The 60,948-nt window shown below is 39.5% G+C and overlaps 8 protein-coding genes across 11 annotated transcripts; 3 read left to right on the top strand and 5 right to left on the bottom strand.

The window, feature by feature from the left end:
* Window positions 1–1,967: 1,967 nt before the first annotated feature.
* med8 (mediator complex subunit 8) lies at window positions 1,968–6,754 on the bottom strand. 2 transcript variants are annotated; one of them, XM_080430899.1, is made up of 7 exons: window positions 6,664–6,754; window positions 5,486–5,607; window positions 5,212–5,356; window positions 4,973–5,113; window positions 4,447–4,534; window positions 4,119–4,355; window positions 1,968–2,964 (listed from the first exon to the last, which is right to left on the bottom strand). In XM_080430899.1, exons 1-7 carry the CDS (start codon window positions 6,667–6,669, stop codon window positions 2,894–2,896), a joined length of 810 nt encoding a protein of 269 aa, XP_080287025.1. In that variant the 5' UTR covers window positions 6,670–6,754; the 3' UTR covers window positions 1,968–2,893. The 2 variants fall into 2 exon arrangements, with proteins under 2 accessions (XP_080287025.1, XP_080287024.1); XM_080430898.1 differs by lacking the exon at window positions 6,664–6,754 and having other exon boundaries at window positions 5,486–6,546.
* Window positions 6,755–8,121: 1,367 nt separating this feature from the next.
* LOC308086444 (4-trimethylaminobutyraldehyde dehydrogenase A) lies at window positions 8,122–15,942 on the bottom strand. Its single transcript, XM_080429967.1, has 12 exons — window positions 15,867–15,942; window positions 14,788–14,946; window positions 13,619–13,764; window positions 13,128–13,257; window positions 12,658–12,792; window positions 12,004–12,200; window positions 10,874–11,014; window positions 10,215–10,403; window positions 10,031–10,118; window positions 9,731–9,872; window positions 9,271–9,383; window positions 8,122–8,588 (listed from the first exon to the last, which is right to left on the bottom strand). Exons 2-12 carry the CDS (start codon window positions 14,927–14,929, stop codon window positions 8,494–8,496), a joined length of 1,518 nt encoding a protein of 505 aa, XP_080286093.1. The 5' UTR covers window positions 14,930–14,946; window positions 15,867–15,942; the 3' UTR covers window positions 8,122–8,493.
* A 1,831-nt stretch (window positions 15,943–17,773) lies between these two features.
* Window positions 17,774–21,985, bottom strand: tmco1 (transmembrane and coiled-coil domains 1). Its single transcript, XM_080430905.1, has 7 exons — window positions 21,763–21,985; window positions 20,713–20,790; window positions 20,568–20,627; window positions 20,442–20,488; window positions 19,930–19,997; window positions 19,699–19,843; window positions 17,774–18,802 (listed from the first exon to the last, which is right to left on the bottom strand). The coding sequence occupies exons 1-7, from the start codon at window positions 21,830–21,832 to the stop codon at window positions 18,704–18,706; spliced, it is 567 nt and encodes a 188-aa protein (XP_080287031.1). The 5' UTR covers window positions 21,833–21,985; the 3' UTR covers window positions 17,774–18,703.
* A 1,147-nt stretch (window positions 21,986–23,132) lies between these two features.
* On the top strand, window positions 23,133–30,499 carry LOC308086657 (uridine-cytidine kinase 2-A-like). Its single transcript, XM_080430288.1, has 7 exons — window positions 23,133–23,261; window positions 26,632–26,791; window positions 28,348–28,444; window positions 28,561–28,703; window positions 28,817–28,914; window positions 29,008–29,056; window positions 29,457–30,499. Exons 1-7 carry the CDS (start codon window positions 23,154–23,156, stop codon window positions 29,591–29,593), a joined length of 792 nt encoding a protein of 263 aa, XP_080286414.1. The 5' UTR covers window positions 23,133–23,153; the 3' UTR covers window positions 29,594–30,499.
* Window positions 30,500–31,981: 1,482 nt separating this feature from the next.
* aatf (apoptosis antagonizing transcription factor) lies at window positions 31,982–34,585 on the bottom strand. The gene is made up of 2 exons (XM_080430667.1): window positions 34,396–34,585; window positions 31,982–33,895 (listed from the first exon to the last, which is right to left on the bottom strand). The coding sequence occupies exons 1-2, from the start codon at window positions 34,534–34,536 to the stop codon at window positions 32,363–32,365; spliced, it is 1,674 nt and encodes a 557-aa protein (XP_080286793.1). The 5' UTR covers window positions 34,537–34,585; the 3' UTR covers window positions 31,982–32,362.
* A 1,301-nt stretch (window positions 34,586–35,886) lies between these two features.
* magoh (mago homolog, exon junction complex subunit) lies at window positions 35,887–38,912 on the top strand. The gene is made up of 5 exons (XM_080432013.1): window positions 35,887–36,091; window positions 37,306–37,364; window positions 37,940–38,050; window positions 38,355–38,437; window positions 38,517–38,912. The coding sequence occupies exons 1-5, from the start codon at window positions 36,001–36,003 to the stop codon at window positions 38,614–38,616; spliced, it is 444 nt and encodes a 147-aa protein (XP_080288139.1). The 5' UTR covers window positions 35,887–36,000; the 3' UTR covers window positions 38,617–38,912.
* Window positions 38,913–39,024: 112 nt separating this feature from the next.
* Window positions 39,025–44,578, bottom strand: cpt2 (carnitine palmitoyltransferase 2). 2 transcript variants are annotated; one of them, XM_080432010.1, is made up of 6 exons: window positions 44,485–44,578; window positions 44,057–44,302; window positions 42,732–42,812; window positions 42,137–42,243; window positions 40,739–42,043; window positions 39,025–40,485 (listed from the first exon to the last, which is right to left on the bottom strand). In XM_080432010.1, exons 2-6 carry the CDS (start codon window positions 44,224–44,226, stop codon window positions 40,154–40,156), a joined length of 1,995 nt encoding a protein of 664 aa, XP_080288136.1. In that variant the 5' UTR covers window positions 44,227–44,302; window positions 44,485–44,578; the 3' UTR covers window positions 39,025–40,153. The 2 variants fall into 2 exon arrangements, with proteins under 2 accessions (XP_080288136.1, XP_080288137.1); XM_080432011.1 differs by having other exon boundaries at window positions 44,057–44,282; window positions 44,485–44,562.
* A 5,197-nt stretch (window positions 44,579–49,775) lies between these two features.
* scp2b (sterol carrier protein 2b) lies at window positions 49,776–59,343 on the top strand. Of its 2 annotated transcripts, XM_080431116.1 has the most exons (6): window positions 49,776–49,934; window positions 51,716–51,812; window positions 53,899–54,028; window positions 54,607–54,686; window positions 58,417–58,553; window positions 58,717–59,343. In XM_080431116.1, the coding sequence occupies exons 1-5, from the start codon at window positions 49,912–49,914 to the stop codon at window positions 58,510–58,512; spliced, it is 426 nt and encodes a 141-aa protein (XP_080287242.1). In that variant the 5' UTR covers window positions 49,776–49,911; the 3' UTR covers window positions 58,513–58,553; window positions 58,717–59,343. The 2 variants fall into 2 exon arrangements, with proteins under 2 accessions (XP_080287242.1, XP_080287241.1); XM_080431115.1 differs by having other exon boundaries at window positions 58,417–59,343.
* The last annotated feature ends 1,605 nt before the right edge of the window (window positions 59,344–60,948 follow it).

Below are 60,948 nucleotides of genomic sequence, written 5' to 3'. Positions count from 1 at the left end.
GTCGGTGTTCCGGGCATAGGAAGCGTTTCATTTCCCCAACCAACCAGAGTGCAGTGGGTGTCGCTCCAAATGTTGTGTTGACGGGGCGGGGGCTGACGGACAGATCGGTGAACCAATGGGATCACACGCATTCTCTCTCCGGAGATGTTAAACCCGCCTCTCTATGCCAGATATGAGCCACGCTAGGGCAGTCTACACACAGACAGACCCTCTTTAGATGGCTAGACTCCTGCAGAGTGACATTGTAAAAATAGGACTACATTCAATACTTATTTACATAGACTATGAGGCCCATTCTAAAATAGCCTTCTAAATCCTGACCTAAGTTTTCTGAAAAACTTCAAATCTTCATTAAAAGAATGAAAAAGAATTAAATGTCGCTATATAGCAACAACTAAAATGACACAGAGGTGTTACCGACTTGAAAGATATAACAACATATTAGTGTAACAGGTCTAAATGGGTTACGATCAGAATAAAGCCTGGGATGGAAGATGAGATCTGCTGAAGCTCAGGGTTAAACCAACACACTTAACTAAATGAACCCCAGCGTCCCTATTCTGAGCATGTCATAATTGGCAAACATTCAACAAAAATAGCAGATCTACAAGCCTAACCCTTAACCCTTGTAGATCGGCTGTTTTCGATGAGATTTGGTGCAGAGGGAAAAAAGGAGGGGATCGGGTATAGACCCCTGGGAGACCTTGCACAAAAAAATATATATAGGGTTAAGTGGTTAATGAAAGCTGTATGCAGACTGAGGATGGACATCTTAAATAAGCTATATATCGTTTTTGTTCATCTTCTTGGCCTAACAACCCTGTACTTGAAGATGTGAGGAAATTCTTTCAACTTTCTTCAGAATAGAACGATGGCTTGGAAAAGAGCAAGGGGACGACTGTGCCATTCCCCCCATCGTAAGTCATTCACACCTTTAGGCCATCATTCCAATGATTCCATAGAATTTCTAAGTAAGAAAAATCGAGCACAGGGGTGGATGGACCTCATTTAAAGACTAATGTGCAGTATTGTATGTGTGGGTGTGTGCGCATGTGAAATATTCAGCAAGGGAATTTCATTTTCACATACTGTACCTTTTGTGTAAGTGCAAATTGAATGTTAGTTGAGGTCCAACCAACTTGAAGCCCACTTCATTAACACTCCCAGTCTCTCTTCGCTCCTCCGAGACAGGAAAAGATGTGTAATAACCCACCTAACATCCCCAGAAGATAATTGCTTTGTTGGAAAGACCTTGACTCCTTTCGAGTTTTGGGACAGAAACCACACTGGAGCTTTCATGCTTCTCTGAGGTTTTGCATGGCAGTACATTGTCCATTACACCTCGGTTATAGTGTACATCTCATCTGTGGACACAAGTCTGACCTTGTGCAGCTTTGAGCTGTCTCAGCAGAGGCTCCCACTACAGCGGCTGACACAGCGAGACGTCCGCCTGTTCGGGGACAGAGGGTGTATGTAGGTCAGCCCATCGGGCTGCATCCTGTGACAGCACAGTGGTCATTGTGCTTTGCCGCCATGGCTCAGCGGGACAGGGATTGGAGTGGACAGACCACGAGCATGGAGAGGCCCTCACACGTCAGCATGAACTTCCTCATTTCCTCCCTTTAAACACTGTGACATTATCAGGCCAGACAGAGCAACGTCCACACACATTACTCTCACCTTTGTTTCACCATACATAATGGGCAAAATGTAAGCACGGAGTGTGGGCTGCGAAAGCACTCACAACACTGAATTAAAATGATATCACGGTGCACATTGCAGCGCTTAAATACACCAGGGTTGGTTGTTTAATGGCAAACAGTATCTTCCTCAAACTACTGCAGTAAATAATGAATTACTGGTACAAAGTAGCTATTCCTAGGCCAACACAGGAAATTAAGCAAATTAAATAGGTGAATTGTAAAATAACTATTTTTTTCAGTAAAGAATCAGTTGACTCGCTCATGTTGGGCCTAACCTTTATTTTTTGAGAACACAAAAAAAAGAGTAATGGTACCATCATCAACATCTGAACGGTGGTTCCCAATACAGAGATAAGGTCTTTGTAGGCACACCCGGAAGTTACTACCACCATGGGTTCATAACGCATATTTCCAATGCATTTTTACATTGGGTTTTGGACAAATTAAGAAAATAATCTCTGTACCAAACAAAGGCTTCCCATATTAACCCAAGTCAACGTACTTGGTACTATTTGTTTCTTTATTTTTGAAACACAATTACACAATTACTCCAAGTTTGAAAAAGTGTACATTAGTGTAATTTATGTCGTAGAAGATAACATTTAACTCTAACTGTATGTTAACCTTATTTCTGCATAAAAAAACCCACATGGTAAAAAAACATTGGAATTTATTGAGTAAAACTCACTCCTGGGTGTTAGGACTACGAACTGTAGCACACCATAACACGCAAATGTAATGATATCTGGTCTAAATGACCCCATATTCCAGTTTACAAATATTTTCATTAAGAGTGTCAAAGTTCTTGGGTACAAATGCCATTTATGGTCACTTAACTATTGTTTGCTGCCACCAAGTGGTTAACTTGTGGAAGTACATGGAGGCTCAGAAATGGCATTACAATGATTATTTTGGGACATTATAAAGCCTATGCCATGGAATCAACATGGAAAACAAATGTGAAAGTGATCATTTCTTAGACGTTATTCTGCATAAATAGAACACAAGACGGTGTCTGTGATACTGAATGTCCTGTGCCGAAAATAGCCGATCTATCGTAGATTGCCTATTTTCGGCGCAGGGCACGGTCATATGACTAATTAGAAATCAGGCTTCATGGTGATGTATATGAATATTGCCACCGTTTTAAGTCGACAGGTAAAGATAATAAATGAGAACAAGGTATAACCTCATCGGTTGTAAGGATGCATTGAACCAGAGGCTGATTTGATGTTTGTCTTGATGCTGCTCGGCATTTTTCCTGCAAAAGAAGGTGAAATACATATCAGTTGAAAGCTGAAATTTTACCTGCCTACTGTCCTTCTGGTGGGTACGACAAACCATGAATCCCATTTTGGGAAATCAAATCACTAACGATGTCTTGATCAATATACTGAAGTCCCACACTAGCATTAGTATTATTATAAAGCAATATTTTATCATTCATCTTATTTTCTTTTTGGCAATGATTACATCTCTTAAAGTGTTGAGCTCAACATTCATGTCCTTTGAAATAACCTATATAGAGGAGAGAATGGAGTCTATGCCATGTCAATGAGCCAAAAGTTTAATTGACCGTTATGTTTTAAGTTAGTACACCGAACACTTAAACCTCATTTATTTTGCACAAGCCACAAGAACTACACTTTACAGCATCTAGAGGGCATACAGTAAGTGCTTTTGGTAGTGGCACCAAACTGCCATATCTTGAAAACAAATCTTTGCTGACCTCTGACTATGGCAGTACTGCATTTACTTATGAGTCCAACAGGAGAATAAAAAAAAAGCTCAAAGCAATGCCAATATGCCCTGCATAACATAATTTTGGTTGATTGTTTTGGGAATTACAAACAAACATGCATCATTGTGAAATGTCTGGGTTCAACTTATTATTAATTTGCTATTAAACATGTATACTGCCGAGTAGTGCTGCACAATTAATCGAAAAAAGATCGTGATCTCGATTCAGACACATATGCAATCTCGATTTTAAATTATGGCAATTTTTTTTTCAATATAAAATATAATATTTATATATTTACAAGAGAATTGTGTGAGAATCGTGATCTCAATTCTTATGGAGGAAAATCGTGATTCACATTTGAGCAAGAATCGTGCAGCACTACTGCTGAGAATTTAAGAGGATAATGGTCACCCATAGGTCATCATGTTCTGAGACAAATGTTTGCTAGTATTACAAGTTTCTAGTAATAGTCACTTTGATCAGCATAGTTGCCATCAAATTAGTGATCTACTTGATACCTTTAGCCTAATTTAAGTAATGTTTGTCCCTTGACAAGAAATGTCTATTTTCCAATTGAAACATTTTCCTTTTAAGTGATATATTGCACAACATGTTGTCACCGCAGTATAAATCAGACGTGAATCTTTCATCCAAATGTTGTTCTTTCTTACCTGGCTGTCCTGGCTGTCCTGGAGCCACAGGCCCACCCATTCCTGCTTGTTGACCTGAACCACCACCAATAGTGACTTGCTGTAAGGTTGGACCTCCAATCATAGGCCCTTGTCCTGGATGTCCAGGGGCCACTGGCCCAGGAGGCCTGCATTTGGAAAGACCCTTTCCAAAGGCGACCGCACCGACCAATGCATTGGTATCAGCGGGGTTAAAAGATGGCTTGTTTTGCCGTATTGCTGTAAAAAATGGACATCTATTCTCATTAAACTGATAACTGCATCATGCGTAACAAAAAATATTTTCATAGAAGAAATATTCCAGGCGTACCGGCACTTTCTGAATCCCTGTCATCACGAGGATTGTTAAGCTTCTCCAGCAGATTGGAACACAACTTGTTCAATGTCTGGATCTGTTTCTGTTGAGGAAAAAATAAAAGTAAGTAAGGTACACAGTAACACCCTGAGTGTTACATTTAACAGTTTACTCCGGATTCGACTGTGTATTCTTCATTTCTACAAGACGCAGAACTACATGACATTTAGGGCTGGCCAATTAACCGAAAATATATGTGTGTGTGTGTGTGTGTGTGTGTGTGTGTGTGTGTGTGTGTGTATGTTTTCTTATAAATCAATGATTCCACACAAAAACATTTGAATCCATTTTTTATAATAGACTAAATTGATTAGTCTGATTAACCACTTAACCACCAATTTTATACTTTGTTGAACAATAGTGGCGTGCAAAAATAGCAGATCGACAAGCTTTGCTATTTTTTTTTATGTCATTCATTAATCGTAGGCAAAAGAAAGAATTGAAATTTGAAAAAAAAACAGTGTAAACATGTATACCGTACCTGTGCTACCTCTGGCCCAATACGTGCAGCCTCCGCTGCAAGCTGCTTCTCTTGCTCCTCCACCTCTGGATCAGGCTTGGTACGCAGGTGGTCCGGTACGATCTCATGGCTGAACACAGGTACACGCTGCTCTGTCAGTTTCTGTGCATGGACAATGTATCAGGACAGTGAGCTTACGAATACGCAAATTGCAAAAGAAAATTAGGCAAAGATTCTGACATTCTTCCTGAGATACGCACTGCTAGTTCTTCATCTCGATCCGGAGACAGGAGAAGAGGAATTATAACTTGATTGCGAAACGATGGAGTCTTATCGTTTTTCAGCAGTTTGTTGATGGTGTTCAGCTGACCAGAGACCAGAGCAAAGTTGTCCAAGACAGACGGCCTGTTTTTTTAAAGACAAACGCATGAGATTAGACAGCACTACTCAGGACATTACAACTGATTTATGAAAACTACCTTGGAATGAATTAATGTAACGTTGTTAGGTTAATGTTCCTGATAAGCCATTTACCATGTCAGACGCTCAAATTCATTTTCCAGCTTGTATATAAAATTGTGCAGTGCACTTTTGAGATGTGCAACGCGAGTGATGAGTGACTCCACCGATGCCTCAAGCTGCTTTTCCTCTCGTTGCTGTGGAATAATGAGTTTCAACAAGTTTAACATTCTCATAAACTGTCATTATTACACCTGGGTAAAACTGAATTAATTCTCTTTGGACCCACATACAACCTCAGTAAGTCCTCAGACTTTACGGTCAGAGTTGGTGACAATGTAATCACAAGTAAAGAAGAGGTATTTGGGTATCTTGGATAACAAACTTTCCGGTGAAAGAAATGGCAACACGGTGATAGTGAAAGTCAACCAAAGACAACATTTTTGGGCAGGATCTCCTCTCTTATCAACAACAGTACCCTAGCTGGAGCCCTCATTCAATGTCATTTTGACTACACTTGCACCTCGTGGTTCTGTTCTCAATGTCACTCAAATCAAAACCACAGAACTCTCAAAACAAACTAATAGGACTACTACTAGGCCTCACACTCAGGTCTCACCTAATGCCAGCTCACTTGCTAGTCTGGGTTGGCTCAAGGTCGAGTACAGAGTGCAGCATCAGTCAATGGGTAATTGGGTATGGTCTTTAAGATACTACAAGGAACAGTGCACAGTTACCTATCAGACTACTTCTCTGCCCATGGGCATCACACCAGAGGGAGATCATCTGACCTTGTTCCCCCAAAATGTGGCTCAAACATGGGGGAAAAAATACATTCTACTATGCTGCCACCAAAATGTGGAATGCTTTACCAAAAGCCATTTAAGGTGTCGACTCCCTGTCCAAACTAACCTAAAAGAATGGCTGACCTTAACATATAAATCAGGCACCGTCCTCAACACCTTTGAGCACCTAGGTAGTAGCATCCCCTTGTTCTCTTGTGGGGGTCCCGCTGGCACCAAATGTTTTAAAATGGGGGTCCGCGGCCTAACGTGTAAATATTTGGGGGTCTTTGGCATGAAACTGTTGAGAATCTCTGGTCTAAACCTACAGATAGCTATGCTATGCTATGGCTAACTCTAACCAGTTAGCGTAAATAACTCAACTAGTTACTTAAAACACGAATACACACCACAAGCAAGTATGCATTAAGTTAATTTAAAAAAGGCTACATGGTACATGGAGGAATTTACCTGCATTTTGTTGAGTTTAAGCAAATAAATGAGTGGAAGCGTAGAACACAAACTCTTTCTAATGTCCAACTACCGTGTTATTATTCTTGCCAGGTTTTGCGAGAGAAACAAGCAACCAGGTCAAAGAAAACAAGCCCGAAAGAGAGAAAGAAGCGAGCCCTTCGCCCTTGGCTATTTGAAAATAGCCAATCTACAAGCTCACAACGCGTCGCGTTGAGATCTGCTATTTTCAAAAAGATCTTGAAGAAATTTTGATAACAGTTTTCCACTCCCTGGCATAAAATATTTTCAGATGGGGGTCCGTAGACAAATATATACATTTATTTGGGGGTCATTGACTTGAAAATGTTTGAGAACCACTAGTTTAAACAACATCAGGAAACAAGTCCCAAATTAGCAACTACACTTTAGAAACAAGCCCCAAAAAACGCAAACCGCAACTACCAATATTAACAAGCGACTTAACAGAAAAACAAGCCCAACATCGCTTATAATAAGCTTAGCAGACATGGCAACACTGGTTGTATTTCCGGCAGCCAAGACGCCCTTTGGGTGCAGCCACACATGATGGGATTCCCGTCGTAACACGGGCGGAAGTCCCATACACACCCATGTTATCGCGACCGTTCTTCCGGTTTTAAACTTAACATGGGTGTGTATGGGACTTCCGCCCGTGTTACGACGGGAATCCCATCATGTGTGGCTGCACCCTTTGGGTGCATACACACATGATGGGATGGGATGGGATAGACGGGCGGAAGTCCCATACACACCCATGTTAAGTTTAAAACCGGAAGAACGGTCGCGATAACATGGGTGTGTATGGGACTTCCGCCCGTCTATCCCATCCCATCCCATCATGTGTGGCTGTACCCTTTGGCGTATTGCTGCGTATTGCTGCCTCCCATTGTTGGTGTTAGGTACTGCGAGTGATACAAAGCTGGTTTCTGTATCAGCTGGTCGAACCCTTTGCTGCATTTTACAAATAATAAAGGCTCTTCTTGATACAATGGCCATGTCTTTTGGATTACTCTGGACAGTCAAGTAAGTAAAGTAGTGAATGCATCACCAGATACATTAAGATATATATACACATCAGTTTCAAGAGAAATATTGCCCTCACATAATGTCAGTGGAAATAATGCCAAATCTTACAAGGTCACATAACAGATACAAATGTGTAATAATTCCAGTTCATTGGGCCTCATAGTCTGTACTGAACACCTACAGTAATGCAAAACTACAGCAGGCTCAGACAAGTTCAGGGCATGCTAGTACAATTAATTACAGTTAGGTCTCATAATGATAATTCCCAATTCCATTCTATCTTCAGTTGGATCACAGGTATTCTCAAGTCAATAGTTCAAGTAAAGGCAATTATAACTACCCCATACTCCCCCCCCCCTCCTCTTCTTTTTTTATAAGCAATAAAGAGTAAGAAAGTAGTGAGGCTTTTGTATCACAAGGCAATTTATTTGACATGTGGCTCATTGGCCTCTAATAACCAGATGTGTAAAATGCAGGTTGGCATGGGTTAAGGCAACCTCGGGTGTTGTAGAACTTATGTAATGATTTACAGAAATCAGAGTAAGTTCAAAGTGCTTCCACAACCACAGTTATTCAAAATACTCTTCAGTCTGTCTAGATCCTGAACAAGTGAACATGTAAATAAAAAAGTGATCTACTAAAAGAAGAGTAGTCTTGAGGATGTGGAAACAAACATTTCCTGGTGCACAGTCTATAGATATATAGACATACAGTAAAAGGTAGTGTGGAAGTTCTTTCACTGTAGAGTCAACTTGGTGGTGAAGGTTTTTCTTTCTTCTGTTTTTAGAAGAGGCTGTCCACATCACCCATCTCCACAACCACAGTCTTTAGCTGGGAGTAGTATTCAATCGTCACCTGGCCGTTCTCCCTTCCAAAGCCTGGTGATAAACACAATGGTTGATTGACAAAGTCATAAATTCATCCATTGTACAGAATTACATATTTTTCATTATTCAGGGAAATGCATTTGTATGCTATACATGTAAATCCTACAAACATCTATGTATGCATCTCTTGTGTCTCCTCTACACTAGAAGACTATGAAAACTTTTGAAAGACCAAAGTCTGACATGAGGAAATAACAAATGCAATATGTCTGGCACCGATCCTATGAGAAGTGTTTCTCAGTGTATAAAATATAAACAAAAACGACATGGATGGACAAACAAAACAAAACTGCTGCATGGAGCTGCTTGGTGGATATCTACTCAGGGTTTGCTTTGGGTCGTGCGGCTATGCTGTATATAGTGGCACACTTCCACCTAGGAGGTCCACGCAGCAGTCATTGTTTGTGTGAATGCGCACATGTCTGCGTGACCTTGATTTTATTGAAATGTTGAGAAAAGATGAGAAAAAGACTGACAGCTCTGCCCAATTTTTATGACCATCTTACACCAAACGATCGAGATGACAGGAGCTCACCATAACTCTCATGATTTTATTCAGACGTTGGAAATTTGACTGTGACAGTGAAATCACTTTGGTGTTAGGCCAGCATTAGTCCATGTCCATTAAGACAAACGTAGCTGTCCTGAATGGGTCATTATTACAACATCTCACCTGACATCTTGTATCCTCCGAAGGGCACCTCCACAGGACTGACGTTGTAGTTGTTTATGAAGCATGTCCCTGCCTCCAGGTTCGCTGCCACGCGGTGAGCTCGTGATATATCCCTATAGGGGCAGGGAAGATTAGAAGGATGTATGATCTGGACATTAAAGACCACGACAAGTAAAAATACACAGTGTGCCCTCACAGCTTAGGACACAGGCAGTCTGGCAGTCATCCTCTGGCCATGAATATCAGTAGTCTTGAGCAATATATGTATTATATTTTATGGTTGCTTTGTGGAGATACTGGACTGCATCCAATAGATTGCACCGGCTTTCTTATCTTTAAGTCTAAAGGGTCAGTGGTAGATAGTCGGATGATGGTCTGGTAGCTTTGATGAAAACCTCCTCAAAAGGCAACTCTCTCCACTTGATGCTCACCTGGTTAATACTCCAGAGACCATGCTCACCTGGTAAAGACTCCAGAGGCCAAACCGAAGGTAGTGTTGTTGGCCCTCAGCAGAACTTCCTCTTCAGTGTCGAAAGACATAACAGACATCACAGGGCCAAAGATCTCCTCCTTCACGCATGTCATGTCGTCTCTACATTGATCTGAGTTGGGAGAAATTTTGCATGTCACACATGTAACAATAATCACAGCAACAACAAAAAACATAATACTACATTTGATGTCATACGAGTATTGATTTAGTAAACTACTAGAAACCTTAAGCTATATCAGTAAAAAAAAGAAAATCTAAAATACAAACCAAGAACACAAGGTGACATAAAGTAGCCTCCTTTCAGTTTTGGATCACTGGGAGTGAATGGCTCCCCTCCACAAAGCACGTTAGCTCCCTAGGAAAACAGAGATATTAGTCAAAATATTTCATAGAAATGCTTGCTCATGCACATTTAAGTACTTCTTTGTAATGTCAAGATCATTAAACACACCTGTTCCTTGGCCTGGCTGACATATCCCAGAACTTTTTCAAGTTGTGGCTTGCTGATCAGCGCTCCCATACGAGTGCCCTCCAGCAGAGGGTCACCCAAAGGGATGGCCTTTGTCCTTTTGACCACCTCTTCCAGAAACTGTGGCATGATCTCTTTCTGCACATATACTCGGGTCCCATTACAGCAAACCTTGTGGAAAGATTTAAAACAGGTCAAGACTGGTGTCTTTGATCGGCTCAGACTTCAGCATGACATGGTGATTGGTGAATTACGATCATCATATCAGAATCAGCTTTATTATCACATCACAGGTTTACAGAAGTACTGTTCTATAGTTTTTTTGTTATTTCCATAGAAAAAAAGAAAGGGAAGAAGACAGTTAACCACTTTCAAACTGCCCTCACTTTTGTCATTATAACTGAAAATGTTACAAATAATTCAGATAAGTATTATTTAAATAAAATAAAATCAAGAATAGCAGATCTACAAATCTCACAGTGTGTTACAAGGTGACGGGTTTGTGAGCTTGAAAATCGGCTATTTTCGATTCATTGTATGAAAAATTATGCATATAGGACTAAATGCTTTAACCAATTTTGTGAACAAGGCAGCTGTGTCTTGGTGTGCTTTCCTGTGAGCGAAAAGCTCTACTTCCTCACCTGTCCCTGGGTGAGGAAGTTGGCCATGAGTGCTCCTCTCACTGCATTCTCCAGCTCACAGTCCTTAAAGATGATGAGGGGAGATTTCCCTCCCAGCTCCAAAGTCACAGGCTTAACCCCCTTGGCCGACATTTCCATGATCTGAGTGTAGAAGAGACATACGTTGTGTTATGTAAGACTATAACAAGCTTTGCGGTTAGCCTGTATATGCCGGCCATTGGCCACATTAAATATAAACATCAGTATGGTTTTCTGAGAGCCTTCCTACTACCCTACTGCGCTGCGCCTCACCACACACACACACGCACACGCACGCACACGCACACGCACACGCACACGCCTGAGCTGTGCAGTGGCGTGGAGGCAAAACAGACATCCCTTGCCACATTTTGTGAAATGAATGGATTTACAAAGGGTGCGCAACATGAAACAGGGAGCAATAAATGATCAACTTTGATCATGATATTGCAGCAGTAGCTACAATGAAGGATACAGCCAAGCAGTCATCTTCAGATGTGGGCAACTTATATTGCAGCTCAAAGATTGTGAAACTATGGGTAAACGCAGGAATCGTGGGGCTGGCGCATCTGCGTTAAAGTGGTGAAAAGATGCACTGCGCTGCACTACAGTAACAGGTGATGCAGTCACATGCACAACACAGACACGCACTGAGGTGTATTACATTATTGCCGATTCATTTAACATTTGGACGGAGAAATAGGATCTTGTCGGCCAACATGGCCGACAAGATATAGTCCAGCGCAGAGCCTTCTATTAGAGAGTTGCGCCAATGAGGGGTCAGAAACAGCGTCGGTCACGTGGTTCATGTAGCTGGAAATAGTGACAAGGAGCCGTCAACTTCAATGCATTCCATGAACTTCCGGTTTAGGGATTTGTCACTATTCGCCAATGTATGTGTATGTAGAAGACCTGGCCCGAAGAAGTGAACGGAGTTGGCGTAACTCTCTAATAGATGGCACTGGTCCAGCGGAAACCATGTTTTCAGCGGATGCTGGAAACAGTGATTCTTGACTTACAAGACATACATATCATCAGATTGATGGCAATTGTTTTTCAGGTTATAGCAAAGCAATATTACATTAGACTTCATAAAATGTTTGCCTGTGTACCTTTTTGCCTGTGGGAACACTGCCAGTGAAGGACACTTTAGCTACCATGGGGTGCTGGCAGAGCAAGGTGCCAGTCTCTGCTCCACCTTGTACAACATTGAAGAGACCGGCGGGTACTCCTGCCTCTTGGTAGATCTCAGCCAGAATGACAGCGGTCACAGGGGTCATCGGAGAGGGCTTAAATACCATGGCATTACCTAGGGGTAAGAGGAAATATATACGCTTTAAAAAAGGTATAGTTCACCCCCAAAATGACTTTTTTTTCGATTAGTCACCCATGGCGACTTGAATTCATGGATATTTTTTTGTTTTTGTCGCATTCCTAAGCCAATAATTTGATGACCGGCAGCGGTTCCGGTGGAAGACAAAGAGTCTCCTTTGTGTCTCCTACCGGAACCGCTGCCTACAGGTCCGCTGGTCATCAAAGTATTGGCGTAGGAATGTGACAAAAACTAAAAAATATCCATGAATTCAAGTCTCCATGGGAGATCGATAGAAAAAAATATATTTTTTGGGGGTGAAAACTATCCCTTTAAGCTACCCGATACATAACCATTTAGGATAAAAGGAATCCTGTTCTTAGGTGATATCAGGCAGAGAAACATCTACAAAGCAGGAATCACGTGTAATTATGAACAGCTGTGGCAAACTCACCACATGCCAGGGCAGGAGCAGACTTCCACGCTGCAATCTGGAAGGGGTAGTTCCAGGCACCAATTCCAGCACACACACCGAGAGGCTCCCTTCTTGTATAAGCAAACGCTCCCCCTGGGAGCTGGACATGCTGGCCTGCAAAGATGACAAGCACGAAAAGCTATATAATGACAAAGTACTATGATTTAACAGAATAAAATTTTGGAACTTTAACCCATTAAAACAGGGAAAGCATCTGCTGTGTGTTTTAGATTTTTGCGTTGGCCATTTAAAAAGCAGATATACAAGCTTTGTGCCGCGCTGCGAGCTTGTACATCTACTAATACTAAGGCATTTGTAGAATCGGCCTCAGGTCTTAATGGGTTTAAAATACTGTAACTGAAGAACCAAATATCAAATGCCATGATAACAATCATTTAGACACCGATTTTTATTTAGTAACTTTCTTCCTCCATTTGTTTTTCACCTACCTGCAAGTGTTCCAGCCATGCCAGCATAGTACTGTATGGTCTGCCAGGCAACGTCAATGTCTACTTCAGCTTCAGTAATTGATTTGCCATTGTTAATCACTTCCAGCCTGGCAATGTTGTCTCTTCTCTCCTGTTAATATTTGAAGGCACCACAATGTTATGAGGAGAAAAGGTTCCAACGGAAAATACCCTGTGTCAATTTAGACTATTTAGCGGAATCATGTTTGCATTCAATTTGAGAGGACACAATGAATGGTGAAAGAGACAATAAACTGGTATTCAGTGCAAAAGTAGGCCAAGAGTGATGCAACACATCAATGAATGTATTGTTTAATGATTAACTACTATCCTATTGCATAGTCATAAGAGTGCATATCCAATTTAGTTGCAATACTGTGCAATACTATTTATGTCTCACACCTTGACTAGAAGTCTGCCTTTTTTTCTTTACATTCAAGTTTAATGACTTTGTATCTATCTGTCTATCTTACCCTGATAATGCGGGCAGCCTCCAGCATTATCCGAGCCCTCTCCATGCCAGCCAACTTGCTCCATTTCAGGTAAGCTGTGTGGGCACTCTTGATAGCCTCGTCTACCTCCTCTGCTCCACAAGGAACCATGTCACACAAGACACGACCTGCACATATGATGGAACATATTTTGGTACATATGATGGAATTTAACTCTTCTCAAGTCCTGCAGATATCAGAAAGGAAATATCCGGTGGAACTGATTATACAGCATAATAACTAATATTCAGGTTTTATAGTGAAGGGCCTTGGGGAATACAACAGCGGGCTTGCCAGATCCTCAACAGTTAATATAATTTATAAAGAAATTGCCACTCCATTTACATGTAATTAGCTAAATTAACACATTTTCAAAACTAAATGAAGTATTTCTAGATTAGACTCTTTAGAATTGAACCCTGACACATGAAGAATGTTCAGTGTGAAGAGCCACACAGTACACCAAAACACAGGGTGGAGACAGATTTACAGTTATGCAACTGTCTAGGTTTACCTCAAGTGACCTGCACAGACATGCACCAGTGAACTTGATACCATTTTGCACAGTGTTCTACAAGGCTCTACTAATGTAACTGTTGTGGTCTATATCATTGTACTCAATGAAATCAGTCCAGAGGTGTAAAGTAACTAAGTACATTTACTCAAGTATTGTACTTAAGTACAATTTTGAGGTATTTCTTACTTTAGTGGAGTATTTCCTATTTTCAATACTTTTACTCCATTACATCTCAGGGGAAAATATTGTTATTTTACTCCACTACCTTTATTCGAAAACTTTACTTTAGTTACTTTGTACATTCAGATTTGTATTACTAAACATACATTTACGACTTAAGCTCTATATTATATTTCACAAGCCCACTATGCGTCACAAGCTTGTAGATCAGCCATTTAAAAAAATATATATACATTTTGAAAACTTGAAATGGGACATTCTGCATAATGAGTCCTTTAAGTATATTTTCATGCCAATACTTTTGTACTTTTACTCAAGTACTGTACATTTTGAATTCCGGACCTTTACTTGTAATGTATTTCTACATAGTGGAATTGATACTTTTACTTAAGCAAAACATTTGAATACTTTTTCCACCACTAACTGAATCAGTCTATAACCTTGATGCATTTACCTGTCGCAGGTTCGAACACAGGCTCAGAGTTCTTTGTATCTTTGGGTTTGACTCTGCTCCCACCCCAGTAGTTCAGATGCTCTGTCACAACCACAGATCCAGTTGCAGCAGTGGCCATTGTTCCAAGCAATGACTGGGCCATTTTATGTCGTTTAGCACCTACAGTAAAATGCAAAGGACCATTATAACAAAACGATCAAGACACGTGCAGCAGTTAACATAAACATACAGTGGTGTAAAGTAACTAATTAACTATTTTAAGTAACTATTTTGAGGTATTTTTACTTTACTGGACTATTACCAATTTTCAGTACTTTTACTTCTAGCCTACTCCACTACACCTCAGAGACAAATATTGTACTTTTAAGACAACAATTATTTGAAAACTTTAGTTACTAGTTACTTTGTAGATTTTGATTATTATTATTACAAAACATACATTAACCACTTCAGCCCTATATATACATTTCATCCATTTGAAAATAGCCGATCTACAAGCTCACAATGCCTCGCAACACATAGTGAGCTTGTAGATCTGCTATTGTCAAAATATGTTTTATATATTTGAAAACTTGAAATGGGACATTCTGCATAATGAGTACTTTTACTTTTGGTACTTTATTACATTTTGATGCCAATACCCTTGTACTTTTACTCAAGTGCATTTCGAATTCCGGACTTTTACCTGTAACAGAGTATTTCTACATTGCAGTATTGATACTTTTACTTAAGTAAAACATTTGAGTACTTCTTCCACCACAGTGGTGGCACCACTGATGATATGACATAAAACGTTATGCAAGCATGCACGTTTACTTGACGTAAACCAACAAATGCATTGCGCGACAATCAATAAATTAACGTTAACATGAGATTTTGATTGTTTATTTTGTAACGCGCACGCACATCTCTGCAAGGCAAGCTAGTTCACAAAATATAGAAACTGCGCGACATTGAATCAAAGTACCGCGTTTAAATCTAACAGTAAATTCCTTACAGACTAGGCTGACAAAGCAAACGGTTCATATGCAGAATCATCACACAGCGGCTGCGAGATGTGAATTTGAAATATAAATTACCTTTTGGTGTAGAAAGGTTAACGGCTGTTGGGATGTGATACTGTGCGAAAAATACAAATATACAATGGCGACTGTGTCGAGTCTAATAAACACATGAATGTGCACGCCCACACGCCCCTATCCATGGATCACAAGAGGGTCATCTCCCATGACCGTCATGGATGAACTTCAAAATAGTGTTTGCACTTTCTCCCTTTTTGGTCAGTACATCTATTAACGTTCAGATTTCAAATATTAAGTGCTTAGCCCTTGGCCCTGGATGTTACAATTATGTACGGGCCTTCAGAAGTACCTGTATCTTCCGTATTGTTCAATAACAAGCATTTTAATCCGATAGGTGGCCATTTTATCATCGAGTTATAATGTATCAGCGTGCAATACGCCCCCCACCCGATAGGGTCACTTAGTTGAAAGCATTATGGCAAAAATACGGAGAAAATGGCCAACAATCGGATTAAAATGCTTTTTATTGAACATTGTGGAAACTACAGGTACTTCTTGAGGGGCCGTATATAATTCTAACATCCGTGGCCATGGGGTAAGCACTTTATATTTGAAATCTGAACGTTTATGTAGAATGTACGGACCAAAAAGGGAGAAAGTGAAAACACTATTTTGAAGATCATCCATGACTGCCATATAATATATGACAGTCGTGTATCAGGGCTAACACGCCCCATATATTACGTAACGATGTGACCACTATCTGACCCATTTTACCATGTTGGAATACTCTACTCAATTAACATAATTAACATAAGCGTTTGTGTATTTAATGACTAATCATATGTTTATTTTCCAAAAAGCTACAACAGATTAAAGCTTAATCTGTTAAGGCAATACCCATTTACACTGCAGTTCACATAAACAATGTAATAGGCTACTTTTCAGCACAACAAGCCTAATGCTTGGAGAAGATGCAGATCTGACCAGAGTCTCAGAAAAGTACAAATCCCAGAAGAATAACCCTCTCTGTCTAACTGTAGGACCACTGAGCAAGGTATGATTCTCAAGAGTGATGATTCAGCAAGGGCTAGCTTAGAATCAAGACTATCATAAATGTATTTTGTGTGTAATTGTATTATGAAGCTATGCTGAAAAGGAACACGAGAAGGAACATCGAGCACTCAGAAAATCCTCTCTGGATCACGAGGACACTGAATGACAGGATACTACGGGCCTGTCAGATGATTTGGTGTGGCAGTAGATGAGTGGATAGAGAGGCCGACTGGGAATCCCAAAGTTGCTGGTTCGAACCTCGACTAGCCCAGTGTATGTGTTGAAGTGTCTCTGAGCAAGACTCTTAACCCCAACTGCTCCCCGGGCGTCGAACAAATAGAACCTTGAGCAGCTGCTCAAAATTACTTGCACAATGTAGGCTACATAGAGAAGTGAAACCTATGCCTTCTTGCACATCCCCATTGCTGCTAATACCATACAACCTATCATACCATACAACCTATCATAGACACTGTATGTTATCTATAAAAAATAAGTTTTGACCTAAGTATTATTTTATTATCTTGTTATATTGTTGGTACCTTTGCAGAACATGTCCCACCAACATTTCGCTCCATGTACCTTTGAGTGACCAATAAACCCCTCTTGATTCTTGTTGAGGGGATAAACAGGAATCAGGGTAGAATGAACAAATATTCATAAAGGTACCATTTCATTCGAAGGGGTAACTGAGTGGTTACGTGTAGTTAAATGGTTTAAACCACGTGCAATTTCTTCTCAATGATATCCGTGTTAGAACTGAGTGAAGAACTTTGGATCCATTTGGACTTGAGGCTGCCGTTGACATTACCAGCAACACATTCCTGCTTCACTGCTCTACCTGTTTGTGGCCTCATGTCCTTGAATGACCGTCCCGCATTTAAAAAAACAAGCATTAAAAAAAAACACACTTTTAAGTCATTTTATTTTCACTGGTTCAGCTTGACTCTTAAACAATTACAGCCATATTAATTTATAGTAAACAATGAATTAAACTGCCACAGTAGTGCTGCAGATGTTAATTATATAGTACATATAAACAATAGTTTATAGGCTACTTTACACATCTATGGACATATATTAAAATTGACCTACAACCAGAGATTATTTTATCTAGTTGAAAAATCCCAAATCCTTCTCAGACACTTTCCAGTAATTCACCTGTATACAGTAGTTGTACTATGTCTTGTTGCACTATATTTTCCATACAGCACTGCGATCCTCAGTAAAAAACAAAAAAACTAAAACATTTTGTGTGTATGTCAAATTGAAAGACAATAAATGTAACTGAATAGTGGACATAAGCACAATACTGTTGTCTCCATCAATCTTAAGATGCATAGCTACAGTAGAAGCATGTCAACGTACAATTCTGGGTCAAGCTGAGTAAACATATTTACTGTTAAAATGTGATCATAAAACTTTATTTACCAGTACAAAACAAGAATACAATACTGATAAATGAATAAATTAAGTTGTGAATTCTCAAAATAATGTATAACATCTGCTGCTTGCATGGCATACATAACTCTAATACTCATAACAATAATTAAGACTATCATTTTAATTCTAATTTGTAATATAAATGGATCTAAAAATTAAATAAGCAACAAAAGAATGAAGAATCAAAAATATCCTGCAGGTAGTTCACACAGCAGCTGGAACAGGTATACAAAGTTTTATAAAAAGCTTATTCCATCACAGCATGAGGAGTTCTGTGCCCTGACAATTGGGCTGTGACCTCTGCAGTCACACAGTCATGGAGTCACGTCAACACTGTTGAAATTGTCCCAGATGATTAGGAGAACTTAGCTGCTTGTGGAGGTGGTCCCAGATGATTAGGAGAACTTAGCTGCTTGTGGAGGAGGTCCCAGAAAGCCGCCAGCCTGCTTTGTCGCCGCTCTGGAGGGTGCAAGACCCAACATCTTCTGGATGTTCTGGAGACAAAAATTACACCAATCAGATAATGATGCATGAAACCTCCCTACAATGTGGTCTGGTGAAAAATGCAGCCATAATTAGATTTTGCCTACCTAACCTAATCTGACGAGGTAAAATATTTCTGAGATATGACCCATTCTTATGATGGTACTGTATGTGAGTTGGGCAGACAGTGATGGATACCATCTTTGGACAGAAACATCATGACTTTAGTACTGGTATTGGGCAAAATCTTTTCCAAAATCCTAATCACACAGCCAATTAGTCAATATGAACACCAAAATAGAGTATATAATTTTTTGTTCTTGTAATTTGTAACAAGGCAAATATATTCAACCAAATATAATTGTATTGTTGTAATACCATATGCAAACAAGCTACTGATACAAACCCCTTGAACAAACAGCAGACATTTATTTAAACAGAAATCTATTGTCCTTAATCTTATCTATGAACCTACAATAACCATTCATATTTAGCGAGAGCGATAAGAAACAAATGGTTCAGATATTGAGTAACCCCAATTAAATTCAATGTTGAAGCCACCATGAGCTTTGGCAGTGCGCTAATTTGAACACTTGATATGTTGCATCGTCAGATAGTGTGTCAAAGGCAGGTATACAACAGCAAAATTAATTTAATTAATGTATCCATTATTAACTCAGAGTGTACAAATACTTAAAGGACCCAAATGGACCCTTAAATCCATTTGGTTCTATTTTGTACAATCCGAAATAAATTCACACTCAGGAGGATTTTACTCTGTAGGACCTAGACACAGGATTCCTTAAGTTTTCCAGTCATTGAATTTCAAAGAATATCCATCCCGAGTTTACAGAATCCAACATATATCGATCTTTAAGGTTTTAAGGTCTGACAGCTGCGCAGATACCTGTCTGATGGACATGGTGCAAAGGATGTAGAGGAAGATGAAGGAGCAGTCAGTGTAATCTTCGCCCAGAAGGTTGCGATGAGACAGTCCCTGGATGTAGGACAGTGGTACAAATGGCAATTTGGCCACAACTCTCCCATCAAAACTGTACACAAAAAAAGAAACAGCATGTGGTGAGAGCTCAATTACTGAAATACAAAGTGAAATTGTCAACCTGTGATTTAAACTTACATGGAGTTAAACATGCCCATCAGTGCTGTGAAGCAGAAGCCTATCGCAAACATTGACTTCATGCGTACCTGATGGGGGAAAAAAAGACACATTTATGAGCAATTAAGTTTGAGTATTAGTTGAGCTGTGAAGCGATAGCTGAACTATTGTAACAGTCTGTGTGTGTTTGTCTTTCTCTCCACTATGACACAATATTCACTGTATCATCCTCAAATCACATAGGGACATGAAACTTCATATATCTATCATTTGATTAACACAATGTCATACAGTACACCTTCTAAAATATTCATTGCAGTAGGATGAGACTGACTGTATTTGAAAGCGTGTCTCAAGGCATTTCACTTCAGTGCATTAAGATTAAGATTCCTAGATTATGTGTAGGAAAAGTATTGAATAACAATAATATAAACTGATGTTTAAGTTTGGCTTTAGTTTAAATGGCTCTACTTTGCACACCCTTAGGTTGCCCTTGTTGAATAACACAAGTATGCATTGTTGGGGCTCCTCACCATAGACAGGTCTCTGTTGTTGTTCTTCAGTTTCTCTTCTTGTCTCTCTGTAATACATTTAGTATATTCGTTCATTTGTCAATGTGATAGTTCATTTAGAATCCTTGGGATAGAATAATTTCTTACCAATCTTTTTCTTCTGTTGACGACCTGCAGATTCTGTGATGGTTTCCTTTTTCTTCTCAACTGGTGATATCAAACATACGACAGTGAATTTTAAGGCAAATACAACTTATACAAACTGTGGGAAAGAGAAAAAAAAGTCACTCACGTTTTTTGCTTTGCTTTTCCACCTCAGCCTTTAGTCTCTTGTACTTTTCAGTCCGATACACTAAAACCCACGTAATACCTGAGAACACAACATGTATGAATGAAAGCAAGGCACAGGTTAAAAATTGATGCTAAATGATTAGTAAACTGAAACATGTATGAGGACAATTACATTATTTGCAAAGCATTCTGAATGAATCTACAGGCACCTAGCAGCCAAGGCAGACCAGGTTCATTGGTAGATCAATGGCTACCTTCCAAACAGGTGGTCATAAATATACCCAGTGGTGGAAAGTAACTAAGTACTGTACTTAATTACATTTTCAGGTATTTTTTTTACTTTACTTTCAAAGTATTTCTACATTGCAGTATTGATACTTTTACTTAAGTAAGAAATGCGAGTACTTTTTCCCAACACTGAATATACCTCATTCCCTACACAACAGAATAAGATAAGCATCAGCCGTGTGATTCCTTTTGTCGCTCTGATTAGCAGAGTGGCTGTAAAAATGGATAGTAATCTTCATGTCGTCACCATTAGGTGAATACATAGGGTGCAATAGTAATAATAGCTGCTATGTTTAGGGCTGTCACGATCACACATTTTACTTCGATTAATTGTCACACAAATAATTGCGATTAGCGATTTAACTGTGCTTTTGGCATTGAACATTGGATTGGAATATGAATACAAATTACATTTCTTTTTGGCTTTTAGGCTAGGTCAGATGTGACAAATAACTTAGATCATGTAATAACATTATACTTTATATGAATAGTGTATATAGCCGATCTGCAAGCTCAAAACTGCTATTTCCACTATTTTGGAAAATCTGACATGGAAATGATTATGACGATTATGCAAAAACTAATTGCGATTATCTCAAGTAATTGCGATTAGCCGATGATGTAATAATTGTGACGGGCCAAGATGTGTTGTGATTTGTTGGTATATTCTGCACTAACAGAGCTGATCATTAGAACATATTCCACATCTTTAACGGCAGACACACACACTGATCATAACGTCGCTCATGGAGGTTTTACTCACCTTCAGCTAGCAGCGCCGTGCACACGGAGATAAACACTATGAGAATGGTGTCTGGAAACATGGTGCTCATGGTAGTCGTTGGTCGAGGTTATTGTTAAACGTGTCGGACGGTAGAAATATGCTATCAATGAAACTGTATTGGAACAGAACAGACAGATCTTTGTCGCGTTAGCATTAGCCTGGCGCTAACGGTACTTTAGTTTAAGCAACTCAGCATAGAGCACCAAGGAAGCTTTTCCTTGTAGAGCACTAGGAAATGAAATGATGAGATCACTTCCGGGGTCAACCGCTCAGCTGATGTGTAAATGTTCAAGAAGCTCTAATAGTTTTAGGCAGTAAAACGTCGTTTTCACAGTTGTGAGTCTGTCTAAAAAAATGAATGGATTTTATATATACTACATATATGTAGGCTGTATACATATATGTGTATAATGTGGTCAAGTGTATCCAAAACTCCAAAAGTTAAATCAATTGAAAATAAATACAAATGAACCTGGGATTTTGCCATGGATCACACGACGGTCGCCTGTCATGGATGAACTTCAACCTGGTGTTTGCAGTTTCTCCATTTACGGCCCGTACATCTACTTAAACGTTCAGATTTAAAATATAAAGTGCTTATTCAATGGCCACGGATGTTACAATTCTGTACGGGCTCTCAGAAGTACCCGTATTTTCCGTATTGTTCAATACAAATCCTTTTAATCCAATCGGTGGCCATTTTCTCCGTATTTCGCCATATGCTTACAACTACGCGACCCCATCGCTTGGGAGGTATATTGCACTCTGATACATTATAACTCTTTGAGAAAATGGCCACCGATCGGATTCTAAGGCTTTTTGTTGAACAATACGGAAGACACGGGTACTTATACTCACCCGAAGTGAATTGTAACATCCGTTGCCATGGGGTAAGCACTTATAAGTAAGCACATATTTGAAATCTGAACGTTTATGTAGATGTACGGGTAACGGGCCTGTATATGGAGAAAGTGCAAACACCAGGTTGAAGTTCATCCATGACTGTCATGATATGACAGTCATGTTTCAGGGCTAGGATTTTCTGTTTTCTAAGCAATCGTCATTATTAGCCATATTCAATTCAATTCAAACTTTATTCCAGACACACAGATGGTCCATAGTTACATACAGATAAAAACAAACAAATATTTAATTTATTAGTATTATTATAGCCTCGATCTCCAGGCTTTTATTGCTTAGTTTTGCTAAAAAATAAAAGCCTGGCTAGTATTATTATCAAGCATAATCGTCATCATCATCATCAGATGGGAGGAGCGCGTGTCGGAACACACGCGCCCCCGTGCGTCCTTTAGAGCGCATAGCGTCGCAGCAGAGCGGCTGCATCCATCCAGAGTCCAGACAGATGAAGCATGGCAGGAGACAGCGACACAAAGCCAGATGACCAAGCCGAAAATCAGCAGCATGACAACCGGCAGCCGTTTCTCATCGGCGTTGCGGGAGGATCTGCCAGCGGCAAGGTTGCATTTTATATATATATATATATTTTTAATCCTTTTAGTGATTATTTATTTATTATTTATTCGTGTGTAAACTGTCTCCAAACGGCTGTAGCCTATATTCAGATTAGTTTGTATGGTGGATTTTGAAGGAATATATTTTTGCTATTTCAATGTGACACATTGTGCCTTCACACGCCCTCTGGCAAATATCAACTCCATTGTGTTTTTAATTATATTTTATCAGTTTGACTACAGATGAGGTTAAGACCAGATCATTTGGATGAGGTGTAGTAGTAGTAGGCCTAGCCTGCCAATATTTTTTTTTTCTTTTTTAAGATATATATTTAGTGGATCAGTGGTGTCAGTGTATATTATTTTTTGAAGCCCACTCACAGACTCGAGACTGTGAGAATTTCTTCAATTGTGAAGTTCAGGAGTTCACAAGAGGTGGTAATGATCATCTGAGTCAAAGATGTGTCATTAACCACTAACCAGTTCAATCAACACTGAATAAACATCAGCTGTGCAGCGCTGGCAACTCACGAACTGGGAGAAGTCCCCCCCCCCCCCCCCCTGAAAATAAATAAATATTAGCATACGCATAACCAGGCAAAATAACATACGGTACATGAATATTGTCTCAAAATAATACTCCATTGTTGACCAATAGCCTACTAGTTTATCTAATGAGTAGTCTGGAATCGACCGAATTAGGCTATAGACAACAGACCTATAAAGATATTTATACCTGTCCAATTCAGTTGCCCCCCACTGGCCACTGGTCAATTGAAAAGACGTCTATACAAGTACGCATTTTGTAAAAGTCATCACATTGGCCTACTAATAGCGTACCATAATGATTTTCTGATTTCACTATGCGACACATCCTTTTCATCCTAGTCTTCATCATGAACTCATGTAGATGACACCACTGCAGCTATATTGTACTATGCTGTACCATCATCATTTCTACAGCTGTGTGTGTCACTTTGTTTATTGTGTAACATAGGATAGTTAAGTGAGTTTCATGTTTTGTAACAGCATAATCGGCATATACAGTCTCTTTAACTACATAACTAATTTTTTTACTAAATATTGACGCCACCATTTATGAGACTACAGACAGTACGACACTATGGGCTGGTTTTGTTTTAGGTAACTTTTACCATGACATGATGTGACTGTATAATGGTAGCTTGCCTCTCCAGTAAAGGAAACATGAGTTTTGTTCCACCAGCTGTGTGTAGGTTAGACTTCCTGTTTATGTCACCCCCCCCTACCACCACCACACAACACCTCCCTGTGTAACTGTTAATAGAGCCACCTGTTAATTGTAGAGCTTAACTTTTATCTTTGCTTTCTGTCTGTCGTGACTTTTTGCATGTCTTGCGCTTGGATGAAAATGCAGTGTCACGACTAAAAATGCAGTTATTGGAAGGTCAGAGTGCTGAATCAGCCATTACACAGAAGTTGGTTGGATCCTCTTTTTCTTTCACAAAGAGCTGTTTTGTTGGCAAAGGAACAGTTATTAGACTACAGTAGACAAGAAGTACACCAGTCAGCAGGGTCCAAACCAATGGTTTTCTAGGTTTTTGTACAGCTTCTCTATCAACGTAACCTGTTTTTTTAACCGAATGTTGCCGGCATTGATGTTAATTGAGTCTGATTAAATCAAATTGACCTTGTTTATTTCAACTTAGAAAACCAGCTGTGGCCACTAGCTCCATTTGCAGACACGTAGCTTACTCCGTCATGGGCCTCAAGGTCACGGCTTAAGTACAACCATGGTGATGACACTAAGACGAGGTTAAATCATCCTGTGAGCTCATGAGTCTTGCCACTGTTGTCATACGATGACACATGTTATTGTATGCCAAGGCTAACACATCCATGTAGGCCTACTTTTAGGGTAGCAACTATCGATTATTTTCTTAGCGATTATTCTATCGATTACCCTTTTCCATTAATTGAATAATCTAGAAGCGGATTTTCTGTGATCATTTGTTGTATTTTTTTATATATCAACGAATCAACAAAAATGTTTTTGTTTTCATAATCAACTACATTGATAAGTCTGATTAACTTGAGCCCTATTTTATACTTGTGAAAATAGCCGTTCTACGAGCTCACATCAGCTTTTTGCTATTTAAAAAAAAACATTTGAAAGGAAAAAAAGCTCAATTAAAAAAATGTACCCCAAAAAAATCGATTGTCTTTATTAAAATCGACTACATCAATTAGTTTGATGCACCCCTACGTACTCTACACCTGATGTAGATGGTAAGATAATGGACAAGCACATCACTGTCTCCTGAGAAGAAGTGGCTGAAAAATATGTCAAATTGGTGTGGATGGGTTGTGCTTTGGTCTAATGAAACGATATGCGTGACTGGCTGTGTGTGTAACTACCCCAAAGGGCTACAGGGAACAGTTAATATATCAGAATCAGTATCATCTTGACCTACATGATGAGTCACCATAGCGTTTATTATTTGTTTCCAACCTGAGAGTGATCAGGAGGAAATGGAGAAAGCAATAGAGCAATGTAAGCTAGATTCTGATCAGGCATAGTCAGGCAAGGCCCTTCTCACTGTCCTGCAGTGATGTAGGAACTTACTAGGGCTGCAACCATCGACTATTTTCGTATTGATTATTGTATCAGTTACTTTTTTGATTCATCAAATAATTAAGAAGCATTTTCTTAAGTATTTTTTTTATCAACAAATTGATTAATCACTCAATCATTATTTTATACTTAAGCTCACAAAAGATTATACCCGCACACTGCCACTTGAAAGTTCAAGAGAAGTTTATTACAGAAACAACGTTTCGGTTGTGTAGAGTAGACGACTGAAACGTTTCTGTAATAAACTTCTCTTGAACTTGCAAGTGGTAGTGTGCGGGTATAATCTTTCCAGATTCACCTTACCTACTGTTTTTGTCGCCTACGCACCTGCTTGTAAAGGAACAAGTATTTTTTCACTAATACTTAAGCTCACAACATGTCACATCGCGACTTGTGAACTTGTTGATATTTAAATTCGGCTATTTAAATTATTTTTTAAACTTAAAAAAAATACATTTGTAAGTTCTAGCCTTTAATGACGTGCACAAAATAGGGATCTGTTATTAACAGATTATTTTGTTAAATTATTGATTATCAATTATTCTATAATCAATTAAATCGATTAGTCTGATTAACTGTTGCAACCCTAGAACTTCTGACATCAAATTCAGCGTGGCCTTGCTTTTGTTATGTTTCTATTTAAGCACTTTCTTTTGAACGCACCTCCCAAAATCTGTGTGTGACACACACACACACACACACGTATATTTAATAACTTTTTTGTTAAACTCCTGTATAATCTTGTTACTTATCCGTTTCTAGTCATCAGTGTGCAGTAAGATCATGGAGCTGCTGGGACAGAACAAGATCGACCACCACCAGCGCCAGGTGGTCATCTTGAGCCTGGACAGCTTCTATAGGGTCCTCTCCCCTGAACAGAAAGCCAAAGCAATCAAGGGGCAGTTCAACTTTGATCATCCAGGTACATATGTAATGAATCAGCTTGTTTGTCAAACTCTTTTTCATTTAGGCCTCTTTATTTGTGGGATCGCTAAAGCGATCACGCTACTGTTATTGTCAACACCGTTTTTTGACGGCTAACTAGTCCTTCATACTTTTAGCTACAAACTCCGTTCCAACTCTTCAACGTTCGGCCTACTCAGGACATGTCGGCTACCATTTGAATTTTTGAAATAATTTGTACTTTTAGAGATATTTCACTTTTTACTTCTAAAAAACTCCCATTCATTTCAATGGAGAAATTCATACTTTTAGATAGAAACTCCGTTCCAACTCTATAACGTTCAGCCTACTTAGGACATATTGGCTACCATTAGAATTTTTTGAAATAATTTGTACTTTTAGAGATATTTCACTTTTTAAATAGTAAAAATACTTAAAAGTTGATAAAAAGAGTAAAAATACTTAAAAGTTGTAAAAATTAGTAAAAGCTACTTTAAAGTAAATAAAGTGACTAAAAATACTTTAAAGTAAGTACCTTGATTAAAAATACTTAAGAGTACTTATACTGAGTAAAAATACTTAAAAATACTTAAAAGTTGAAAAAAATAGTAAAAATACTTAAAAGTTGTAAAAATTTGTAAAAAATACTTAAAAGTAAATAAAGTGACTAAAAATAATTTAAAGTAAATACCCTTTAGAACCTTTCAAACCTTTAGAACCTCTTAAACCTTTCAAACCTTTCAAACCTTTCAAACCTTTCAAACCTTTCAAACCTTTCAAACATTTCAAACCTTTAGAACCTTTAGAACCTTTCAAACCTTTCAAACCTTTAGAACCATTCAAAGCTTTAGAACCTTTAGAACCTTTCAAACCTTTAGAACCTCTTAAACCTTTCAAACCTCTTAAACCTTTCAAACCTTTAGAACCTTTCAAACCTTTAGAACCTTTCAAAACTTTAGAACCTTTAAAACCTTTAAAACCTTTAAAACCTTTAAAACCTTTAAAACCTTTAAACCTTTCAAACCTTTAACTCTACTAACACTATCAATACTCAATACCATCAACATTCTTAGCGATCCCACACTGTTTCTTCAGGAACAGTACCTTCTAGTTTCTAGTGACATAGACCGTAGTCAAGGACGGAACACGATTCTTCTTCTTTCATAGACTTCAGTGTAGTCTGCTGGAGGTTGTGACTAGTGAGTCTGCATCCCCACTGCCTGGTGCAGTCAACATCCTGTGCACAGGAGTTAACCTATGCCAGTGATTTTCAACCCTTTTAATTTCAAGGACCCCCAGTTTAATTTGCGTTAGGTCACAGGCCCCAATTTGATAGGATTTTTTATCTATGGGACCCCAATCTACACGGTAAAATCGTGATAATTTAAGACAAATGGACCTGTGAGTCCACAACTATCAATCGTTTAGCTGGGGACCCTTGGGACCCCCTCAAGGACCCCTGGGGGTCTACCGTCCCCATGTTGAGAACCAGTGCCCTAAACTCTGATACTAACAGCCTCCAGTAAAGAGTCATGCAGTACTTTCGACTGATTTGAGCTCTTTGTTCCCCTCTAGATGCTTTTGATGATGATCTCATTGTTACAACTATGTGGAACATCATGGAGGGCAAAACAGTACAGATCCCTGTCTATGACTTTGTTACCCATTCCAGGTGAGTCACTCTATGAGCCGTTTGCAGACAGTGTCACTATTATTTCACTGTTGACATATTTCATTGTATTTATTTTTATGCAAGTCCTTTTACATACATTGTCTTCCATGTGGTAGGAAAAAGGAGTCCGTCACTGTGTACCCTGCAGATGTGGTTCTGTTCGAGGGGATCCTGATGTTCTATTGCCAGAAGGTCCGCGACTTCTTTCAGATGAAGTTGTTTGTGGACACAGATGCGGACACACGGCTCTCACGCAGAGGTGAGTAATGTGTCATGATTTTGTGGCAAGTGTAACACATCCTTAAGAGATACTGAATTAACATTGATCCACTGAGATAATAACCCCTGGCCTATATATCCTATATTTTGCAGTGCTTCGGGACATAAGCGAACGAGGACGGGACTTGGAAAGTGTTCTTGCACAGTACATTACTTTTGTCAAGCCTGCCTTTGAGGAGTTCTGTCTGCCAGTGAGTACCTCTTCAGTTACCACAGATCCATTCTGTCTGCATGCTAATCCATGGTCAACAGTTAAAAATTTGTTTTATGTTCACTCTGTCTAGACAAAGAAATATGCTGATGTGATCATACCCAGAGGAGCTGATAACCTTGGTGAGTGTTTTATTAATTTGCTGGTGAGCCTTCCCAGATCAACCATGTTGTTCCTAGAACAAAATGGCTGCAAAGTATTAAAGCAAATCAACACTGTCTTATCCTACGCCCTCTGACCAATATGTTTTGAGATGCCAGAGCTAGACTCAGCAGAATGTTATCATGTGTCTCACAGCTGTGTTTACTGCTATTCTGTGAGCTGTTAACTGTGCTATCAAGGCTAAGGAAGTAATTCAGTAAGCCTAAATTATGGTCACAGCAAAATATCCGTTTTGGGATTTAATTTCTCAACCAACAAAAAAAACGTTATCTTTATTACACTAAATACATTCTGTCAAATATTTGCATTTATTTGTTCCTTCTGATGACTGAATGTATGCCCACATCTCTTTCAATACAGTTGCCATAAACCTTATAGTTCAGCACATCCAGGACATTCTTAATGGTGGTTTGACCAAACGGCTAAATGGTTACCTTAATGGTTATGGACCCGCCCAGAAGCCGCAAACTACAGACTCCAGCAATCGACCTCATTAATGCTTAATTTATACTCCATCATTCAACTGTGCTGCGCACCGAAAATAGCTGTTCTACATGCTCACTGTGCATTGCATCGCGATGCATTGTGAGTGAGCTTGTAGATCTGCTATTTTTGGTGCGCAACACCATGGTATGACAAAGTATATATCTGAATGAACTACACCGGCTCTCTTCAATGGAGAAAGGGACAGCTCATTGCCTACTGCATGTCTGCCAAATTATGGGTAATGAATATCAAGTTGGAAGACATTAACTTGCAAAAAAGAAGAAGGGAAATGGTTCACTTTTATTTTTATTTTTTGGAGCTTGTTTGAAGCGGTTGTATGCAATTTTATTTTTTCACTTTTAGTTCATACACTGTGATTGAAAAGTGTGAAACTGTTTCACTTGAAGCAAAATCACACATTGGTAGAGGTTTGGGTTGTGTAGTACCTTGCTATGCTGCAACTCCAAATATTGGTCCGATATCTTCAGTGATTCCTCTGTAGATTAGAAATTGATATTCCAAAATACTCCTTGCATTGCACAGTCAAACAGGTTTCAAAGTTATTCTTTTAACACACTAAGGAAAACAAACAAAGTGTATTCCTGCAGAAAACTGACAGCTTAAAAAACAAAGAAAACGAAAGAAAGAAATTGAATAATAAAATGTCAACTTTATGTTGATTTATACAATTTGAAATGGGAAGATCTGGACATGATTCGTGGATCTAAATCCTCAAATGGTAAAATCAACAGTTTACTTAAAAAAAATCAAAAAATTACATTGACTGAAAATGCTTTGTTTGTGCTAGCTGCGCAATGTAAGGCAATGAGGAGACTATTCATTTTGGAATTTCTAATCAACAAAGCATCTTTTGAAGATGGCTCATCAATATTTGTAGTCACATAGTGGCAAGGTAACTACGCAACCCCAAACCTCTACCAAAGTGTAAAGTCCTTTTTTTTTTGGTCTGATGAAACCGTGCTACTGAAATGGAAGGATGAATTGAGGCATTGATCAAGATTTCACATCATTGGATATTATCCTTTACTTTAAATAATAATTTATTCACTGATAATGCAAAGTGCTGTCTACTGTAAATGCAGGTCCTTACTTTATTTACATTAAGACTCCATTCAGGTTCACTGCCTTCCCTGATGAGTACACTTGATCAACATAACCTTGAGTTTTCATATTATAAAAATCATTACATGTGTAATCAAGTCTACGTCTTTAAAATTATGTATTTGTTTTGGTGGTTTCTTGTCTTGTACAGTATTATTGCGGACAGTATTGGTGTTGTGTAAATCCCTGACAATTTGCAGAGAACAAATCAAACAACCGTTGTTCACCTCAAGTCATTTGCTGTATGACACCACCAAAGACAGAAATTAAACCGTTACCTGCATCTGAGGCCATTCCGTGTAGCATCTGATTGTTTTGCATTCATACTATGACATACTGTATATTCCTGTGCTATTCCAAGTAAAACCACCATCCTCAAGACATAAAATGTTATTGGTATTTTGAAAATACTATCTGGTGTTAGTTGATATTCTGCCACCAGTTTGCAACAATTAGATGCAATGTATTAAGGTTCTACTTAAAGTATGCATTGAATGTCATAGCCATGCCATGTTACAGAATGCATCCCACTGTAAAGTTTCTTTTACAGTAATCAATGTGAACATGTTCCATGTATGCTGTTTGCTTTCAGCCTACATGCTCTTGTGACTAAGTTCTCAGGTAATAAATACATTTGTTTCATTGAATTGATATTTCTGTCACTTTACTTGTTGTAAATTGGTACTTTTGTATTTTATTAGATCTTACTGCCAGTAGCCCAATTTATTACAAGATAATGTATAACCTGGGCAACTTTGGGCAAGTCCTGTTACACATGATCCCTTGAATATATATATAGAGAGAAAAGTGGTACTGTATACAGGAGAAATGGGGATACTGGAGAAAAATATAATTTCAAATTCAGTTCATACGGTGTTTAAACCGTTAACATTAAATGGCTCAAATAGATCTACAATTCACAACGTATTGCGTTGTGAGCTTGTCGATCGGCTATTTATTTTTGAAGCCATTTCACAGTAGGGGGGCTGCAGTCAGAGGCAATGGCTATTTGTGGGTCCTTGCCATGGAAAGGTTTGGGAACCCCTGCCTTAGGATAGTTCTCTGGATTAGTTTGTTACTGAAAGTGTTTAAAGGATTTGCAAGGGAGTCAGTTCCAGTTATAAAATTAAACCCATGAGCCAAGTGTGTGTATGGGGCAACGCATTTGTCAATTATTCATATAGAATAATTTATGCAAAGCATTTTCACATGTTGAGATACTTGTCTTGCATGACCAATTGAGAGACTTAAAAGAAAAATAAGGACACTGGTTAAATGTACAGTACTTTTATAGAAGTTTTCTTTTTAACATGGCTTTTTACTAAACAAATATTTACCCACGGTACTTGAAACATAATTTATCACAAATGTTTAGTGTGTTTATTATTAATAAGCAACATGTGTCGGTCCACATCGGTCTCCTGAATTCAGAGCACCAAAAATATGGACCACAGCAACACCGCCTGGTGTGAGGATAATTAGCAAGCGATCTATATGCTGTTTTCACTCCTACAGCAGCCTGCTATGTGGCTCCTTACTTCAGCCATTTCCAGATGTGGCAAACGCACTGTCCTGCAGCATCCCCAGAAATGTTGAAGTTGTTAGTTATTTTTGTGAGTGACACAGAGTAGAAATGAGGCTTCAGCCGCCCTATCCTCTCATACATCAGGTTTCTCCTCCTGTACCTGTACTGAGGCATTGCCACCAAAAAGGCATCGATACAACTCAGTTCTTGCGTCATCGTTCATTGAACTGTGGTCAATGGGGGCCATGAAATTCACCAGCTTATTGTGGATGTGGAACCTGACTTTGCGACCCTTGCTAGCCTTAGTGTCCACCTTCTTCTTGATCTTACTGCGCAGTTTCTGGATGGCCAACCACTGCCTGCCCATAGCCACCTGGTCGTTGGGGTCCGCCGCGCTCGTCTTGCGTTCGATGAGCTCTCTGAGCAGCTGGTGGTAAAAATCGTCATCGTCAAAGATGTCCTCGTCAAGGTCTTTGAGGTGTGAGTTGGCCTTCATCAGTTGCTGTGCCTCCTCGCCCTCTGTGAAGGCCTCAACGGCTGGGGCAGTGGTCTCCGGTTTCCCCAGAACTCTGAACTCTGTTCGCCTTGTCTGGGTGCGTCGCAACAGTCTTTCTTTGTCCATGAGCACCTGCTCGACCTGGGTCAAAATATTCCTCTCAAACGCCCCAAAACCTTTACTGCTCTTGCCCATGGTCAGTCTGGTTTTATCATGCCACTTCTGCAGTGTGGCGTTGCGGTAGGGCTGGAATGAGGCAAAGCGCTTGGCCATGAAGTCTGGGTACTCTGCCATCTCCAGTTTACGCTTGGGAGGACCAGCCTCTCCTACGGTCTCCATCTCATCTTCACTCAACACCTCATCTTCAGGTTGGGATTTTGATCTCCAGGTCTGTCCCAGGGAAATGGATCTTGTGTCTGGGTTCTGGTATAGCAGCTGATCCTGAAGCTCCAATAAGGACCTTTGGAGGCCCTTCAAGGCTTTGTGACTGTTCTTTAATGCACCCGCATACTCAGCACCACCCCTGCTCTTGAACTCAGGGAGAGTCTGAGGCTGGGGTAGCTGATTGGCCGTCAGAAGAGCTTTCTGAATCTTGATTCGCCCCTCCAGGAGATGGTCATACAGAGCGAGTTGGTCCTTCACAGCCTTCCCTTTCTCCACCTCCACGTCCACTTTCTCTTTTGAGAATGTCCTCACCGCTACTTCGTCCTCCCCGTCCTCCTCTGATCCGTCGTTACCTTCACTCTCCTCACCACTCTCACTTTCTTCACCACTTTCACTCTCACCCAGATCATCCATTCCCTCTGTCAACTTGTGGAGATCCGCCCCTTGGGGAAAGGTGATGTCAGTGCTCCTCATCTTGGATACCAAGGTCTTCATCTCAGCTCCGCCATTGCATCGTACAGCCTGTGTTTCCTCAGATTCTCCGCCTTCCTCATCACCACCACCACTGCCATCCTCCTCCTCCTCCTCCTCCTCATCATCATCCCCAGCGGCACTGCCATCATCTTCTATTTCATCCTCCTCATCTTCATCCTCCTCCTCATCATCTTCCTCCTCTCCAGACCCCCCAGCATCCATCAGTAGTTGTTTACGGGAGACGGCCTTCCCTCGGTAGCGGGTGTCTGTGTCGGGGAGCATGCTCTGCTTCCGCAGAGCGCCGAAGCCCACCTGATTGATTGAATACTTAATTAACAGTTTGCAAAAAAAGCACAGAAAGTACAGTACTATACAAAGGGATGCTAAGGGATGGTAATGATTTTACCCAAGTAAGCACTACGGCTTGTTTCCATTGGGGTTCATGTGTATTCAATTCATCGAAACATTTAATGACAAATATATACAATAATATACAATACTATGCAAAAACATCATATAAATGAGTTGTAATCAAGAAGAAAAATATGTAATGTAAACAGTCCGGGGGGGGGGGGGCACCTTTCTGGTGATAGGCTTAGACTATTGACAGGGGCCAGATCCCAATTGCAGCCACTTGTAAGTGCACTTTTACGGTTTTGAAGGAGAGTAAGGATTCACACTTTTTTTTATGACTGTTGGTAGGGCATTCCAACTTTTTGGTGGCATAGCAGTAGAATGAATTTAACCCATTGTTTGAGCCAAATCTGGGTGAACGTGACTTGTGGCGCTCCCTCTGGTTTTGTGAATCTCACCTCATCTTCCTCATGATCGTCATCGAACTTGTCGACGAGTTTGGCGTTCGTCAATTCATCCTGGTCGATCTCTGGGTCCGTGAACTTGGGCAACGGATTCAATAGATCCTCGAGCTGTTGTGAAACGGAACCACCAGCCATGTTTCTTCTTTACTACTTCTTCTGCTGTGTGACGACAACACGTGTGGCCACAGCACCAGCAGCAGTACAGTGCGACGGAAAATGTCATCATCACCGTGCGACGGTGTCCCGGAAATAGCACATCTACAAGCTAATAACCAGTGTTGCCAGGTTTTGCGAGAGAAATAAGCAGCCAGTTCTAGGAAAACAAGCCCAGAAGAAGCCACATGAGCACCTTCAAACCCAAATGAATAGGCTATTTGAAAATAGCTGATGATAGGTCTGGAACCTAATCAATATCTAATCAATATCTATGGATAATTTAGTTATGACATCCTATGCTATTTTCTGTCATATGGCCTAAACCCATTTAAAATGTCATATCCATACAACCTTGACACCAGACGCATATCTCTGTTGAGTGTTGACTGAAGTTTTATTGAGAATGTCAAATAACAAAAACAACTATCTATTTTATAAATGATCTTGGTATCTGCCATCATATTTTAGTGTGCCACCTTGGCATAACTCATGTCATGCTTCCCAAGCCCTGAACTTATATTTTCTCCTCTCTGGGACTGTCTGGGATACATTGTTTTCACTATTTTGCCTCCTGGAAGTTAGATAAGGTAGAACATATTTACAGTAACAAGTCATCATGACATGAACTCTGGGTTGCCATGGCAGCACCTGTTTAAGCCTAAATCTGAAGGAAGGTGACGTCATCAGATGAATAACTTGCCCAGCTGAGTTCTCTCGAATGTGTCTTATCATAATGTTGACTGAATTTACTCTACCACTTCACGGGAATAAGCTCTTATTTTAATTGGATGGGCCTAAAACTATCAGCTGATCTACAAACTCACAATGTGCCGCGTTGTGAGCCAATTGTAGATCTGCTATTTTCAAAAACTCTTGCAATAAAATGTGGAATATTCGGAATATTTTTTTAAACATTCATTAACCTAACACAAATCCTCCCTTGGCCTGGGCATAAAACATAAATGAAAATATTTTAGAACCACTGGTTTAAACAAAAAAAAAACAATTGGAAGCAAGCCTAAATAAGCAAGTAGGCCTACACTTTAGAAACAAGCCCACAAAACCGCAACCTGCGACTACCAATTTTTACAAGCAACTTCACAGAAAAAGAAGCCGCTTATAGTCTCTTATAATAAGCCGACATGGCAACGCTGGTAGCAGCGCGACAGAAAATGGCATCATGACTGTGCGACGATTTCCCGGAAATAGCAGATCTACAAGCTCTCAACGAGTTGTGGATGTCGTGGACGCGACGCGGTGTGAGCTTGCAGATCTGCTATTGTTGGCGCGCGGTGCCGTCTCACGGCGAAGTATATAGGTGCAGACGGTGATGCGCATGCGTAGTTTGCGCACGGGTGCAACGAGCAGGTCCACCAGGGGAGAACGTTACTTTTTGTTTGATAAACGTTTCTCCACCTTCCGAACACTTTATTCTGCTTAAACATGTCGACCAGTGACTTCTACCTGAGGTATTATGTTGGGCACAAAGGGAAGTTCGGACACGAGTTCTTGGAGTTTGAGTTCAGACCCGACGGTGAGTTATATTATAGGCGGTAATTCCACTGTTTTAGCCTCCATGCTAACGCATTAGCACCTATGGTTAGCATGGTGGCCTATGGTGGCTCTCACAGAGGCCACAATGAAACAGACCTACTGTTTTGTTGTGTTATTGTATAGACTTTGTGGGGTAATCTGTCTGATTATAATTATGTCAAATAGAAAAGACAACATATTAGTCGTTCATATGGGAGTAAAGTAATAATCCATCACGTTATGTGAACATGCCATGTGGATTGTAGAGTGTAAACAGTTGGTACCTTACACAGTACCGTTGTTCCGTGTTCCGTGTTCATTTAAATCTGAGAGTGTGTACACTTTGATCCAAATGCATCCTTGCGGGTCCACTTGGGTCCATTTGTTGGTGGTGGAAAGTACATTTACGCAAATACTGTACTGGAGTATTTCCAATTTTCAATACTTAAAGGGGAAATCCACCCATTTTCAATATTTAACTATGTCATTAATATAGCATAAAGGAGTTCTGTGGAAATAAGAAAAAATTAAAAAAAAAATTAACATTGCAAAAAAATTTAACATTGCAAAAAAATTAACATTGCAAATTACACCATGATGAGTCATCACAGTGTAATTTGCAATGTTAATTTTTTTGCAATGTTAATTTTTTTTGCAATGTTAATTTTTTTTTAAATTTTTTCTTATTTCCACACAACTCCTTTATGCTATATTAATGACATAGTTAAATATTGAAAATGGGTGGATTTCCCCTTTAATACTTTTACTCCATTACATCTCAGAGGCAAATATTGTACTCATTACTCCACTACAATGTATTTGAAAACTAGTTACTTTGCAGATATACATTTTTATATTGTAAAACAATCATTAGTCACTTAAGCCCTATTTTATACCTAGGCAATTTGAAAATAGCCACAATCTACAAGCTCACAACGTTGTGGGCTTGTGCATCTGCTATTTGCAAATATTTTAGTACTTTTACTTTAGATGCTTTAAATATATTTTGATGCCAATACTTTAACACAGGCATTCTACTTATTATGGTATTGCTACTTTTACTTAAGTAAAATATCTAAGTAGGCCTACTTCTTCCACCACTGCCACAACATATGCATACTCAATACCAGTTGCTTATGAATGGGTCTTTAGTTAACAGTACACTGTTGGTTGTGTGTGTGTGGCTGTGTGCTTTATTTGTGTCTTATCTTTCAGGCAAACTGAGGTATGCAAACAACAGCAACTACAAGAATGACGTGATGATCAGAAAAGAGGTAAATTTATTTCAGTGACGTTATTTGCTCTTTTGATGTATGTATGTACTGTATGTATGTATTTATGCTCTGATTAGCCCTTACAAGAACGTTTGGATAAGTGTTCCACTGGTTTGCTTGTAAGACCACCTCAGAGGTAAGATAATGAGTTAGAAATGGAGGCAGGCCCTTTGTACATATTGCTATCATACTATATATATTGGAAATGTTTTAAGGTGTATTGTTTGTGAATAAAAAGGAAGATACAAGGACAGGTATTGAAGTTAATTTCTGTTTTAATGTGAAGGGTTTTCTGGACAAATATTGTTTATGGGATGCTGTTATGTGTTACAGTCTGTCTTGTGTTTTGAAGGACCATGTGGAAACGAGTGTTATCACTTTAACATGTTATCCCTTGGATTGTTGTGTATTTATTTATTCATAAAGTCAAAACAGTCATTTCAGTTCAGGGCTGACACTCTACATTCAATATGGAGGGCATCTCTACGTTTGAACCCTGCCTGTATTTATGATGCTGCACAGATCACATGTCCAGTTCTCCTTCTAATCTGCGTGAATATTTTCCACCCATCCAGGCCTATGTACACAAGAGTGTGATGGAGGAGCTGAAGAGGATCATTGACGACAGTGAAATCACCAAGGAGGATGATGCACTCTGGCCACCACCTGATAGAGTTGGCAGACAGGTTTGTCTCGTTATAACATTAAGGACACATCTTTCTCTTGCCTGATATTGATTATTAATGATCACACATCTTTTCACTTATTGTATTAATTTGTATTTTTCCACTTGGTTTGGTTATTTTCCACTTCTCTAGAGGACAAATCCCTTACATTGATTTCAAAATCATGAACCGCTGTAAATTCAGTTTACAAATAAATAGTTTTGTTCAGCATGGCTGTTACTGTAAGTAGCTTCGTTAGGATGAGCTGCTTAGACTTCTGAAATGCTTTGTAGAGCTAATGCCTGATGTCACTCATATTTTGCAGGAGCTGGAAATTGTCATAGGAGATGAACACATTTCATTCACAACCTCAAAGATCGGCTCTCTGATCGACGTCAACCAGTCGAAGTAAGTAACATTCATAAGGTGGTAGGATAAACTTTTGACACGACTAAATGGAAATGGCTCTAAACTGTTTCTTTTTCAGGGATCCCGAAGGTCTCCGTGTGTTCTACTACCTGGTTCAAGATCTGAAATGTCTCGTCTTCAGTCTCATCGGTCTTCACTTCAAAATTAAGCCAATCTAAAATGTGGATTTTACTGTATCTTAATTGCTTTGTTTCTCATTTTAACTACATTTGTATATTTTCTCTTGACGGTGATGGTTTCTTTTTTTTTATCTTAAATAAAAGATGAGGAATACTTGTTATGTTGTTGTTTTGACTTGGCCGTTATTGGTAATTGAATTGCTGTATTCCTCAACTTTGTAAAAAGAATATTGAATTGCCAGTGCAGTGCAAGTGATTCTTCTGTTTTCCCAGCAAAGTTGGTAAAGTTCTGTTTTCGCTATATGAACATTTGTATTAAAAATGACCAAAACCAAGTTGAATCTTTTATTTCACAATATTCACACAAAAGCAACCAATAGGGCTATCACATTAAAATGTGTAACTGGGTATTTTAATTATTTTACTCAAACACTGCTTGGTCTATAAGTGCCTATTGTATATTATAAATTGGATAACATTTGATTTGTGGTCTTCAGTTGCATTTGTCACAAACTACTATTAACCAATTCCTGCAGATTTTGCATATATCATCCTAACTGAAGCCCAAGACATGACCACAAACTAATGTATTGCTGTAACATTACAATAGAAACCAGAAATGTATGTACTCTGTAGTAAGCATTAGCTGTATTATAAGGAGGGGGGAAACAGTCAAGAGCCTGGATGAAATGCCACATTGAATAAATGTTGTACAATGACAAAGATACAATAAGATCAATTAATTCTAGAATTCCCCAACATGTTCAAGTAGCAAATACACATGGATTAAAGTTCTCAGTCACCATGACTGATAGTCATTTGGATTCCATAGAAGCCAGCATGTTTTCTATGGAAGCAATTTGTGCAGCGGAAATAGCCAATCTACAGGCTCTCAATGCGTCAAGGCTATTTTCGATTATTTTGAAAGATTAGAGCGTTTGAAGTGGTCAAACTATAAATATGTTCAGAAGCATATTCCATAAAACCCTAATATCTCGGATATTTCATAAAAGCAAAGGCTAAAGCCTCAGTCTGAGATTTTTTTTCAAGGCAGAAACAATATTACTTAAAACCTAATTTTACATATTGTGTTCATTGTTTAGGAAACAGCGCTACTGTGGGGGGATCCTTTCACACTATTTCATACATGTTATAATAGGACTTGGCCATACAATTTTTTTTCAGTCGTGAGATTTTATTTTGCTTTAATCCATGAAATACAGTACATTCTATGAAAAGTAATTGCACTTAAACCATAATGCCTTTTCTGAAGCCCGATTCATACTTCCCACGAGTTGCATGCCGAAAATAGCCAACCTACAAGCTCAACACGTTGCATCTTCAACACAAGCATCAACACGAGCTTGTAGGTTGCCTATTTTCGGCACATGATGACATTGTGTGACAAAGTATAAGTAGGCATTAATCTCTTCTCAAGACTGCTGTTTATTTATATATAAATAATATATAAATATAATAATATTGTCGTCAAACTTTCTGGAGAATTACACAATGCCACATACATGGATGTTAGTGCTTTAATATTCACAGTATGACATTTTAACCCACTTGGTCATCAGGAACCAATAGGCTTTCCTTCCAGGACAGTGAATATGTCCTCTAAGGACTTGTGGACGCACTGCAGGAACTCATGGACATTGCGATCTGGGTAGCTGGAGACGTTGCAGCCAATCCAGTCATCATGGACACCATAACCCACACCGAAGCCGTCAGGGACCACCGGGGCAAAGCCTCCAAGGCTGACGGCTGGGCTTGTGAGGGTGCTAGTGGAGAGGATGTTGTGGTTGATAGCAGTGTAGGCTGGGTCTGTGTAGAGGCTGTGCAGAGGTTCGCCCTTGGAGTTGGCCAGGTATCGCATGGCAAACAGATGCCGGTCAAACCCCTGGCCTGATGAAATAAAGAAAAAATATATAATCAGCCTTTTTCGTTGGTGTCATGGCTATGAAAGCTAGATGAATACTTAGGTATGTGATAAACTACTCAGTACTAATATTATACTAGTATTAATTTCATGCATTGTTTATTATTTCAGGGACAGCACACAAAAAAGAATTGCACCAGTTATCTAGCAGCTAATTATTCTTCTGTAGTCCCTACTCAACCATTAGAATACACAACAGTGCACAATGTTATGACTCACCCATTGCTGCTTCTTTGGTAAGTTGCCCATGATATTTAGAGCATTCACTGAGCATTGCCAGCAGCTCATCTGTACTGTGTTGTCCTGGCTGGCAAACAAAGGCATGTGCGCAGCGTTTTGTGTGTATGGTGGCTGGCCGGATGGTTTCTGTCCGTCCGTGTTTGAACGCTGCAGTGCTGCATGACTCGTATGTAGCCACTGTCTGTCCATACTGCCTCAGGAAGCCCATCTGAAAGGCCAGCTGGGATATCGCATCTGGACTCAGCTTCTTCTTCTTCAGCTGTTCCTTCCCACCCCTCTTAAACTCCATGGCATCGATGGTGAGCTTTGACACAGCCGCGTCGAAGTTCTCCTTGGCTTTCGTGATGCCACTCTCCAGCTCACCGCCCAGGTTAAACTGGAGTCTGCGCACGGCTGCGTCCGAGTCCACAGCAGCAGGGACGGAGCTAGGGTTTACCAGCGGCTTCTCCGTGGTGTCTTTGAAGATCTCATTCTGAAATCGGAGCACGGCCACCCCGTCACCCCAAGAATGTTCAAAATTGATAGCTGCTTGTCCGTCTTTGGCTAGAATAATGCTGAAGGACTTGTCGTACCAACGGTTGCAGCCGTCTCCGTGCAGCATGTTGTGGGAGATGTGAATGTGGTCCCGCATGCTGTCGTCATCCAGAGAGAGACAGAAAAGGGCACTGTCGACAGTCTGCAGCAGCTCTCCATTTCCAGCTGCCAGTAGCTTGTCCCTCATCCGCGCCCACACATCCCTGTTCTCACTGGTCAGGACCCCAAGAGGAAAGGCAGCTGCAGGGGTTGGGTCATCCAAAATGTACTTTAAGTGGGACTGGATCTCTGCAGGCTTTATCAAGTTCCCATCCTTGTCCACTACGTCAAACACATACATATTGCCCTTCCTCATCACCAAGAGGTGCTTTCCTTTCGCATCAGTGAAGAGCTCATCCCGGCCAAGCTTGGGAATGCGGGTGGCATTGAATAGGCGGAAGTACTGAGACATGTCTAGTGGGTATGCGTTCACCATGTAGGCTCCGTACCAGGACAGAGACGAGGGCACCCAGCGGATGAGCTTCTTGAAGCCGTCTGTGTCGCTCTTAGCTGGGTTGAGGTGGAAAACCTCTGGCTCCAGCAGTCCGGCTCGTAGGGTTTTCATAAAACGCACAGCAGAACACACCATATTGGTGCCTCGTACTAGCTGGTCATTGTACTCGGTCTTTGGGTCAGGATTGAAGGACATGAAGGGGTTGAAGTTAAGTACAACAGATTCTCGTGCAGACAGATACATGTCAAACCACGGGGCTGAAAAAGACGTGAGAGGATCAAATAGATTAGTTATGTAGGCCTATGTGTTCATTTAGAGTTCATTTCATATTGATCCACTTACACACTTACCTGAAATATAGCTGGTATGCTTATTATTCTTGTCTTGGGCAACCAGTTCTTCGTGCAGCTGTTTCCCTGCATGGCTCTGGAAATCATTTGTCAGTTTCTCTGTTTCCCTGTGGGGATATCAAATGTTGTAGTAGATCAGTGGTTCTCAACCTTTTCAGGCTGCGACCCCCCAAAATAGTCATATTTGAACTGGGGACCCCCCACCCTGACAAGCACTTTGAATTGTAGGAGTGGAGGCATTACACTTAGTTTGACTCGGTTCCACAGATACAAATTGTGAAAATAGCAGATCTACAAGCTCACAACGCCTCACAATTTCTGGGGGTCTTTCTTATATTATTTGACAATTTGGCCAATGTTTGATCAGTTTTTATAGTATAGTTTGTTGAGTACTTTTGATGCAGTAATGGTCTTTTTTTCTTTTAGGTATTAAAAATGTGTTAAAAGTCCTTAAATTGTCACTTAACTGTCATCTGGGGACCCCCCCAAAATAATGGAGTGACCCACAGGTTTAGAACCACTGTAGTAGGTTACAGTCTTGGTTATGCACTGCTAGAGTCTAAAAATGAGAAAATATTCATGTTCCTGTGCTCACCTGAACTGGTCATCGTCCAACAGTGGCCTCTGGGCAGCTAAATATCTCCTAATTGTGTCTTCCAGTTTAGGGACAGGTAGCCTGGACAGTGAATGGAAGAGAGATAAAGAGATTTATCATTATTACCAGTACAAAACAAAGGACAGTTGTATTTACAGTACAGTATATTGGCAGTGTATCATCGCCCCCTTGTGGGTCTCCTATGTAACAATTAAAATCCAGCTGTCACAAACACCAAACCTAACCACAGATTGAAAGGAGGTGGAGCAATTTGCCTTCAAAATAAAAGTATTATTATTTATTTCCAAAAACATATTTAGGTGTACAGTAATTGTATTATTATTATTGTATTTATATTATTTAAAAAAACAATTGACAGGTCCATTGCGATTGCAGTCCAGCAATCATTTCGGCCCGTCGCTGACAGAGAATGTTGTCCGTGTGCAGCTCGTGGAAAAGTGGAGATATTTGACTGAACATGCATTTTCTGCCAGAACTTTCAAATGGATGTGAAACTAGAGGACAATATCTGACTCCAAGTCACAGGAATTAATTATTGGGCGAGTACACACGCAGCCGGCAAAGATTAATGCCACGAAGATCAGTCTGCTAACCGGGCGGGCATAGGAGCGATCTATGGCTGTGTATTTGGAATACATGAAATGTATGTAATATCACAGCCATTCTAGGGATAGGGCTACCGCTACATAATACATTAGAGATCCTAAAAGGACTGTTTCAAAGTTACTCAGGAGAATAACATGAATAAAACCACAACTACAACAAGTAGTTAGATGCCATGTTATGACTCAAACTACATGGACATTTTAAATAAATGTGTACTGTTGTACATTCATGTTTAGTTCACTGTCTGTATTCCTTATTTGGTTGTATGTACTTGTGATGTGATGGAAGGGCTTAGAGTAACTTCAAATGGTTAAATATGGACTATCAGTTAATCCTGTTAATTTTGCATATGGTGGGAAATAGCTGAATATGTTGTGAGATGGCCCATTAGAAAAGCAACATTTGTCTACAAAACAACAAATACCATAATTTGTGGGTTACATTTTAAAACCCCTCACCGGAAGTCCTTATTTATCATCGGTGGCCTACTTGACACACTGAACTTTAACCTACATTCCATTTTAGGGTCAAAGAATCTCAATGTCTACAATAATTAGACCAGTTACACACTTCACCACGAGGCTAACAGCTACTGAGACTAATATTTACACACTTGGGTTGAATAATTCAACCCAATTGTCGAATTCAACTTGAATTCGACAATTATGAATGAACATAAACGTGAACACTCGTCTTACCTGGGTAAACTCTTCTGATAGTGCATAGAAGGAACAACACTCTGGTGCAGGAGCTCATTGTTGCTGCTGTAATGTCTCTTATCGACGACCAGTGCTGTCGTCCTCAGGGACTTCAAACTCCCATACATTCTCAGAGAAGAACCCACTTGATGTGACAGCATGTTTGCCATAACAACACCAGCAATGATCGGTGCAGCAACAGAACCGTCTACGATGATTTCCACTACTGTAAAAAAAAATACAACCCTGAAAAGAATGAAGATACACATCAATTTACATCCACAAAAGGCTAAAGCGATACTCCCCCAACAGTTGTGGAGCGATATTATGAACTCTTTTCCCAGTCTACTTAGTCTTCCCAGTCTGTCTTTAATGATATATAGCTATCTAAATAGATAAAAACGTGTCTTGTTTATTTATATACTTACTGAAAATAACCGCAGTTACGATCGGGAGCAGACACAGACGATCTACGGACAGAAAAATGACAAATAGTTACATTAAAACTAAAGGACAACAGGAAGTATTGGTGGCATGTGAAGTCACGTGACCTGCCCGGTTAGTCTGACGCTAAAACCACGCCCCCTGGCCCTGGGTTATTAAAGGAGTAGTTCACCCCCAAAATTACTTATTTTCTATCAATTACACACCCCTTGAAGCCTTGAATTCATGGAGATTTTTTTTTTGTCGCATCCCTAAGCCAATAATTTGATGACAGGCGGACTCTCCGTTAGGAGATTCAAAGTCTCCTTATTGTGGGGAAAGCTTTAGCTGAAAATAGCCGATTGTTGTGAGCTTGTCGATCTGCTATTTTCAGCAAAATCTTTTTCCACTTTACCAATGCTGGGGTTTAAGTGGTTAATATATGATTTTGCCATTCAAAAAGCCCTTCTAGTAAGGCTACTTCTTGGCCTCAATTACAAAACCCATCTAACCCCTGCTCATTTTGCTAGGATTGGATGGCTTAGGGTTGAGGACAGAGTACAGCAACTTGCTATGGGCCTGGTCTTCAAGATACACCACAACATTGGGATCCCCCTGTATTTGTCTAAATACTTCCTAAATGTTAATGAAGTCCACGATCATAACACCAGAGGCAGCTCCACAAATCATGTCCAACCCAGATTTGGCTCAACAAAGGGAATGAACTCGTTCTCATGCTATTCATCAAAAATGTGGAATGCCCTACCAAAAGGAGTAAAGGAGTGTAAAACCCTACTCACCTTCAAAACTGCCCTAAAGATACACCTTCAGGAGGCTGCAATTCGAAAATGGCCCCTGTCTAAGTCCTACCCCCCCTACCCCCCCCCCCTTTTTCTTTTTCTTCTTTTGTAAAAAAGAATTCACTCTTCATACCCGTAACCTGTAAGCTGATTGTATGACTTTCTGTATAGTAGTGTGTATATCTGTCTGTCTCTTATATGTCATCATGATTTGTGTGCATGGGGATCTCATCTTAAACAAGCTTAGTGCTTAATGAGACTCCCAGTTTAGTAGAGCTTGTATTGTGAATTTGTACTTCCATGTACTGATGTTCTCATGTCTTACTAAATAAAGTACATCAATCAATTCAATATTATATAAAAAGTCTGGGCATGCTGTCAGTGAGGTGGTTCTGTATTGTTTATGATATTAGGGTTAATAATACAGGCTGTGATTTTATAGACGGGTTTGCATTTCGGCCTTTTTTTAATACATTTGTGAATTTTCCAGTTTATGTTTGTTAACCATAGTAAAATGCCTGGACTCAGTTTATTAGTTTTTTAACATCATTCAGTGATTCAAAATAAAAGTAAATGGGATTTTGTGGTATTTATGACTTATTGGGGGGGGGGGGGGGGGCTTATTCACTGGGGCATCATGTTATGAAGTGAACAACAGGAAAAGCTTTAAAATAAAATGTAATAAAGTGCAGCAATAAAATAAAAATGCCTTTGGCCTGAGGCACTGGAGGAAAGGCTATATGGGGTCACCCTGAACTCACTCAGCACTCACCCAGCAAGTTTCGTAGCAATCCAGCAACAAGGAGTTGGTTTTGAAGAGATTAGTAGTTTGTTATTAGTGCTAAAATTAGCTCGACTGAATAGACCCTTTTCACATGCAGCAGCCATGACATTTGTAATGCTATTTCCTTCACAGGTGCTATACTAATCCACTATTGTGTTGTGAACATACGGCAAAAATAGCAGATCTACAAGCTCACAACGCATCAATATGACATGGCTATATTCTGTGGAGAGGGGTAAAGGGAAAAGGGGAGTTGACACCCAAAGCATAGGGTTTAAGTGCTTAAATATAACAAATATTTAATTTGTATCATTGATAACACTTGTAAAGGAAGCAAGTCACCGTACACAACTACATATGTCAATATAGGTGCTTTAAAAAAGGTATATTGTATTCACTGAGTGATCAACATGTTGCTTTTTTTAAAGTGAAAAAAGAAAAATGCTCTAATTGAAAGGCAAGTCACATAGTGCCTTCGCCCTGAAGGTGGCAGTAGAGGAGAGGCCAGGGGGACACCAGGGAGCATGTTTTGACATCAGTACTCTTCTTAGCCTTGTTGTATTATAATAGACCTTTTCACTTGTCATGAAAACATAAACATACTAAATGGGTCCAAGTTTATTTCCTGTCAGCTACTGATATTCACAAACACTGCTACAACAAATAAACTTGGAACCAAACAGTTCCCTAGCAACAAATTCCACTGACAAAGTCTATAATATTACAGGGATATGGAATCTGGACTGTATACAATAACAAACACATGGCTTATTAGACCGTGGGATCCAACATCGATGAACATAGCTTAGGCCTATTATGTTATTAAATTTAGAGGATGAACACGATACAAGCTATGTTCCCCCTATGCTTCTGCCCAAGGAAAACATGCAGACTGCCATAGCAGGACAACATTGGCTGGTCTCCTGTTGGTTGCTGAGCTCAGCTTACCATTTGTGTTGGGTGAGATAGTAATCAAGCCTCTTGAGTGTGCACGCTTGGCCTTGAATCATCCCCCACTCTCTAACCATAGTCACCAGGCACAGGATCCTGCCATATAGCATTCCTGCACTACAAATGCAGCACAAACAAAAGGGAGTTAAGAGGGTGATAGTTCACATCCTCCATTAGAGTGATGAGATTGTATGCTGTTTGCCTACTGTGTACATTCACATTGCTAACCTTCCTCCCTTTGCGTAGAAACACATTATACCCCAGCACACCAATAATAATAATAATAATAATAATAATAATCACAATTTTCTTAGACAGGTTTCAAAATGTCTTTAAAAGACAGGACAAATAATACAACATGAAAATGGATTTATATAAATGAATATAAATTTAATATTAGCTAAAATTAGACACAATTAGTCTAGACACTGAAGGGCTTTGTCTGAGGATCTCGGGCAACAAACTGGCTCACATGTTGACAAAGGGTTAATAATGAGACAATGTTTTGCAACAAAATCTTTAAATCAATCACAGGCATATAACACTAACAGTAACAGTAAAAATTCTGTCTTGAGGTATATACAACAATTTTGGTTCGAGTGTCAAGAAACCAGAATGAAATGTGTTAGTTTTTTGCCCATTTTCCAAAATGGCAACAATTGAAAAGGTCTACAATACATAGGTCAGATTTCCAAAAATCTTAACCCTGAAGGCATAATAATAATTTATGGCATACATGTTTTTAGAGATAATAAGGGGTGCTGAAACCAAATATGCTATATGCCTACATCAATGGCTGTTAATACCTGAAAATGTACTGTGTGTCTAAACGACTAAATATTTTATGAATGATCTTAGTATCTGTCATCATATCATGTTGTAGCATGCCATCTTGGCATAACTCAAGTTTGCCTATACCAATCCTATGATTTTACTAAGTTCGAGGTTTCGAGGAGTTCCGAGGTCACTTATCTCTGGAGGAATACAATAAAAGCTCATTGGATTTAACTTGACCATTTATGACAAAGCAACAACACCTCCAGCGACGCCGGCCAGAGCCGAGGTCAAAGTGTTGTTTGAGACATTTGAACACTGTTTGTCCAAGATAAACTGTCACACCATCACCTTGCCATCTTCTCTCTCAACCTACGAGCGGGCTCTACATGGCCAGCTGTCATCGTCAGAGCTGATAACAACTTCCTTTGTGTATAACTATTGTGATCATTGACTGTTGAGTCAGAGAGATATTTTGCTGTATTTGACTCGTGTATTTGATTCTCCCTCTTAATACAATGTCAACTTTTTAACTTGAGAACCTCTAAGATGGCGGCCACCACTGTGCTGAAATATATGAAAAACATATCCTTTTGACTTAACAAGGTGGAAACTTGATTGAATTTGTCTTTTTAAAGGTTTTCAAATGTGAGGAAAGTGCTTAAACATCATAGTGTGAACATTGTCATTTATTAATTAATTATTTTTCCAACCAACTTTATCCCATGACTTAATAACATATCTGCAGGCCAATAATTATGTTCTTAAAGTATATGGATTCAAAAAGCTCCAGACTTGGGGCTTGAGCTGGGCCACCAGGTGTATTGGGACGATGGGCTCTTCTGTATCTTTCTGTTATTAGAAGGACAAGAAGTGTAGCCACCCCTGAATGCTCTACCATTAAAACATGTCCTTCCTCCATCAGCATGGATCGAAATTGTCCACAATAGCTACTTGACCATGTAGCCCCCTAGAAGATGGCTTATTGGGCCAGTTGAGCATGCATGCAGCCCCTCCAAGTTGTGAAGAAGAATCAGGCAGCTGAAATATTCAATGCCACCACCTTGATAGCCTGGTATTGCGCTTTGCCTCACATCCTCTCTGACTTTTTGAACTTATTAAACCAAACAACTACATGATTCCTCGTCCTCGAGCATCTATGGGGCGACTCACTGGGGCGACTCGCCCCAGTTCTTCTGTAAAGTCTATCATGTTTCTCTATTTACCAGTGAGAGTTCTACAGTAGCTTTTTTTTTATCTCACGATTTTGTAACCCCTATTTTTCACCCAGTGCCAATGCCTAAGCTTGTAATCCTGGGCACTACTCTCCCTCTGCCAGCCTGGGGAGAGCCCAAATATCACTATTTCTGACGAAATACCTCAACATCGATATTATGATAATAGCAATTTTCTTTTTATTTTGTCAAGTTTTCAAAATGTTTGAAAAATCTGATCTACAAGCTCACATGTGCATTGTGAGCTTGTAGATCTGCTATTTTCAATATTTTTGAAAACTTTTGATATAGAGCATTATGTTTAAAACCAGGAAAAGACAACAATTCTGACATATCAGGATATGACAATGACAGTAAGTCTCATCACAAAATCGAAATCATATTGATATATTGCCCTATGTCAAATTAACCTTCCCTTTTGATTTCAAGCTCCTTTGAAAACCTATATCAAACCACCAGGGTTCTTGTCATTAACTATTATCCACTGACTGCGAAGCATGCCTGAATCTGAGATGTAAAATTGGAAATACTCCAGTAAGGTAAGAATACATCAAAATGGTACTTAAGTACAGTATTTGAGTAAATATAATTAGTTACTTTCCATCACTGTGTCTGATATAATTAATTACTTCCACTGTGTGTGTTCCACAAATGAGATTTTGTTCCTTCCCCCTCAAATCTCATCTGTTAACAGCAACATTGCAATCGTCATCATCTGTGATCCGCTGCTACAGTCTGGAGATCAGGTCAGTGCTCGACTGTGTGAATGCATCGAACAAGGAAGTGTTATTTAATCTTCTATTCTCCATGATTCGGAGCAGCAGGCAAGACTAACGACATACATTTCTGTCCATCACAGTACAGTTAACTTAAGGTTATTATAAGAAAATGCCCGAATTACAGATTCACAGGTGAGAAGAACGTATGTTTGATACTGATGATACAGTAACAAGTCATTATGATTGAGGTCATTCTTTGCAGGTCAAGCTGTACAACATCATAACATCCCTTATGTGTAGTTGTATTGTAGACCAGCGGTTCTCAAACGTTTTCGTGCCGCGGACGCCCAAGTTGTATGTGGCCGCGGACCCCCACCTGAAAATGTTGATTGATTGATGTACTTTATTTAGTAAGACATGAGAACAACAGTACATGGAAGTACAAATTCACAATACAAGGTCTACTAAACTGGAAGACTCATAAAGCACTAAGCTTGTTTAAAATGAGATCCCCACGCACACAAATCATGATGACATATAAGAGACAGACAGATATACATTACACACTACTATACAGAACGTCATACAAACAGGTTACTGGTATGAAAAATAAAAAATATGTACAAGAGAAAAAAGAGGAAGAGTTCGGGCAGGGGGGAGGGTTAGGTTAAGACTTTGACGGGCCAATTTCGAATTGCAGCCTCCTGAAGGTGTATCTTTAGGGCAGTTTTGAAAGTGAGTAGGGTTTTACACTCCTTTACTCCTTTTGGTAGTATTTTTGTTGAATAGCATGAGAACGAGTTCATTCCCTTTGTTGAGCCAAATCTGGGTTGAACATGATCCGTGGAGCTGCCTCTGGTGTTATGATCGTGGACTTCATTTGTGTTGTTCCAGGGACCCCCAGAATAGTGGAGGTGCTAAGACACATTTAACTTCAAGTCATGATGCAAAGGGGACCTTTGCATCATGACTTGAAGTGAACGGCATATTTTGGGGTCTTAGCACCTCCACTAGAAGCAAAGATTTGACTTCAAAATGTTTGCCTAAAAAAAAAAAAAAGATTTGCACACATTTTCAAGATTTTTCAAGCTCATGAGTGCCGCGCTATGAGCTTGCTGTTTTTGAATAAAGTATAAAATATGGATAAAGGGGTTAAATGATTGTGACACTTTAATAACTAATTTTGTTGGTTTGATGCCAATACTTTTGTACTTTTACTCAAGTACATTTTCAATTCCGGACTTTTACTTGTAACAGAGTATTCCTACATTGCAGTATTGATACTTTTACTTACGTAAAAAATGTAATACTTTTTCCACCACTGCCAACTACATTGACCCATTGCATTCAAGTCAAATCCAGCTCCAACTCAAAAGGGGTTTCCTACAGTTGAGGGATCGAGCACCACCGTATCTCGTTGTTTTTGTTGTTGTTGTTGTACAAGGATGCCATGCTGGTACCCCGTAATCAATACTGGTGTGTGGTGACCACTTGAAGACAGGGAATGCAACATCCACCATGTGTCTGATCCAGGTGATGACCTGACCTCCTGTAATCCTTGAATAATTATGCCATTCTAGGCCCATGTCTGTCCCATAGTGAAGTGTGCACTCAGTGAAGGTGAGCAAGTAAAAGTGTTGCACTGTTGGTGGTGTCACATCAAGAGAATGCGAAATTCAAGTGCAGTATCTGGTCCAGTGGCGATGCATCAGTGTGATAAACCTACCTGTATTCAAACACCCATATAAATATACACTGCAATTAATCATAAACATGCTTAACACAGTCACTATCTACAATACACATAACCTTTAAAATAGTATGAATGGTCTTCAATGCTCTCTGGGTTAAGAGGGGTTATTTGAGGAGTGCCAATTTAAATGTCACGTGTACTGTATGTGTAAATGCATTTCACTGCATTTTTCCTTTTTATTAGGATCTTTCTGATGTGACTCATATCCTATCTTTGACAGGCAGAGGATTGGAACAGTAAACACCAGTGCAAATGACGGCCTGGAGGGATTCAAGGCACATGCTGTGTTCCAAGAGATCAATAAGAAGCTACAGGAGGTGATGACTTTCCTTAACCCATTCAATCCTTGAACGCATCTGTGTCATTTCATGTGATTTATTTGGCTATTCAAAAATAGCCGATATACAAGCTCATAGCGTGGCACCGAGTGCCGCGCTACGAGCTTGTAGATCTGCTATTTTTGAAAAAACGTGTAAAAACGAGCTTGTAGATCTGCTATTTTTGAAAAATCGTGATTTTTTTTGACTATATTTATATATTTTTAAAGCGAACATTTGTAACTCAAATATTTGCTTCTGGGGGTCCCTGGAACAACATATTGGACATGGGGTGCCGGTCCACGGCCAAATACATATAATTTTGGGCGGTCGTTGACATGAAAAAGTTTGAGCACCACTGATCTAGAAACAAATAGTTTTTCAGAAAACTGTTAGGATTTAGACGACATTTTGTAGAATCGGCCTCAGGTCTTAATGGGTTAAGAATATATTCAAACAAATCCCAAGCGTATGTGGTCATCCAGTGTTGGCTACCAAAAGTTAGAGCTTGATGGCACAGAACCGTCTTGGTGGTTGTCCTTATAAAAAATATAAATCTCATCCATGCATACAACTGTTCACACCAAGGTCTGTGACTGGGTAATGATTTCTGGAAAGAGATGTGGCAAATGAATATATGGAACAAAAAATCTGTGTCATTGGTAGATTTAGAAATTAATTTCAGGAGAAAATGGACAGATAGACACTTTTATTGTGCAACAAAAAGGGCAGACGTGTGTGTCGTGAGAGGTGGTAGCCCACCAGGCATTGATGAAGTTAAAAGTAGTCCAGAGTGAAAATATAATGACCCGGTCCGGGCTACCAACTTATTCACCGCTGCTTTGATAAACCCTTCTTTTCTTTTTGGTAGATATTTTAAAACATAGAATAAGTTTTGACCAAAAAAGTTTTTCAAGGAAGTACTGCTTAACTCCCACATGGTGTGGACTGCAGACTCCAAAGAAAAGAAATCCAAGTCACTCCGTCTTTGATGAAAAATAATTAAGATTTATTTTGAGAAAGGCAAGGTCATAATTGTTGCCTTGCTCAAAATAAAATAAGTACAAATAAATCTTAATTTTTGTTCCTCAAAGACGGCCTCTCAAAAGAAAGTGTGCAGTAGTGGTAGAGTAGGTAAAACATTATCCTCTGTATTCGGTACCCAGGCTTTTTCTTCCGGCAGTAAACCATTGGAAAAGCATGACATTGCTAGCTTGGACACACACTTCAGTCTGATAATCAGGTTATGAAATTGCAGTTCCACTTGAACTTGTTTACAAGATTCAGTAATCAGACACCAAATTATTACATTTATGTTCCAACATGGAAGATAAATGGGCATTCTAAAGCCATACTTGGTTGTGCGCTGTGTCACGCACAGATCTTCAAACTCACACGCTTGGTAAGCGATCCATTGTGAGCTTGTAGATCAGCAATTTTCGGCGCGCTACACTGGCACAGTTTATTTTGTGTGATTTGTGATTGAATCAGTCAAATGTTTCATTGTGAAATCTTATGTTTACCAGCAGCAGATTATCTGACCTCTATTATAGAGGATTTATAATAGGCTGAACAGTGCTGTTGTCAGTTATAAGCCAGTGTTTTCAATATAGAGAAAACATTCTCGATTAGATGGATAAAGCTATGGGAAGATCTCAGTCAAAGTACACCAATAATGCCTACTTAGTTCTCAAATTCTTGATGTGAGAGGTTATCCTGTCCTACTTTCAATTTCCATATTTGTTCAATATTGGCAGTATGACACTAGCAAAATTGTCTGGTTCATATTAAATTCTCCATGTTTTAGACAGATTCAGTGCAGTATTTCAACCAAATGAATGCTGCGTAGGTTCAGACCATGCAGTGTTGAGAGTCTGTTTCTGAAAAATAGCAGATCTGAAAAGTTTGATTAGGGCTTTAATGCATTAATAAGTGGTTAATGCATATCTAAACAAATATTTTGTGGTAACTGCACAGAATAACACACTCTGCAGTAGTCTGCCCATTTTCTATTTCTTGTGTATGTATGTTTTGGTAGAAGTCTGAAGTTTGTAAGGCTCTATTATATTTATAATCTTTGGAACAGGATGGCGAGCAGTTTGTGAAAAAGATCGGAGGGGTTTTCGCCTTCAAAGTGAAGGATGGACCGAACGGAGGGGAGGCCACTTGGTTTGTGGATGTGAAGAACGGCAAAGGTTGCGTTCATAATGACACAGGTGAGAAGAGAGCCTAAGACCAAGTAAACAACAGTGTAGATCTTTAGAGTTCAACCATTCTTGATATGATTTTTATCTTTGGGAAGTTGTGGGACAGTCTACTCTACACCATGAAATCCTCTGTGTTAATCTAGCTTCTATCTATTCATTCACAAATCCTCTGTGTGTCTGTCTCGGGCATAACTCTGGGTGCCGTCCGACCAAACGGCCTGAAGCGTGGCGTGTGTCCCATTTGACCCGGGGGTGTTCAGTGGCAATTCGATAGGACCAACATTTTCAGGAACTGAAAAAAACCCCCCAAATATCTGTAACTGTCTGTCTGCGGAGGATGCACCCATAATGGTCCATTTGGTTCCAAGTCTAACTATATCAACCATTTAGCTGGGGACCCCTGATCATTGTGCTTCTGTTCTGAGTTTTTATGAGATTGAGAACTGGGTTTGTGAAATGTGAAATTTGTGGAAGGACATTTTGTGTCTCAAGGCTGTTGAAATATCCTGTTTGGGAGCTCAGAATATAAAACCCGCAGAAGTTGAACGTTCATCATGACAGTGGTGCTGTTTTTCTCTCCCTCACAGCCAAGAAAGCAGACTGCACTATATCAATGTCAGATGCAGACTTGTTGGCCTTGATGACAGGAAAGATAAATCCACAGACTGTGAGTACCATTGAGTGAACACACTGACCTTCGACTTTCAACACAAATTGCAGTTTAAAAGATAGTCATAAGAAAAAGGAAAATCATATATATATAATATATATATATATATATATATATATATATATATATATATATATATATATATATATGATGTGTTGCACGTCTTCGGCTTTTGCCCTGATGAAGGCCAGTGTTCGCCAACATATTCTACTAATGAACTGGCTAAGAAATAAAGTCTTAGGGTATGTTCACACTAGGTGGCTTTAAAAAAGATGGCACTGCCTTTTTACATTAAACCCTATGAGAAATTACCAAAAGGCAACTGCATAGCTTTTTTCTGGCCAAGCAGAGCACTTTTAAAAGTTGAGAATAGTTATATAGGAGGCGCCCACACCCGACTACCACCAGCACCATCCCTCCTCCTCTTCTGCCTAACAAAAAACGTATATTAAACTTATTGTTACCTAATATAATTACATCATATTAGCTAGTATCCGTGAAGTTGTATTTTCTTAAAGTCAAACCTATGAATAAATTGCTGTCATCTGCACTGTTTCATATGGAGAAAGACAGCAGTTATACTGTATGTCCGCCAGGAGAGCGGTGAAAGCCAGCGAGGACAAACACAGACAAGTCGGTGTTTACCTTGTCTATGAAAGATGCATTTTAGGCGAGACATATGCCATGCAGTCAGTTGTTCAGTCTTCATTCATTTCACATCTACCCTACTAGTTTAAAACTCCTTTCCATACTATCCATAGAGTTCCATAGATAGCTGAAGAGATAGAAAAGATGCTGTAGGCAGCACTTTTCCTCATAAAAGGCACCTAGTGTGTATATACTCTTATTAAAAAGTAGCACATCTGACTCATGTAAAAATGTGTTAGATCTTTTATGTTTTGCACGTCACTTTTTCCACATGAATTAATCTAGAAGTACCTGCTTGAGAACCTGGTTTGCTGCTCCTTTTTTCTTTATGATTCACACTTCTTATTCAAGGTTGAGGTGAATGTAGAGAGAGCTCAGATCTAGAAGATGCCATGTGTCTTGTTGAATCTATTGATGGGGCGGCTCAATATGAGAGGAATGTGTTTTACTGAATGAAATGCAGCACCAAGGGCAAGGCCAAGTTATTGCATTAACCACCCAGGTACTCAACCAGGGGAAGTTTATATGATCTTGTTCTCCCCAGTTTCAAGACGCTTAAGGGGGAAAATGTATTATATGACGCAACCACTACGAGGGCATTCCATACTCAGTGGAATGCCCTCCCTTCAGCCCTGTAATCCCTAAATTCCCTAGGAAGATTCAAGAATGACCTTAAATCATGGCTCCATCTCAACACTAACTGGTCATAGTTAGATCCCTACCCCGGATAGCCCAATCTGCATTGGATTAATCTCTTAGGGTACCTCTTGTCCTGTATTGCTTCTAAACTTATATACAGTATATAAGTATTTCATTTTCTTTGTTTTATGGTTGTTTGTACAGTTTGTTGCGTGCTGTTCAATGTCTCAAGGTGGACCACAATGGAAACAAGCTTCGGCTTTTTTGTGTAAAATCCATGTTGGAGTTTTCTAAATGGTGACATTGTTGTGATTTCTTTAAAAACAACCAATAAAGTATTTTATTCTATTCTAACCCTAGCATTGACGTAGAGATCAATATATCAATGTAGATAAGCTATTTTCACAATTGACGTACCTATCGATTTAAGTGGTTAAACTATTGTGCTACCCACGACATGACATTTATGTTTATTTGATCTTAAGGGACGCCATGTGGGTCTGGATTTTTCTTGCATTACTCGAGGTTGAAGAAAAAACAAAACGAAGCATAAATAATAGCTGCTATGCATGAGCTTCATTTTTATAAGCACTCCCTTTTCTGTCTAAATTCTAGAAGGTCAGCTGTGAGAGCTCGCCAAGGACACACACGTTGGAGACACGTTAACCCTCATGTATAGACTTGGAAGGCATGTTATTGATTTGATGTAATGTGTTTGGCAATCAAAAACAAAGCAAAACAACAGTTACGTATGTTTTCCGTTCGATGTACTTTTCATGTCGAGGGAGAGGGGAGGGGGTCTTATTTATTCCTGCTACAGCATTACAGCATTCATTTAGCCTGTTCTGAGAATTTGTGAAGATGGTATGATTACCCACCTTTGTTGATCTGACTTCTCTTCTTCTCCTGCCACGTGATTGTTATTAGTTTCACATACAGTATGTAGGGCTGTAACTATCGATCATTTTCTTAGAGATTATTCTATCGATTACTTTTTGGAATAATCGAGAAGCACTCTTTTATGTAACCATTTTAATACACTGTATCAACAAATTGATATTTTATACTAGAAAATGGCAAAATAGCAGATCTACGCATCGCAACAATTTAAACTATTTTTGATTTTTCTTTTTCACTTTCAAACTTTGCCTATGACGACATACCCAGAATAGCGATCGACTATTAATTGATAATTATTTTAAATTATCGATTTAAAATGTTTAAATAATCAATTACATTGATTAGTTTCATTAACTGTTGGACCCCTACACATATTGTTGCTGTCGGGCAGAAACCTCTTATCTCCATATTTTAACTTTTTGTGTTTTCTCGTAAATGAATGACCTACTAAATTAAAGTAAATTGATCTTACTACAGCGTCCCACAAAAGCATCAAAAGACCCACAACCTCGTTTTGAGCTTTTCTGCTATTTTTGCAGTTTTTTTATTTGAATCCTGAAAAGTAACAGTTTTGGACATGTGAGGTTTCCACCCGACAGAGACGATATGCTTCTCATCTGCCAGTGTGCCACGCATGCTTTCTAGCCTCCTCATAAGCCATTGTTGGCCTTGCCCCGCCCACTCCCCTCCTCCCTGTAGTCCAGAGTTAACCCATTAAGACCGGGAACTGTGTCATTTTTTTAATTTGAGCTAAAAAGTATTATTTTACACTTTGTCTATTAAAAAATAACAGATATACAAGCGTGGCACTCGCTTGTATATCTGTTATTATTGTAGATCTGCTATTTTTTTTTTTTTAATCTTGACAATTTTAATATATATACATATATATATTATTTTAAAGCGATTTAAAAAAAAAAACTCAAATCTTTGCTTCTGGGGTTCCCTGGGACAAAGTTTGAGAACCACTGATATAGTAACTTTTAGAAAACTGTTGGGATTTAGAAGACATTTGTAGAATCGGCCTCAGGTCTTAATGGGTTAATCACTTCACTTTAACTTGATTCTCGAAAACCTGCTCCGTGGAGCCCATGCACACACAGATGCAGCTTCCGTTCATTCTGTCGGTGGAGATGCATTCTAATACGGGTGCAACAGTTAATCGAACTATGTGATTATCCAAAATAATCCGTAATTGTAGATCGGCAATTTTTTTTTCTTTTTTTTTGAAAGAGGGCTTAAGTGATTAATCAGACTAGAATTTTGTTCTCGTTGATTTGTTATATAATTATCACCAACACTCGCTTCTCAGTTATTCGATTGATCGAAAAAGTAATCGCTAAGGAGATAATCCATAGTTGCAGCCCTACATACTGTAATAACAACTAGAACAAACAGGGGCTCCATACTTCATCAAACATGTTCAAGCATGTTCAAGCGTGTACACTGTACATTATATGTGAATTATGTGTGATGATGTTGTAGTAAATTTTTTGGAGAAGGCTTGTATGACAAGCCTCCCCTCCGTTCTGATTCGCAGGCGTTCTTCCAGGGCAAGCTGAAGATCACAGGGAACATGGGACTGGCCATGAAGCTCCAAACCCTTCAGCTGCAGCCAGGCAAAGCTAAGCTGTAGAGGAGGGAGAGATCAGGGCCGGTCGGTGCACTGCACCCTAGGTGGAGATTACCTCTATGTACTCAATAGGATAAGGTTTCCACGACGCAGACTTAACTCTTAGGCATTTAAACAGTAATACTGGTCCCGGATAAGCACTGAGAAGCAATGTACACCCCATGTTCAGTGCAGAATCTCCACAGTAACCTCTCTCATCCATTGCAGTAGGGAAGGCTGGCGTCACTATGGTGGGGATGTGGTGTGTCAAGTCAAGTCTGCGTGTGAAGAAATGTATGCATGGATGCAGTCACAGTGAAGTCTGCTTCAGTCCTCAGATTTCTTACCTTCTTATGATCATAAGGACATACTGTACTTTATACTCTATAGTTGAGAGAGGTGTGTTCCATGGTTTGTGGCATTAATTCAGTGATGACTTGTTGCAACCTGAATGAAATCTTCAAAATGTTCCCTCCTGTTAATCATGTCCACCTGCAAGTGTCCACTTTTATGGTTAGCTTTCTGTCTTTCTTTTATTCTGAAAATGTTGCTGTGTTGCAAATGTAGCGTTTCTGTAAGTGAATCATGTCTTGTACCGAAGTCTCAGATTGTCATCAGACGAGGCAAATCCTGCTGTGATTCCTGGCAAACATGGAGGAGACAACACCTACAGTCAAGTGCCTTGTCGTCTCAGATTCACATTGTCTCAGAGGTTATTAGCAAGACTCATGAGGGGTTGCTTTGCATCATCATATTTCTTTTCCAGCACGGCTCGTTGCAAATAGATGAGAGATGACACTTTTCACTGTATTGTCAGTCTAAAAAAAATAAACTGTTTCTACTAAATAAACTTGTTTTGCTTTAACATACTTGGAAGGGGGAATTGATTTAGATTTATTTTTTATGAAGCCATAATTCTACCTGGCATCTACTCTTGATCACTAAGGAGAACTTTGCCAGAACATCTGGCATACTATCTGGATTTTTTACACTTTTTCCAGACAGAAATAAAAAAGAAGCCCTGCAAGTTACTTTGACATGTTCCCAACAGTGGCGTCATTTGTGCATCGCCCTCCAGAAATCGTTTCAGGTTATCTGTTAAACGCCACATATAATAACAGACATCTGCTGTCCTGACCCTATTTAGGAAGAGGATATCTTGACGTCTGTGATCAAACATTCATGATGGATTTATGGACAATGTCAAAGACAGGGAAAGACTGGCCAGATGTCCTAACATGACCCTGTGTTTATTCAGTGGTACTGTGTTCACACTCACAGGAAACAGAGGCTCACCTCAGGGGTTTGTGAACCATTCCTGCCAGATCTTTGGTGCTGTTATGAAACTCCAGAGGTTACAGAAGGTTCCCCACTCCCCCTTGCAGTCTCTCTTTGACGCAGCACAATGTTTACGGTGCCTATGAGCACCTCACATCGATCAGACTCAAATCATATCTGTCATTTTGATATCTCAGAATGACGTCCCTGCTGTTCAGACCCATGTTTAGCAATACTTTGAGGTTGCTGTCATGTGGTTAAGACCATAATGAGTTTGTGTCCCCTTTGGAGCAACAAGGCAGTGACCTGGTTCCAAACTGCCACGCTGTAGTTTTTCCTTTTGTAAGGGGGAAGAGTGTGGCTAAAACACAAATCTGTTAACGAGCCCTGACCCAAATTCCATTGCAGCATTGGCCGAGCCTTTCCAATTCTCCTCTTGGACCAAACGCTGCTGCCAGAGCTGTTTCATAGGTCACCAGTGACTGGTTATGGGATATTTCAATTGTTTGGTTTAATCTTTTATTTCTCTACTTTTAATTTGCAGAGAGACATTCAAAATGTTTATAATGTTATAAACTTAGATGATTAACCAAGAAGTAACTTAAATGAAGATAAAATATAAGCTTTATTTCAAATATATTTTCATCTAGAGCACTGTAATGATTACTATAATTATTGTGTGGTCCCAGTGCATAGAAATTACGATGATGATGATGATGATGATGATGATTTGTTTTAAAGAAGCTCAATTGCGAGATTTTGCCACAATAGTTACAGGGTTTGTACTTTCATAAAGCTGTACTGTCTCTCTTCTCAACAGAAGTATATAATAGCAGTTGTTTTGATTATGCATAATTATTCCTCCCACAACAAATCATTGGAAAAACACTACGTAGGATATTCAAATACCTGACCCAGACCCAAAAGCCTGTAAACCAAATTTAAGAAAAATCTATATATACTCTTGACTTGATTTGTGGCACCCTCTAGACATTTATGTTGCACTAACAACCTTTAACATCTACATTAAGTTTTATATCAAGCAAACTTTAATGAAGGTATAGCCAGTTACCTTTTAGGCCACAACTTCTTTCCACTTCATTGGCCAACATATTTAAAAGGAAATGAGTTATCAAATGTCTTTTGACAGGGTTTTACGGGCTTGGCCAATACAATCTTGGA

Source organism: Gymnoscopelus braueri (assembly GCF_963280865.1).
Source record: "Gymnoscopelus braueri genome assembly, chromosome: 6".
In the NCBI taxonomy this organism is placed as follows: domain Eukaryota; kingdom Metazoa; phylum Chordata; class Actinopteri; order Myctophiformes; family Myctophidae; genus Gymnoscopelus; species Gymnoscopelus braueri.
The sequence above is the reverse complement of the archived record's forward strand: the minus strand, read 5'-3'. Positions and strand labels throughout refer to the sequence as shown.

Bases quoted from the DNA above. Each gene is read 5' to 3' on its own strand.
- tmco1 (XM_080430905.1), bottom strand. From the start codon at position 21,832: ATGAGCACCATGTTTCCAGACACCATTCTCATAGTGTTTATCTCCGTG. The intron at 20,791-21,762 runs GTGAGTAAAACC...TTGTGTTCTCAG, and splicing joins CACGGCGCTGCTAGCTGAAG to GTATTACGTGGGTTTTAGTG. The intron at 20,628-20,712 runs GTGAGTGACTTT...TGATATCACCAG, and splicing joins GGAAAAGCAAAGCAAAAAAC to TTGAGAAGAAAAAGGAAACC.
- magoh (XM_080432013.1), top strand. From the start codon at position 36,001: ATGTCGACCAGTGACTTCTACCTGAGGTATTATGTTGGGCACAAAGGG. The intron at 36,092-37,305 runs GTGAGTTATATT...CTTATCTTTCAG, and splicing joins GTTTGAGTTCAGACCCGACG to GCAAACTGAGGTATGCAAAC. The intron at 38,438-38,516 runs GTAAGTAACATT...TTTCTTTTTCAG, and splicing joins ATCGACGTCAACCAGTCGAA to GGATCCCGAAGGTCTCCGTG.
- scp2b (XM_080431116.1), top strand. From the start codon at position 49,912: ATGCCCGAATTACAGATTCACAG. The intron at 49,935-51,715 runs GTGAGAAGAACG...TATCTTTGACAG, and splicing joins CCCGAATTACAGATTCACAG to GCAGAGGATTGGAACAGTAA. The intron at 51,813-53,898 runs GTGATGACTTTC...TCTTTGGAACAG, and splicing joins TCAATAAGAAGCTACAGGAG to GATGGCGAGCAGTTTGTGAA.
- LOC308086657 (XM_080430288.1), top strand. From the start codon at position 23,154: ATGGCAGGAGACAGCGACACAAAGCCAGATGACCAAGCCGAAAATCAG. The intron at 26,792-28,347 runs GTACATATGTAA...GTTCCCCTCTAG, and splicing joins GTTCAACTTTGATCATCCAG to ATGCTTTTGATGATGATCTC. The intron at 29,057-29,456 runs GTGAGTGTTTTA...CTTTCAATACAG, and splicing joins CAGAGGAGCTGATAACCTTG to TTGCCATAAACCTTATAGTT.
- LOC308086444 (XM_080429967.1), bottom strand. From the start codon at position 14,929: ATGGCCCAGTCATTGCTTGGAACAATGGCCACTGCTGCAACTGGATCT. The intron at 13,765-14,787 runs GTAAATGCATCA...TCATATGTGCAG, and splicing joins TGTGTTCGAACCTGCGACAG to GTCGTGTCTTGTGTGACATG. The intron at 13,258-13,618 runs GTAAGATAGACA...AAATATTAACAG, and splicing joins AGGCTGCCCGCATTATCAGG to GAGAGAAGAGACAACATTGC.
- aatf (XM_080430667.1), bottom strand. From the start codon at position 34,536: ATGGCTGGTGGTTCCGTTTCACAACAGCTCGAGGATCTATTGAATCCG. The intron at 33,896-34,395 runs GTGAGATTCACA...TCAATCAATCAG, and splicing joins ACGATCATGAGGAAGATGAG to GTGGGCTTCGGCGCTCTGCG.
- med8 (XM_080430898.1), bottom strand. From the start codon at position 5,646: ATGAGAATGTTAAACTTGTTGAAACTCATTATTCCACAGCAACGAGAG. The intron at 5,357-5,485 runs GTAAATGGCTTA...TTAAAAAAACAG, and splicing joins GAATTTGAGCGTCTGACATG to GCCGTCTGTCTTGGACAACT. The intron at 2,965-4,118 runs GTAAGAAAGAAC...CTTCTTTTGCAG, and splicing joins AGGACAGCCAGGACAGCCAG to GAAAAATGCCGAGCAGCATC.
- cpt2 (XM_080432010.1), bottom strand. From the start codon at position 44,226: ATGGCAAACATGCTGTCACATCAAGTGGGTTCTTCTCTGAGAATGTAT. The intron at 42,244-42,731 runs GTGAGCACAGGA...ATATCCCCACAG, and splicing joins TTGGACGATGACCAGTTCAG to GGAAACAGAGAAACTGACAA. The intron at 42,044-42,136 runs GTAAGTGTGTAA...CGTCTTTTTCAG, and splicing joins GCATACCAGCTATATTTCAG to CCCCGTGGTTTGACATGTAT.